Genomic DNA, 71670 nt, shown 5'->3' with positions numbered 1-71670 from the left:
AAGAATTACACAGGTCAAACTAAAGAAGATCAGAAGCTCAAAAATTTAACATGAGATCTAAACAGGGATGATCTAGCTACTGTGAATTTTTCATGATTTTATCTGCACGGAATTAATTCAGATAAATTAAACTAAACAGACATCAGTTTAGCAAGATTTAATTTTTGCTCCTGTTCTAGACATGAACTAAAGCTCAAACTTCCTGGACAAGCTAACATACTCCAGAAGAACACTCATGAATATTTTCATGATTTATTAAGAACAGAAACTATTTACCATGAATAAAGTCTATTAAACAAAGATTAAATCAAATAAATAGCTACAACAAAGAACTGATCATGAAATTTTTATAGCAAAGCTAGTGTAACATGAGTAAACTACCACCAAAAATTCAGAGCAATATCAGCTTTCAAGCATCAGATAAGAAAAAGATTAAATAACTAGTATTTATAAACCTAGTAACACAAATTAAAATTTACAGCAAAAACTTGCAACTAAAGCCTAACATATTATGGTTCTACTGCATAGAGCTCTTCAAAAGGATTCCAGAACATCCAGATTTGCTATTTTACGAATTTTCTATGAATTGATCTAGAATTTCAAAGTTCACTGAAAATATTACAAAGCAGTCCCTACTGGCACTATTCATCTGAGTCTAGGCCTATGCAAATAACCCCCTGGGTTTTCTTTCCTTTCAACCCGAGGTCCCTGGGCCGGGTCAGAGAGGGGAGGCGGCGGTTGACCGGCCGTTTCCCGGCGAGAGGCTCACCAGCGGCGAGGGTGGAGGGGTGCGTGAGCCTCACGGGTGCAAGGCGCACCTCTGGGTGGCCTAGGGTTGCGGGGAGAGGCTCGGAAGCGGCGGCTCGGCGGAGCAGGGCGGTTCGGCGGCGGAGGCGAGCGATGGCGAGGGTGTTCCGGTGAAGATTGGGCGAGGGGAAGTGGCCTGGGAGCTGCGCGAGGTCAAGGCGGTGCTAAAGGTGGGGGCTGTAGGGGTGGAGCGGGTCTGGGGTGGCGGCTCCGCGGCGGGGTGAAGCTCGCCGGCGTTCGGGGTGAGCGGCTGCGGCGTTCTGGGGCGTGGGGTTAGGGAACTGGCGAAAAGATGAGGGGAAAAGAGCGCGGGGCTTCTTGTAGTGCTCAGGCGCGCGAAAGATCGAGAGCTGGGCCTCTGGTTTGGGCTCTCCACGGCGGTGGCGAGGTGGCGGCCGGCGGGGAGGTTCTGGGCGCGGCGGGGCGGCGTGGCGAGGGGTGGAGGCGCCAGCGCGAGGCAACAGGCGGGGGAGGAGCTCGTCCGCGACGCGTGGGCGCCAGCGCACGGCGAATTGATGGCCGGGAAGGCCGGGAAATCGTCGGCGGGCGGCGCTGTCGGTGGCCGGCGACGGGAAGCAGAGCAGGGAGGGGGAGATGGTCATAAGGGCGATTTTGCAATTTCCAAAAGTTCCAGGGACCTTTCTGTAAACAAGCAATAACTTTTAAACCAAAGCTCAAATGGAAAAGTGCCCAACATGAAAGTTGTTCAATTTTTCAAGAGCTACAACTTTGATGTTGTGCAAAAATTTATTTGACCAAAGGATAGAGAGCTAAATTTGAAAACACAAGAGGGATTTTAAATTCTAGGAAATTTGTCTTTTTCAATGCAAATTCACTTCAAAATTAGACTTAAAAACAAAATTGGATGCCATGCAATAAATGCACTGAAACTTTGCACAAACACCCTCCATAAAAGCTATAAACACAATTAACTATATAAAGGACCTTGCATAAAATCATAATTACACATATAACCTTTCATAATTACAAAAAGATCCTTTTTAAGTAATTCAAGCACATGATGCATAGCAAACCTACACCATTACTGTGCAGGCACCTAATTAACATACTGTGTAAACACCCGGGGTGTTACAGCCTTCCCCCCTAAAAGGAATCTCGTCCCGAGATTACAGGAAGAAAAGGATGCAAATATTCGGTACCTGGATTGGTTCTAAGAAAGTCAGGGAAGTTTCTTTGGAGAAAATTTTCAGTTTCCCAAGTAGCTTCTTCTACAGTATGCTGATTCCACTGGATTTTGTATATTTTAATTTTCTCCCTTCTAGTACTTCTTTCTTTTGTGTCAAGAATCTTGATTGGATACTCCGTATAAGATAGATCGGATTCAATCTCTATATCCTGTGGTTCAATGATTTCTGTAGGTACCCTGGTGCACTTTCGAAGTTGTGATACATGGAAGACATCATGAATGACAGCCAACTGAGATGAAAGACGAAGTCGGTAGGCAACGGGTCCACAAGTTTCGATAATTTCAAATGGTCCGATATATCGGGGTGCTAACTTCCCTTTTAAGCCAAAGCATTGAACACCTTTAGTAGGAGATACTCGCAAATATACAAAGTCCCCTACCTCGAATTGTAAAGGATCTCTCCTTTTGTCTGCATAACTTTTCTGTCTTGATTGAGCTGCTTTAAGATTAACCTGGATAATTCTGACTTGCTCCTCTGCCTCAGAGACTAAATCTGGCCCAAAAATTTTGCGTTCTCCAGCTTGTGACCAATTCAAAGGAGTTCGACACCTTCGACCGTATAATGCTTCAAATGGGGCCATTTGCAAGCTGGATTGATAACTGTTATTGTAAGAAAACTCTGACAGTGCTAGGCACTTAACCCAGTTCTTGCCATATTGAATAGTACATGCCCTCAACATGTCTTCAAGGATTTGATTGATTCGTTCAGTTTGCCCATCTGTTTGTGGATGATAAGCTGAACTACGAATCAATTTTGTTCCAAGGGATTCCTGCATTTGCTCCCAGAAACGTGCTATAAACTGAGGCCCACGATCAGAAATAATCGTCTTTGGAATGCCATGTAAACGAACAATCTGATCGAGATAAATCTCTGCGTACTTCTTGGCAGAATAAGTGGTGTGTACTGGAATAAAATGAGCGGTCTTGGTGAGTCTATCAACGATTACCCAAACAGAATCATGCTTATGAGGAGTAGTGGGTAAACCAACGATAAAATCCATACTGATGTCCTCCCATTTCCAGGATGGAATAGATAAAGGTTGGAGAGTACCAGCTACTTTCAAATGACTAGCTTTAACTCTTTGACAGACATCACACTCAGAAACATATCTGGCGATCTCTCTTTTCATTCGAGTCCACCAGAAATTTTGTTTGAGATCATGGTACATCTTGGTACCACCGGGATGAATCGAAAATTTCGAAAGATGTGCTTCATCAAGGATTTGCTTTCTAAGCTCATGATTCTTGGGTACAACTAGTCGAGATTCAAACCATAAAACTCCTCTATGATCCACTCTGAAACATTTATACTTTGCTTCACCTTGTGATAACTTTTCCTTGATGACCTTGATACCCTCATCATGTAATTGCCCCATGATGATGCTATCATGAAGTGTAGGCTCAAGGGATATATGGTTCAAACTTCCTTGAGGTACCATTTCTAGGTTTAACTTCATCATTTCCTGGCATAGAGTTTCATTGAATGGTTCTACAGATAGACAATGGCATTGTGACTTGCGGCTGAGTGCATCCGCAACCACATTAGCCTTTCCTGGATGATAGTGCACTTCTAAATCATAATCCTTTATCAACTCTAGCCAGCGTCTCTGCCTCATGTTGAGATCAGCTTGAGTAAAGATATATTTGAGGCTCTTATGGTCAGTGTAAATATTACAGTGAGTTCCCATAAGATGATGTCTCCAAATCTTAAGAGCGTGAATGACAGCTGCTAATTCCAGATCATGAGTTGGATAATTCTTCTCATGATCCCGGAGAGCTCTTGATGCATAAGAGATAACCCGGTTGTCCTGCATAAGCACACAACCAAGTCCCGTACCCGACGCATCACAATAGACATCATAAGGTTTAGTACTGTCCGGTGTAGACAATACTGGAGCGGTAGTTAATCTTGCCTTGAGAGTTTGGAAAGCTTCTTCACACTTATCATTCCAAACAAACTTCACTCCCTTCTTCAATAACTCCGTCATAGGCTTGGCTATTCTGGAGAAATCAGTAATGAATCGACGATAATATCCAGCTAAACCAAGAAAACTGCGAAGTTGATGAACTGAAATAGGAGATTCCCAATCCATCACTTCTTGTACTTTAGTTGGATCAACAGATATACCATCACTGGAGATAGTGTGACCTAAGAATTTCACACTGTCCAACCAAAATTCACACTTGGAGAATTTGGCATAAAGATGATGATGATCTCGTAATCGTTGGAGAACGATACGCAAATGTTCAGCATGATCTTCTTCATTCTTGGAGTAGATCAAGATATCGTCAATGAAAACCACGACGAATTTATCCAGCTCCGGCATGAAGACTGAATTCATCAAGTACATAAAATATGCTGGGGCGTTGGTAAGACCAAAAGACATAACCAAATATTCATATAGTCCATATCTGGTAGAGAAAGCAGTCTTTGGAATATCACAAGGCTTGATCTTTATTTGATGGTAGCCAGAACGAAGATCAATCTTAGAGAAAACCTTAGCTCCAGCTAACTGATCAAACAGAATATCAATGCGGGGAAGAGGATACTTGTTTTTAATAGTGACCGCATTGAGTGGTCGATAATCAACACATAGCCTCAAACTATCGTCTTTCTTCTTCACAAACAGGGCTGGACATCCCCAGGGTGAAGAACTTGGACGTATAAAACCTTTGTCAAGAAGGTCTTGGAGTTGGACTTTCAATTCTGCTAATTCATTTGGAGGCATTCGGTACGACCTCTTAGAAATAGGGGCGGTACCGGGTTGAAGTTCGATAACAAACTCGATGTCTCTGTCAGGAGGCATTCCAGGTAAATCATCTGGAAATACATCCGCATACTCCCACACAATAGGGATATCTTCAAGTTTAATTTCTTTTGTGGCATAAGCACAAGAGTTAATGCACTCTCGTTGTGGTAGATAGAGTATGGTGGTTCCTTGATGTGGTGAATCTATCTCGATAGCTCGGGAAGAGATATCTAACAGTACTCTATGTTTAGTCATCCAATCCATGCCCAGAATAACATCCATGCCTTCTAAATTCAACAAAATCAAATCTGTCTTTATCACTTTACTACCCAACTTAAGAGGTACATGTGTAGTAATTTGATTGGAAGCTATCTTCCCACCAGGAGTTGTTATCATAAAAGATCCCTTAGTATGACAAAAGTCCAACCCTACTCTTGCCCCAAATTTGGCACTTATAAAACTATGTGTTGCACCAGAATCAAATAATATAACTGCGGGTTTATTATGGATAGAGAAAGTACCCGTCATAACTGGTGCTCCTGCTGGAAGGTCTGCAAGAGTAGTGAAATTAACTCGCCCTTGCCGGACTTGCACCATTTGCCTCTTGCCCTTGCCCTTGTTGTTGTTGTTGTTGTTCTGATTAGAGTTTTGCCCTGGATTATTCCTTCTGGGTTGTGGACAATTCTTGGCAAAATGAGAAGCACTTCCGCAGTTGAAACATCGATTATTACTATTCCCACTATTGAACTGTGGAGCATTCGGCCTCGGGCTAAATTGCTGCTGTTGCTGCTGAGGCACTGGAGGTCTGAATCCTCCTTGTTGCTGAGGCGGCCTAAAGACAAACCTACCCACTGGGGCATTTCTTTGTGGAGGCCTTGGTGGAGTATTTTGCACCAGGCGATACCTCGGTGGCTGGGCACTCGAGGGTCCCGTTGGTGCCTTCCGCTTTTTCTCAGCACGATGTGCAGCAATACAATCTTCCTGTGTAATTGCCATATTAACCAGCTCATTATAGGTATTGGGCTGAACCAAGTTTAAACGTTCCTTGAGCTTAGTATTGAGGCCACGACGGAAACGATCACGTTTCTTGGCATCGGTATCAGCATGATGGCCCGCATATTGGCACAGATGATTGAAGGTCTGTGCATATTGAAGAACAGTGCGGGTTCCCTGATCTAGAGCCAAGAATTCATTCAACTTTCTTTCAATTAGTCCATCCGGAATATGATGTGATCTGAATGCAGTTCTGAATTCCTCCCAAGATATGATATGTTCAGCAGGCTGCATTTCACAATAATTATCCCACCATATACGTGCAGGACCGCGAAGCTGTTGGGCGGCAAAGGGGGCCTTGTTCGCATCAATACATGGTACTGCTAACAAAGCAAACTTGGAATTGATTGTACGAAGCCAAGCATCGGCCTCCAATGGGTCATCAGCTTTGCTGAACAGCGGAGGTTGGGTACCAAAGAATTCCTGGTAACCCGCTGGTTGTGCCTCCCTTCCTCCATACTGTTGGCGTGGCTGATTTTGTTGCCCTTGGACTAGCTGGCGAAGCAACTCTGTTTGCATGGCCATTAACTCGGCCAGATTTGATGGGGGTGGCGGTGGTTGCTGAGATCCACTGCCAGTTTCACAACCAAAGCCATCAGGCGTTCCGCGTGTATGACCAACCATCTGAAATTATGGAAGACATCCATTAGATACATATTTCTTGCTTCCAAAATCAATGGTACATGCAATGATCATACATTTGGATAAAACAAAATCAGCAACATTTAACTAGAGGCGGTGTAGCACAATATGCACAACACATAACTGTGCAACCCACAAAAATCAAAACTGGTCAGCTGCTAGATAGTTTCATGCTCCATCGTATAGAGACTCAATGCTGAGAGCAAAGGGTAAAGAAAATAATCTATCAATTCGCTCTTCATCGCTATGTGCTATGTTGCTAAACAACAGAGATCATAGAAGGGGTTGGACTAAAATTTAGTCTCACAGATTCAACATGCTAACATTTGATGAGCACATATGCCACAAAAATTTGCAACCTCTTGTATTCATCAAACGGCGTGAAGATGCACAAATAAAGAGATTTGCTAAGTAGAAAGATTATGATTTCCAAACTGGTAGTCGCTACTTATATTATATCCAAAGCAGCCTTGTTCATACAACCTAACATCGCTTAACCTTACCACATATAATACAACAAGTGGTACTCCTCCCTAAGGCTATTTTACAATAATATCTCTCTATATACATATGTTACAACAAGAGAAAACAACTATCTAGGACAAGTCTAAGACTCCTAGAAGTCGTCGAGGTTGCCCACAGAAGAGGCACTGCCGGAAGAAGAGTCGTCCGGCTGAGGGTTAGGCTCAGCAAGTGCGTGCTCTGAATCTAAGTCAGATACTCCCTCAATCTCCTCTGGGTCCTCCTCTGCTGCTGCCGGCTCAGCTGGGGCCTCTAGTTGCTCCTGGAGCATACCAACATGTGCTAAAGCATCAGCCCAATCTGCTTGCAGCTCATTCACCTGCGCCTGAAGAAAACCAATAACTATGTTGCGCTGCTCTATCTCAGCACCATGCTCCATAGCCTGCTGCTCAAACTGTGCAATGGCCAGATCCCTCCCAGCTACGGCATCCTGAAGTCCCTGAATCTGAGTATCCCTCAAACGAAGGCCTCGCTGAAAACTCTGGGCCAAGTCTATCACCTGGTCCATGTGTCGCTGCTGGAGTATCTGGTAATGCGACTGAGCATTCATATATCTGACTACTGCCTCGATAGTCTCATCCGCTACATCTCCAATGAAGTGTCCAAAGTGTGTGACCCTGAACAGCCACTCTGCATTGCCAGCACTGACTGCTGGAAACAAACCAATAGGATATGCTGCAACCTTCTCAGGATGGTGCTCACAAAAAGTGGTGATAGCGTTGAGAGCTGCTTTCTCAAACGCATCCACAAGACGGTACCCAATCACCTCGATCTCAATCGGTGGCCACTCCAAGGTGGGGTGCTGAGGAATGGTCATCTTAACTCTGTTCTTCTTAATTCCATCCTCCGAAAACTGGCGTCCCGTGTACTGGGGTGGATCTGGGTAGTGGAAGATACGAAGTGAATCCCAAAGAATCCTCGGAAAACCCTCCCAGTACAGACAATCGGTATGAGCATTTCCCTCCTCATCCCAAAAGATCTGGGAACAAGTCGCCATCTGAATCAAAAAGGATTCAAATGTGAGTAATATAATTATCTCAAGACTTCTCAAATAAAGCTTTAAGAAGACTGCGGTAAAACAAATATGACTCTAATTCACAAGATGATATGATTCCAACTCAAAGAATAATAAACCACAATTGGTACAGGTTCATCATTTGAGATTCTAAGGAATGAAAAGATCTTTATAACAACAAGATGGGGCTTAGGAGGAAGGCATGACTCGAAACCATATTTTTCATCTAAGAAAACCTAAGCATTTTACTAATATGCTACTAACATCAGAGTCTCACTCACTCATGTTTTAAGCACACTAACACTTATCTAGGAGGATTCATACTAGAAATTCCTTACAAAGCTTATGCATCAACTTCACAGACTAGGAACCAAAGTAAACATCAACCAATATGCATGCACGTCCTGACCGTCCTCACAAAATAAACAATCGCCAACTAAAGTTGGGCTTACGTGGTTAGCACGGTGGTATACATAAATACGGCTCTCCCTATATAGCTAGTCGATACATTCTAACCGTTCTTATCTTATCGAATCGTGGTTAGCGTACCTGCATAAGATTGACAGAACATAAACATAAATATATAACCCCAATGAACCTTTCATGCCAGCACTCATGAAAGCGTTTCCAAACATTACCGCTCACTATAGAAGCGGCAGCCATACAATTTCCGCCGTATGGCCAACATTAGCATACGCTACTCAGAGGCGTATTCACAAGTTCCTTTACTCCCAATATAGTCGACCGAGGTCGGTATATTGGCAGCAGCTCAAGTAGGCCACTGCTTGAGCACAGCGTTCGGTTCGCATCGCCGACGGGAAGGTCAGACTCCCTCAGCTGACTGAGTACACTTTACTCCCAATATAGTCAACTAATAGTTGGTATATTGGAAGCACCTCAAGTAAGCCACTGCTTGAGGGCAGCGTTCGGCTCGCATCACCGACGGGAAGGTCAGACTCCCTCAGCTGACTGAGGATCCTTACCATCTTACCTCACGTAGGTGCGTCGTTACAAGAATTAAGAGTTGCTTGTGAGTATGGTTTGACAAAATGTAAAGTGCTGGAAGTCAGATAATATAAACCATACAAAAATAACCACCTAGTAATTCCCATAGCTTCCCTAGGACTTTACGTTCTAAACACAACTCTTAACGAATCCAACGTAGTTTTCCGAAATTCTTTATGGTTCCAATTTTATATGAAAAGCGATTTTTAAGATTCCAACACCTCTGGTATACGCTTGTAGCTCTGATGCCAGCTGTGGCAGAACCGCCTAAATTATCCCGGCTCAAGTGCGTAAACCATCACCATAAAGGCAACATTAGCTTAAACGCACTTCAAACGGAACAATTTTTGGTCTGTCGGGTAACGTCCCGATACAACCACCGATTCTCGGATCGAACAAGCATACCCCGCACGAAGGCGAGTCCAGAGATATTACAACCATAATTTTTACAACACAGGCATAGTAAAGATTACAAACCAGTTTCAAAAGATTATTACAAAACCAACTTAAGTAAAACAGTTATACAAAACATAAGGGTAAGTTCAGAGTTTAAACAGCGGAAGATAAAACACGACGACTACAACACATCGCAAAATTATACCAAGCTAGCCCAAGCATGGTATCACTCGTCATAGTCATTGCCGGTCGCAGACGTATCCCATTCTACGGACCAGCCAGGAGGCAACGAGCAAGGATAGGTTAAACTAGCGATCTGATCCTCAAAACTCATACCTGAAAAAGAGTTGCAACAGCAAGGCTGAGTATTCTAATACTCAGCAAGACTTAACCGACAACGGGTATAAGTAGCCCACCTTAGCTAGACTATGCTAGGCTTTTGTAAGGCTCTGGTTTTCCTTTGCTGAAAAGCAATAAAGAGTAGGTCCTTACTTTCAAGTTTTAGCTTCAAGATTCTAGTTGATTAACCATTCTATGTAAGCATCTACTATCCAATCATGGTGGAATTTCTAAGCAAACATCAAGATTAATAAGAATATTGTTGCTCTGATTACTCTGTGTGGCAAAGAGATCAAGCAGTCTCATTTCATCGTGAGAGGCGGACGATTCTGAATCGAAATTCAACCTTGCAAGGATAACCTAACACACACGTTTGGAACACCGTCGGGTCGTTTCCAAACAACCGTTTGCCTTTCTTTCCGGCTCGTGGATAGGAACACTCTCCCCGACTACAGGGCTCCAAGGTCCACCCGTGCCCGGTCCACCCTTGTCCCTAGAAGTCGTGGTGTTGCGCAACATAAAATAAAACCTATCTCTAAGAGAGAGTGTCAGGTATATCCACTCCCCGGTCCAATCGGTTACTAGGCTTGCCGCGTACCATATTTACGGCATGTGGCTAGTACATTCAAAAACTTAACCAGCACTACCACACACCGCGACCTTAGCAAGTTCATCAACACAGACGGGGTCTCACATAGGACATGATATCGAACACAACCCCGTCCGTCGTCCTTATATTGATAACAGAAAGTAAACAAGCAATTCCTATAAAGCTCGCGAGTGACAGGCAATCACTCGACTTTTACCGTTCCTATAAGCTTAGCAATTATTCGAACTCAAGTCTAGTGTTCAGTACATGGGTTCCTAGGATCATGCATCTAGGGTTTCAATTCAAATCCTAAGAACTGTAAATGCACAAGTAAGTAATAACAGTAAATGATAATAATTTGAAATATAGGTTATGTCCGTGGCTTGCCTTCTCGGTAATTGCTAACTATTTCAGCGCTAGGCTCTTCCGAACTTTGGTTCGGGGCTTCAGTTAGTTCCGCAGTGTTCACTTGAGCTTCGAGATCACCTCCGTCAGATTCCGGAATCAACTCGTACGTCCCGTCTGACAAAGTAGTCGTATCTATATGTAATGCAAGAACAACATTATAAACAAACATGGGCAATCGTTTATAGAGTAGTTAAATAACAAATTTAACTACACAAGGCATCATGATCAACAGCACAAAAGAAGTTAACTAACTTCATAAAAAGAGTGGTGGCGATTTCCTATACAATTAAGTCATGGTTTGTAAATAAATCAACAAATCAAAGTACAAATAGTAATAAAATCTACCAAAATTACCCTAAACAGAACATGAACATACTAAGCTATCCTGCAAAAATCATGCCAAGATATTCAACCAATTAAACACAATAAATCATTTACTCAGATAACATCTAGAACAAGCAAGAATTACACAGGTCAAACTAAAGAAGATCAGAAGCTCAAAAATTTAACATGAGATCTAAACAGGGACGATCTAGCTACTGTGAATTTTTCATGATTTTATCTGCACGGAATTAATTCAGATAAATTAAACTAAACAGACATCAGTTTAGCAAGATTTAATTTTTGCTCCTGTTCTAGACATGAACTAAAGCTCAAACTTCCTGGACAAGCTAACATACTCCAGAAGAATACTCATGAATATTTTCATGATTTATTAAGAACAGAAACTATTTACCATGAATAAAGTCTATTAAACAAAGATTAAATCAAATAAATAGCTACAACAAAGAACTGATCATGAAATTTTTATAGCAAAGCTAGTGTAACATGAGTAAACTACCACCAAAAATTCAGAGCAATATCAGCTTTCAAGCATCAGATAAGAAAAAGATTAAATAACTAGTATTTATAAACCTAGTAACACAAATTAAAATTTACAGCAAAAACTTGCAACTAAAGCCTAACATATTATGGTTCTACTGCATAGAGCTCTTCAAAAGGATTCCAGAACATCAGGATTTGCTATTTTACGAATTTTCTATGAATTGATCTAGAATTTCAAAGTTCACTGAAAATATTACAAAGCAGTCCCTACTGGCACTATTCATCTGAGTCTAGGCCTATGCAAATAACCCCCTGGGTTTTCTTTCCTTTCAACCCGAGGTCCCTGGGCCGGGTCAGAGAGGGGAGGCGGCGGTTGACCGGCCGTTTCCCGGCGAGAGGCTCACCAGCGGCGAGGGTGGAGGGGTGCGTGAGCCTCACGGGTGCAAGGCGCACCTCTGGGTGGCCTAGGGTTGCGGGGAGAGGCTCGGAAGCGGCGGCTCGGCGGAGCAGGGCGGTTCGGCGGCGGAGGCGAGCGATGGCGAGGGTGTTCCGGTGAAGATTGGGCGAGGGGAAGTGGCCTGGGAGCTGCGCGAGGTCGAGGCGGTGCTAAAGGTGGGGGCTGTAGGGGTGGAGCGGGTCTGGGGTGGCGGCTCCGCGGCGGGGTGAAGCTCGCCGGCGTTCGGGGTGAGCGGCTGCGGCGTTCTGGGGCGTGGGGTTAGGGAACTGGCGAAAAGATGAGGGGAAAAGAGCGCGGGGCTTCTTGTAGTGCTCAGGCGCGCGAAAGATCGAGAGCTGGGCCTCTGGTTTGGGCTCTCCACGGCGGCGGCGAGGTGGCGGCCGGCGGGGAGGTTCTGGGCGCGGCGGGGCGGCGTGGCGAGGGGTGGAGGCGCCAGCGCGAGGCAACAGGCGGGGGAGGAGCTCGTCCGCGACGCGTGGGCGCCAGCGCACGGCGAATTGATGGCCGGGAAGGCCGGGAAATCGTCGGCGGGCGGCGCTGTCGGTGGCCGGCGACGGGAAGCAGAGCAGGGAGGGGGAGATGGTCATAAGGGCGATTTTGCAATTTCCAAAAGTTCCAGGGACCTTTCTGTAAACAAGCAATAACTTTTAAACCAAAGCTCAAATGGAAAAGTGCCCAACATGAAAGTTGTTCAATTTTTCAAGAGCTACAACTTTGATGTTGTGCAAAAATTTATTTGACCAAAGGATAGAGAGCTAAATTTGAAAACACAAGAGGGATTTTAAATTCTAGGAAATTTGTCTTTTTCAATGCAAATTCACTTCAAAATTAGACTTAAAAACAAAATTGGATGCCATGCAATAAATGCACTGAAACTTTGCACAAACACCCTCCATAAAAGCTATAAACACAATTAACTATATAAAGGACCTTGCATAAAATCATAATTACACATATAACCTTTCATAATTACAAAAAGATCCTTTTTAAGTAATTCAAGCACATGATGCATAGCAAACCTACACCATTACTGTGCAGGCACCTAATTAACATACTGTGTAAACACCCGGGGTGTTACAGCCTTCCCCCCTAAAAGGAATCTCGTCCCGAGATTACAGGAAGAAAAGGATGCAAATATTCGGTACCTGGATTGGTTCTAAGAAAGTCAGGGAAGTTTCTTTGGAGAAAATTTTCAGTTTCCCAAGTAGCTTCTTCTACAGTATGCTGATTCCACTGGATTTTGTATATTTTAATTTTCTCCCTTCTAGTACTTCTTTCTTTTGTGTCAAGAATCTTGATTGGATACTCCGTATAAGATAGATCGGATTCAATCTCTATATCCTGTGGTTCAATGATTTCTGTAGGTACCCTGGTGCACTTTCGAAGTTGTGATACATGGAAGACATCATGAATGGCAGCCAACTGAGATGAAAGACGAAGTCGGTAGGCAACGGGTCCACAAGTGGCACGCCCTGCGTCTTTAACAAGCCTCGGCGCGCGCTGGAATTGCGGGCCGTCGACGAGGGAGCAGTGCCTGCCAGCGCCCCAGCAACCTCCCGGCTCTTCGTGTTGCCTGTCGCTGCTCGCCAGTGGGTTTCGACCGACAACACATTCTGGCACGCCCGGTGGGACACTTCTCGGCAACAATGTCTGGAGCTCAAGATCAAGAACCCGCTCCCAAGCCCGTCACGTATGAAGAGCTCCCTCCTGAACACAAGAAGAAGTATGATGAGATCAAAGCTCTGTTGGAAGCCGATCTCATCGGCTCTTTTGAGAGGACCCGCAACCATGGCATTAAGTGGAAGGGGTTTTCACCTGAAGGCGCTCTCGACAACGTAGATTTGTCTGTACCATCAGAGGAGCGCACCAGGGCCCTGCGTCAGGAGATGAATTACATGGTGGCCCATACGCTTCATCGGCACTCTCAGAGCCTGATGAATGAGCTCGAGCGCGTGGCACATCGCGTCATCCAGGAGATAATTAAGAACCAGTACTCTCCATCGGGACCAACCCTGGGGAGTCACACAGAGGAAGCTGCACTGCATTCTAGGCTGCTATTGCCGTTCTCGTTTGCGGCTCCAAAACCACAAAATTCGCCGATCTACGTCGTCCACAAGATCGGCGGTGATCCTGGAGAAGGCCAATTCCTCACCGAGCCACCCAAGGAGATCCCGCACGGCTACACGTGCGCCTACATCCCTAACAGCGTCAATCCAACACGCTCGGTGCAGATGCTAAACCCAGGAGCTTCTGGAGCAGACGCGGAGAAACAAGCATGGTTGGCAAAGTACGCTACTGGACCGAGTGCTGAGCCATCGGCCCCAGGAGTTCTTAATGTGGAGCAGGTTAGTGCAATACTGAGAGACCAGTTTGGCATCCTGCCCAAGAGGAAAGCGATCGGCTATTCCAAGCCGTATCCAAGTGACTACGACTTGGTCCCGTTGCCTCCCAAGTATCGGCTTCCTGAGTTCACCAAGTTCAACGGGTCAGAAGGAACCAGCTCCATAGAGCACGTGAGCCGATACTTAACACAGCTTGGGATGATCTCAGTGTCGGATCCGTTGAGGGTCCGGTTCTTCGGCCAATCCCTTACAGGCCCGGCTTTTGGATGGTACGCGTCACTGGCTCCGGATTCGATTCGAACTTGGAGGCAGCTGGAAGATCAGTTCCATACCCAGTACCACTCGGAGGCTGCTGAAGCTGGAATTGCCGACCTCGCCCAAGTCAGGCAAAAGTGATGAGAGACTGTGTCGGAATACATACAGCGCTTCAGAGAAGTCAAGAACCGATGCTACTCATCGCGCATCACAGAGAAGGAGGCAGTCGATTTGGCTGTCCTGGGACTCGCTAAGCCGATCAAGGATCTGGCTTTTCAGTTGGAGTTCACCTCCCTGGCACACATGGTGCAGAAGCTTACGGCATATGAGCTTTACCATCCTGAGCTGTACCAGGACAAGTTCAAGTGCCATGTAAACATGGCCCAGGCGGATGAATTTGATGACTCTGGCGAGGAGCAAGAAGTGGCCGTGGCAGAGTGGACTCGGGAGGCAAACCCTGTCCCGTGCAAGTGGGTCAAATAGCAGGGGCTTGTGAAGGGCTTCGACTTCGACGTGACCAAAGCAAAGCAGATATTTGATCTGCTCCTCATAGAAAAACAGCTGAAGCTCCCAGAGAATCGCAAATTACCAACGGCACAAGAGCTGCAGGGAAGGCTGTACTGTAAATGGCACCACTCGTTCACTCATTCCACGAGTGAATGGAAGGAGCTGCGTCGTCAGATCCAATCGGCTATCGAGCAAGGCCGATTAATCCTGGCTCAACACATGATGAAGGTTGACACAAAGTCCTTCCCACAAGCTAACGTGGTGGAGCTGTCAGATTTCGGATCCGAGGGCCAGGATTTGGCATTCCAGATCAACATGGTGGGACCCATGCGCCGTCATGACAAGCAGAGGAGAGAGGTCGTTTTTGGCAAACGGCCGCAGGATGGACGCGAACTGGAACAGCAGCATGTGACTGAAGAGCAAGTGCGTCACATCCGCAACCAGATCCAGCTTCTAATCGGCTTCTGGAAAAGTACCAGTACCAGTACAAGTTGCGCCGCCGATACGAATCGGAAGAGGACGAGTACGAGCACCACTCAGGAAGGACACTGGGGAGACGCCAGGCTCTACGCGACCACTGGAATTGCCCGTTCTTCAGGTACTGTTGGAATTCCGGCATGAGCTGATTGCCTACTATATATGATTGCTTGGAGTGCAGGCCTCGAGGACGCCAGCAGGATGAAACATCGGTGTTCCAGCGCTTAGGGCCCAGAACACGTCATGATGACCGTTTGAGGCGGCCATCCAGGGGTGATTCCGAGCCAGAAGAAGAAGACATGTACCATCGCCCACGGTGGTGTCCTGACGGGCTTAATCACTCGCAGAAGCGCAGAGTGTAGCGCTTGCGCAATCTGGAAGAAGCAGAAGCAAAGTACCTCGACGTGCTGAGGAAAGCACGTCCGGATCTCGCGGAGCAAGTCAGGCGACCGCGAAGGGAGGAAAGGTGCCCTCCGAGAAAAGAGTGGTGCCCCAAGCAGACAAAAGCCGATGAGAAGCCATCGGCTGAGGTGAACATGGTGTTCGTGCTCCCATCGGAGTTTCGGGCACCCCAACCGGAAGAATCGGCCATCGCACAGCTGGATCTGGGCCCACAGCCGATCATCTTCGAGAAGCCCAAGGAGAAAAGCTACAAGCACCTGAAGGGATTGTATCTCAAGGGCTTCATCAACGGCAAGCCTGTGAACATGATGTTGGTCGACACTGGCGCCGCAGTCAACCTGATGCCATATTCTATGCTGCGCCGATTGGGTCGTTCTTCTGCCGATCTGATCAAGACCAATGTGATGCTCAATGACTTCAACGGACAACCATCAGAGGCAATAGGGGTCCTTAATGTGGAGTTGACAGTGGGCCGCAAGACGATCCCGACTTCGTTCTTCATCGTCAACAGCAAAAGTACATACACGGTACTACTTGGGAGGGATTGGATTCACGCCAACTGTTGTATCCCTTCCACAATGCATCAATATCTCGTCCAATGGGATGGCGATGAAGTGGAGGTGGTCTGTGCAGATGACTCCAGCGAGGTCTCGCTCGCAGACATGAACGCCTGGGATGCGGAAGGGCAAGAGCCGATCTCAGGGATCACCCTAGAAGACTGTGATCGGATCGAGGCGACAAAAAACGGACTGAGGCTGGTCTTATCCACTGGCCTCACAGAGTAGACGCATCCTGGCATGCCACGGGATGTAATAGAAATAGAGAGGCCGGTCCCAGCGACCGGCCCCAAAAAATAGAAAAATCCTGTTTGGGTTCGGAATTGTTACATCATGTACACACGATGGCCTGCTCTGGCAGTTGGCCACTCATCGACTATTTAGTTTCGGATGATAATGGAAGTGTAGAAGCGGCCAGCCCACGCGGTTGGCCAAACAATTTTTCTTGTCATCTCCCTGTGTTTGCTGCTGATCTTGTGGATAACGAAGACTCGCTTGCGTTCGCAGCTGGTTTTTCAGATGATGGCAAACTCGGATACGGGTTCACGTCAGCTGATGATTTGGAAGAGGTTGACATCGGTCCTGGGGATAAGCCACGGCCGACATTTATTAGCAAAAAGTTGGATCCGGCCTTGCGAGAGGAGATGATTGCATTACTGAAAGAGTACCGGGATTGCTTTGCATGGGACTACACCGAGATGCCCGGTCTGGATAGAAGCATCGTCGAGCATCGGCTCTCACTCAAGAAAGGGTTTCGGCCGTTTCAGCAATGATCACGTCAGATGAAGGCCGAAGTCCTAGAAGAAGTTAAGAAAGAGGTGGAGAAGATGCTGGATGCTGGGTTCATCAGGCCGTGCCGGTATGCAGAATGGATCTCCAGTGTGGTACCGGTCCAAAAGAAGGATGGCCGATGGCGTGTTTGCGTCGATTTTAGAGATCTCAACAGAGCGACGCCAAAGGACGAATACCCGATGCCTATTGCAGAGACATTGATCAATGCAGCTGCCGGCCACAAAATGATGAGTTTTATGGATGGCAATGCTGGTTACAACCAGATCTTCATGGCCCCAGAAAACGTGAACAAGACCGCGTTTAGAGTACCAGGCGCGGTCGGCTTGTTCGAGTACTTGGTAATGACCTTCGGACTGAAAAATGCCGGTGCAACGTACCTATGTGCCATGAATTATATTTTTCATGATCTCATCGGCAAACTGGTAGAGATCTATATTGATGATGTCATGGTCAAGTCCAAATCAGCTGGGGGGCATCTAGAAGATCTGCGCCAAGTTTTGGAACGGACTCGAAAATGAACCCAAAGAAATGTGCCTTTGGAATATCGGCCGGTCAATTTCTGGGATTCCTGGTGCATGAGCGGAGAATCGAGATCGGCCTGAAGAGTCAAGAAGCTATGAAGACGATGAAGCCACCTACTACGAAGAAAGAGTCGCAGAAGCTCATCGGTAAAATTAATTTTATCAGACGATTTATTTCTAATATGTCTGGGCGCATCGAACCGTTCATGGGTTTAGTAAAGATCAAATCCGATGACAAGTTTCGCTGGGGGGCAGAACAGCAGCAAGCTTTCGATGAAATCAAGGAATATTTGTCACAGCCTCCAGTGTTGGTTCCTCCTCAGCAAGATAGGCCGTTCTACGTGTACCTATCCGTGGGTGACACTTCCATTGCTTCGGTGTTAGTCCAGAAGCACAACGGCCAAGAAAGGGTGGTTTTCTGAAATTGAGAAGCTTTGTCTTTGCTTATACTTTACATGTACAAAGCTTCGCTATATTTTGCTCTCGGTGGAAACAATTGTCATATGCAAATCGGATGTCATAAAGCACATGCTGTCGGCTCCTGTCCTGAAAGGCCGGCTAGGAAAATGGATGTTTGCATTGTCAGAGTTCGATATTCGGTATCAGCCTGCGAAAGCGGTCAAAGGACAAGCACTGGCGGATCTTGTTGCAGACAGGATCAGCACTGATATTGCTGCATTATTTGTTCGTGCTTGGGCTATGTTTTTTGATGGATCGGCTTGTGACGATGGGTGCGGTGTGGGAATTCTGTTGGTCTCGCCGCGTGGGGCGACTTACTCCTTTTCCATCAGAATGACTGCCCCATGCACCAATAATTTGGTGGAATGTGAATCCGTTCGCAAAGGGATGAAACTGCTCCTCGAAGCTGGTGCAGAAGCGGTGGAAATTTTTGGAGATTCAAAGTTGGTGATTTCTCAGCTCACGGAAGAATATAGATGTGAGAGCGAGGCTCTATTTCCGATATGGATGCAGTGCCGTGAGTTGATGTCACAATTCAGGTACATCAATTTCCACTGGATACGCAGAACTCTGAACAATGAAGCCAATGATTTGGCACAGATGGCTTCCGGGTACAGGGAAGCAGCCGATGGAGTCGACGTGGAGGTTCAGTTTCTAGAACCCGGAGACCGGAGAGCCGATATCTTCAATTACTTGAAGGATTCGGCTCGGGGGGCACCCAGAAGGATAAGACTCAAGGCCATGAAGTATGTTTTGATAGGGGATAACATGTTCTACAGGACCTTGGAAGGACTACTGCTTAAGTGTCTGGGACCTGCAGAGTCAAATCGGCTCTTACATGAGGTTCATGAAGGAGCCTGCGGTACTCATCAATCGGCTCACAAGATGAAGTGGCTGATTAGGCGATCGGGTTATTACTGGCCCACTATTCTTGAAGATTGTTTCAAATATTACAAAGGGTGTCAGACATGTCAGAGGTTTGGCAAAATTCAAATAGTGCCAGCATCAGTAATGAATCCTATCATCAAACCGTGGCCATTCAGAGGCTGGGCCATGGACATGATTGGTCAAATCAACCCGTCGTCTAGCAAGGGTCACCAATGGGTCTTAGCTGCCACAGATTATTTCACAAAGTGGGTAGAGGCAGTGCCCATGAGGTCAGTAGCGTCAAGAGATGTGATCAGCTTTGTCAAAGAGCACATCATCCACAGATTTGGGATCCCTCAGACCATTACGACCGATGGAGGATCGGTCTTTATATCAGAGGAATTCAGGAAGTTTGCCGATGACATGGGGATTAAGATGATCAGATCATCTCCATATTATGTCCAGGCTAATGGACAAGCTGAAGCATCCAACCAGAGCCTCATCAAGCTCATAAAGAGAAAGATCGATGAATATCCTAGGCGCTGGCATGAGGTGTTATCAGAAGCTTTGTGGGCATATCGTATTTCATGTCACGGGTCCACCAAGACATTGCCGTACCATTTAGTCTACGGCCAAGACGCTGTGTTACCATGGGAGATCACGGCCGGGTCAAGGCGTGTCGAGTTCCAGAATGATCTGACAACTGTACAGTATGCAGCCTTGATGAATGACAACGGGGAGGATCTGACAGAGCTAAGGCTTTGGTCGCTGGAGAAGATCAAGGAAAATAAGGCTAAAGTTGCTCGCGCATACAACAATAAGGTCAAATCAAAGAATTTCCAGGTTGGAGACTTGGTTTGGGAGGCAGTTTTACCATTGGGAACTAAAGATAGAAAATATGGCAAGTGGTCTCCAACTTGGCACGGGCCGTACAAGGTTGATCAGGTTTTGCCTAGGAATGCATACATGCTTGAGGAGCTGGACGGTGTCAAGTTTCCTGTTGCTGTCAACGGTCAACACCTCAAGAAGTATTTCCCGAGCATGTAGGAAAGTGAGTAACAAGAGCCGATGAGATCCATCTGGCTGTAATTATGATAGGTCAACACGTTGAGTTGGCCGCAAAAAAAATCATGAAAGGCCAACACGTTGAGTTGGCCAGTAAAAAAATCATGACAGGCCAACACGTTGAGTTGGCCCGTAAAAAAAAAGAGAAGAAGCCAACACTTTGAGTTGGCTAGTAAAAATATATATGAGAAGCGAACAGCCGATGTGTAACCATCGACTTAAGATGTTTTTAAAACAGTTACAAGTTTCAGATAACAGGCACTACTAATTGTTTCTTGAGCCTATCTACTAGTTCAGGAATTCTTCTATGGCGTGGATGGCTTCTGTGCGGATGGTGTCTGCTCATGCTATGATTGCTTCGTCATCCTTGCCATCGCCTGTTACTATCTGCCGACTCAAGGTGCTTATCTCTACAAACTCTGCTTGTATCTGCTCGGCTATTTCCTGGGTTTCTTGTTTGGAGTTTGCAATGGAAGCTTCTTCGGCCTGTATGAGTTCTTTGGTGGTACGAACTTTTTCTTCGAGTTCCACCAGTTCTTTCTTCAGGAGGTCGAGTCGGTTCATGTTGGCAGACACATCAGCTTTGATATCCAGAGTTGCCTTCTTCTGGTTGAGGGCCTTGCACTTTTGGGTAATGTCGGTTTTCAGAGAAGCTTGAGAGCGACGTGCTTCCATCCGTTGTTGTGCTTTATTCACTTCTATCCGAAAGAATGGAAGGTTGCTGGCTGGCCAGAGCTTGATTTGCAATGGTTCCAGGAGTTGGGATTCTATTTGCTCGAAGATGTTCTTTATCTTGCTGGAATCATCAACCAGAGCAATGATTGGAGCAGATAGTAGATCCTTGATGAGTTGAAGCTGATGTGCCAAGTTAGCCGATTGCTGCAAAGATGATGTCTCTGCTCCAGGGACAGTCAGACCCATTGATGCCGGGTCAAAGGAAAGCAAACCTGAAATATCAAAGCCCAATGGGCGTATCTGGAGTTAGAGCAAGATGCATTTATGGGGCTATCGGCTGGTTCAGAATTGGTTTTGTAAAGTTACCTGTTCTGAAGAAGAAGTGTTGGGCGGTTCAGGAACAGTCGTCCTGTTAGAGCTTGTGTTGACATCAAGAACATCGACTGTATCCGTTTATTCCTCGTTTGCATCCATCAGTGTATCAGGAGTTGCAGCCATCTCATGTTGTTCCAGGCTTTCTGCATTGGGGATTTCTTCAGCTGCGGCCTAGAAATAGAATTATAGTCAACCAGAGTACATATATATGAAATGAAGAAGAAGTTTTAGAAAGATGAGTTACCTGGTTGGTGTTGGACTCTGATGGACTCGGAGAAGCTGGTGCTGGTTTCTTGATCACTCGCCTCGCGATCATGTTCCTTTTCTTGGTCAAGATTCGAGGGGGGGGGGGCAACGATTGCAGGAGTTTGTCTTCGTTTGGAAGCCGACTGAAGTAAGTCTGGCTAAACAGTAATTATCACTTTCTTCATTGTTGATGATCCCTTGCAGAAAAGTACATCAGGGGCAGTTGGAAGAAAGTGGAATGATTCCCCGTTGTTGGTCATAGGTTCTGGACCATCTTGTTGCTGCAAACAGGGTGAGTTAGAATTAGACAAGTGGAAGGATGGATGATCTGGAAAGAGCAAAATACATAAATTTAGTACCTCTTCCTCGGGGATTACATGTTCAGGATCAATCTGCTGCAGTCGAGGACCTAGAGCTTTCCTGAATACATGTGTTTTTCACATTCCCCACCATGTGCTGAAGCCGATTGATGAGGAGATGAAGGACAGATCGGCTGGTATTGGAATGTGGAGGTCATCGAATATGCTGTAGCATCTTGAGCTGGTGAGACCATCAGGCAGATCGGCTTTGCTCTCCACCAAGTGGTGAATATGAAAGTGGGAAGGGACCTGTCCTAGGCCAAATTGCCGAGCTGCTATAACTGGTTGGTAAGATTCATAACCTGGCTTGATAATTCTATTAGAGGTGCTGATGCCAACGGGGAGGAAGCCAGGTCGAATCATCAAAGAATACAGATGCCGAGTGCTGTCATCATCGGCAAAGTTATCTAATCTGAAGGCAGTTGGATTTTCAAAGGATTCAGATTCAGTGAATGGGAAGTAGAGGGGATTATCTAGTCCTTTGTAGAAGACTCTAAACCAGTTTGCTGCATCTGATGAATTCAGTTTACTGCCAGGAAGACTAAATAAAGCTTGGCCGTAACTAGTACATCTAATTGGTTTGCCACTCTCATCAGGAAAAGAGTTTTTGGTCAGGCCTTGGAAGTTGGGAATATGGTGCTGGAAGTACAGTTGTGCCCACAACTGAATAAACCACCAAGGGCCTCTAGTTCTCAGTTTCTTGTGGTTAAGCAGGTTAGATGTTATCAAATGGAGATCTCTGTAAGTTTCTCCAAGGAAGAGTTTGCCTAGGCCGGTGTGATTGCATGGGCCAGGTGATAGGCCAAGGAAAGATAGTTCTTGGTTGGAGCTAAAGAAGGACCACAGAAGATTTAAGAAGGCTGTGTGTTCTTTCTCAGTCACTGAACCTTTTGTTTTCATGTGCTGGTTCATGTAAGTGCCCCAGTTTATGCAGTTAACCATGGAAGAAAGTTTGAAGGGGACTTCTGCCATTTTGTTAGCAGCAGAATTAGGAGAACTAATGTCTAGGCCAGTGATCATGGTAACATTTAGCAGAGTAATGGTCATGGGTCAATGACCAAAGAGGAAGCAGTTCAGAGCATCAGACCAAAAATAGCCGATGGTTTTCAGAAGGTTTTATCTTTGTCAAGGGGTGATAATGATAATCTAAGTGCATCGGCTATGTTCAAATCCTGCCACAAGGGCATGTGAGTTTTTGCTACTCTGCTGTACCATGTAATCCAACTCTAAGGGGGGTTAGGCCAGGCTCTCAAGCAGTCGGCCCAGAGGTTCAGATTGATGTTTTGACTCACAAAAGGGATCCTATTTGCTTCACAAGAGATCAAATCTATGGGGTTTTCATGGGTTTGTGGGCCAAGACAGAAGGATTTTAGATTAGAGGGATGCGGCAGGAGGATGTCTGACACCTGAAGTTTAGAAATTCAGAAGTATGCATATGGTGTCATGTTTCAAAGTTTAGAGTTTCAGAGGCTTGGTAAGCTGAAGAAAACTAAAGAATTAGGCCGAATATTACCTTCAGGCCGTAGATTGCCGCATCATCGATTGCAGAGCTTGTCGTCTGAGCTGCAGAATCTGCCATGGTACAGATCCGTTGACTTAGGGTTTGGTTGCTGTGGGTTCTGATTCGAATTCCGACTGCTTGGAGAGTTCTTGCTCGAATTTGTATAGCTTAGTTTTCGAATTGCGCTCGAATTTGAGAGTTCGTCGGGTTCGGTTCAAGTTGGAAGTGATACTCTATTCTTGTGCGGGTTGCTTCTAGTTTGAATTTCGTCGGCTCTTGGATATTTATAGAAGCCTGATGCATTCCCATCGGCTTTTGGGGAAGTAAACGAAGACACACGGAATTAAAGGAAATTGATTTCATTGATACGAGATCAGTACAAGGAAAGCCGATTTTACAAAGGAAATAATCCTTCGGCTTTGTGATTATACACCTACAATGCTACTACTACTGTTCGTAGGTACCTAGTACCTACGGCGCTTGGGGCTTCGGGCTGGCGCATCCCCGCTGCCGTCATCGTCGCTGTCGTCGTCGTCGTCATCGCTGCTGCCGCCTTCGGACCCGAAGTCGCTCCAGCCGTCGCCGCCGCCGCTCTACTCCTCCTCGCTGTCCTCTTCGGAGGACCCGAGGAACCGAAAGGGCTTTCCGCCCATCGGCTCGTCGTCGTAGGAAGGGGAGTCGATCTCCTCTTCCGAGGAGGAATCGACTCCGTCCGAAGAAGGGTCTTCCTCTTCGCTTTTCTCCGACTCCTCCTGGAACAGGAGCCGGAGGTCTTCTCCTTCAGTCATGGGCTCATCCTCCTCGGAGACGACCCCAAAGTCGAACTCCTCTGCATCCCAGTGCAGAGGAGCCAACGCTTCATGCGCTGCAGTTGGGTCCCACTTCGGCGTCGGTTCCCGACTCTCCGGAATGGAGTCGATGGAAGAAGCAGGGAGGGGGGAAGAAGAGGGAGAAGAGGAATAAGAGGAATCTCCAAAGGAGTTGGAGCCGGAGGAAGAAGAGATCGCCATTGCTGGTGTTGGTGGATTGGGGTTTTTCTGTGCTACTGGTTTTGGGAGGGAGAAGGAGTTTGCTGTGAAGAAGAGCCGATTCGGGGCGAGGTTAAATAGTGAAAAGATGGAAGACGGATCAACAGTTTCGCATTCTACGAGGAGCCAGTTGCAGAGACGTTGCGTCTTCTTTGGTGGTTGCAGTGTGTTTAATGAGCATTAACGGGAAGATGAAGCGACGGATTGGTTTTGGAACTATCATTGCCAAAACCAGGGGGCATGTGTTATCGCTATAAATTAACAGAATTAATTTATGGGCCGAAAGCAAGATGGGCTTAAAGCAGAAGATTGAAGAAGGCTAATAAATCGGCTCCTGCGTGAGCATCTGGGCCACATGGGCCATGTATCTTAGATTTAGTTCAAGATTAGAGATAGAGTCCGATCGGGACAAGATTAGTTTAGATTGTTTCCCAAGTCTCCGGACTATAAATATATACCCTATGTTATTCATGAAGAGCGAGCGTCATCACGTCTCGCAAACAACAACTCTCGGCGCATCGCCACCCCTAATCCTAGGGTTTCATCCAAGTAAGTGCCATGCTGCGATCAAGGCAGTATTGTTCTTGCTTTTACCTTGGTATTACTCGTACTGAAGCGTTTTTTATGGCGAGTAGTATTAGTTATCTTGATGTTCGTAGCATGGCTTTTAGTAGATCTATTGTGCTTCGTTGCTTATCATCTACGAATATCATGTTGTCTCTGTGCAGTCACGTTTCAATCTTATGCTAGTTCTTGTCGCATAGAATTAGTTGCACAGAGGCAACACCCTGCTTCTTTTATATTTAGTAGATCTAATCTGTTATGGTTTGCTCTTGTCTTAAGAGTTGACGTAATATCTGCTAGGTTAGGCCTTGCAAACGGATTGGATGATCCGGTGGTATAGTAGATGCTTTGTCTTAGTCTTGATAGGGATTGTTCCGGGAATCGGCTCTTGCTAGTTCTTAGGCCTCTATTTTGGGTTATGGTTTAGTTGTCTGTTACGTTCATTAGGCCCAGTCACGTGTAGGATGTTCCGATCTAGCAGTGAAGCTGTTACCATCGTAGATTAGATTAGTTAGATTTAATTAAAGCAGCTTTATAGTCATTTGCTTTATTCATCAATATCCGGATAGATACAGATCCAATCTGACACCGGGACTCGATCGGCTCTGTAAAGCCGATGCAAGAGTCGTCCCGGGGAGCCGACCACGGCTCGGACTTACGTTTACACGTGTCTTTGTATGCAGGAAACTGTTTGGAGCACGTTCGCACCCTCCTGATCGGGTATAGGTCTGGTGGCACGCCCGGCTTTCCACAGAATCTCCGGGCGCGTGACGGAATTGCGGGCCGTCGACGAGGGTGCAGTGCCTGCCAGCGCCCCGGCGACCTCCCGGCTCTTCGTGTTGCCCGTCGCTGCTCGCCGGTGGGTTTCGACCGACAACATCGTTTCAATCTTATGCTAGTTCTTGTCGCATAGAATTAGTTGCACAGATGCAACACCCTGCTTCTTTTATGTCTAATAGATCTAATCTGTTATGGTTTGCTCTTATCTTAAGAGTTGGCGTAATATCTGCTAGGTTAGGCCTTGCAAACGGGTTGGATGATCTGGTGGTGTAGTAGATGCTTTATCTTAGCCTTGATAGGGATTGTTCCGGGAATCGGCTCTTGCTAGTTCTTAGGCCTCTGTTTTGGGTTATGATTTATTTGTCTGTTATGTTCATTAGGCCCAGTCACGTGTAGGATGTTCCGATCTAGCAGTGGAGCTTTTACCATCGTGGATTAGATTAGTTAGATTTAATTAAAGCAGCTTTACAGTTATTTGCTTATTTTATCGTATCCGGATAGATGCAGATCCAATCTGACACCGGGACTCGATCGGCTCTTTAAAGCCGGTGCAAGAGTCATCCCGGGGAGCCGACCACGGCTCGGACTTATGTTTCCACGTGTTTGTGTATGCAGGCTAATCGTTGCAAGCACGTTCGCACCTTCCTGATCGGGTATAGGTCAGGTGGCACGCCTGCGTCTTCAACAAGCCGCGGCGCGCGCTGGAATTGCGGGCCGTCGACGAGGGAGCAGTGCCTGCCAGCGCCCCAGCAACCTCCCGGCTCTTCGTGTTGCCTGTCGCTGCTCGCCTGTGGGTTTCGACCGACAACAGTTATATAGGATTGGATACGTCAAGATGTCACATACTCTACCGCCGCTTGAAGAGCTGAAGCGGCGAGCATATTGCAAATTTCATAATACTTTCTCGCATGCCACTAATGATAGCAATGTGTTACGTAGACAAATTCAATCAGCCATTAATGAATGACGATTGGTTATTCCTAATATGCAGATTGATCAGAATCCTTTTTCGGAGCATATGTTGGAATTAAATAATCCCAAAGTTTTATTTCGGCCAAGTCAAGCCGAATCGACAAAAGGGAAGAATGTAATTATTGGTGATGAAATACCTGAAAAGAAGCTGACATTGCAGACCTATCAAGGCGAAAAAATACTCAGGGGGCAAGACAAGAAGAAGACCGATAACAAGTCGACCGGCCTGACCGGCCACAACGGCGATCTGACCGGTTCGACCGGTCTGATCGGTCATGGGACCGGTCTGACCGGTACGCCCAGTAAATTTGGGAATTTTGTGACACCCTAGGTGTCTGCACAGTAGAACTGTATTTCTTTTATGCATCATGTGCTTAAATTGCTTGCAAAAGTGTCTTATTTTAAAAATATAAGGTTAAATGTGTAAATATGAATTTATGCAAGGTCTTTTCTATAGTTTAATTTGAATAAAAGGGGTAAATGTTGCTTTTGTGGAGGGTTTATTTGCAAAATTCAGTGTAATCATTACATGGCAGAAAATTTTACATTTCAGTCTAAATTTAAGGTGAATTTGATTTGGAAAAGACAAAATTCCATTAAAATTCAAAATTCTTCCTATGTTTTCAAAATAACTCTTTAACCTTTGGTCTAATCAATTTTTGCACAACATCAAAATTATAGATCTTTTAGGTGCTCTGGAAATGTCGTAACAAGATGATGATTGAGGGTGTCTTCCCTACACACCCAATTAAGCTTATTTTTCAAATCTCGTCTTGTCATTAGAGGTGGCGCATGCTCTCGAAGGATGCTGACGGGAGAAGAATGGATGAACACATAACCTTGGTGGAGTCCTGACTGGGGGGTTTTGAGGCAGCGAGTAGTACCACGGATGAAGGAACTTGCCTTTAATTTTCTTTGTTTGCCTGGTTTTACTTTGCTCGTGTGCAGTTTGAACCTTTGCTAGATGCTTATGCTTTTTGTGCGTCATGGTCAGCTGGTGTCCCTAGCGAGAGTCGTTGTTGGCTTGTAATGTACTCTTATCAGCTTTCTATAAAAGCAGATTTATCTTTTCTCAAAAAAAAAGAGATCTCGGTATTTGGTAACCCTAATTTTTATTTTTATCTATTTATAAAGAGCGGATTATTTCTACTGACTTTTGGTTCGTCACAAGTCGTTGATAGGTGGACCCATAAGAACCGAAAGTCCGAAACCATGTAGAATCAGTTCTTGATGAGTATAATACCATATACACAATTTCTAAAGTATAAGCAATGATTCCTTAGTCCGTTAATTGGAATTCTAATTATAAATCTAATCGAAACCGGACAAATCAAATCAATCGAATCCCAATCAGAATCCAAGCAATCAATGCCTTGCACGGTCACGACATAAAGCTGATGATTTGTTTAGGCAAAATACCTGTTGCAACATACCGGCATCTTGCTAGTTACACAAAAGGAGTAGTAAAACGTTTCTAAAAAAAAGAGTATAGTGGAGCATATAATCCTACTAAAGTGAAAAAGCGCGGATCTTAAAGCACATCCACGAAAGAAACGGTAGAAGATGCCCATTGCGGGCTAGATAAACGGCTGCCCCTCCCCAGATACTCACCCCACCCGAACGGGCCCCCGGTGGCCCTACCGTGCCCATTGCCCCAGCCCCCAAGGCCCCAACTCAAACGCCGCCGCCGCCCAAGCCCAAAAGCGCCGGCTGGAGAGAGAGCGCCGCCGCCGCCGCGAATCCGGCGGGAGGATGGACGCGTCGGCCGGCGGCGGCGGGAACTCCCTGCCGACCACCGGCGCGGACGGCTCGAAGCGCCGCGTCTGCTACTTCTACGACGCGGAGGTGGGCAACTACTACTACGGGCAGGGCCACCCGATGAAGCCGCACCGCATCCGCATGACCCACGCGCTGCTCGGCCGCTACGGCCTCCTCGACCAGATGCAGGTGCTCCGCCCCCACCCCGCCCGCGACCGCGACCTCTGCCGCTTCCACGCCGACGACTACGTCGCCTTCCTCCGCTCCGTCACCCCCGAGACGCAGCAGGACCAGATCCGCGCGCTCAAGCGGTTCAACGTCGGCGAGGACTGCCCCGTCTTCGACGGGCTCTACAGCTTCTGCCAGACCTACGCGGGGGGATCCGTTGGGGGCGCCGTCAAGCTCAACCACGGCCACGACATCGCCATCAACTGGGCCGGCGGGCTCCACCACGCCAAGAAGTGCGAGGCCTCCGGCTTCTGCTATGTCAATGACATCGTCCTCGCCATCCTCGAGCTCCTCAAGTACCACCAGGTATGCCAAACACTCTTGGATTTTTTTATTTATTTGGAAAAAATCGAAATCAGCATTAGGATGGATGGAATTACTGTATTCTGTAATTGCATTGCAGCGCGTTCTGTACGTCGATATTGATATCCACCACGGGGACGGCGTGGAGGAGGCATTTTACACCACGGACAGGGTGATGACGGTCTCGTTCCACAAGTTTGGGGATTATTTCCCTGGGACAGGGGACATTCGTGACGTTGGACACTCAAAGGGGAAGTACTACTCACTGAATGTCCCGTTGGATGATGGTATTGATGACGAGAGCTACCAGTCATTGTTCAAGCCGATAATGGGCAAGGTGATGGAGGTCTTCAACCCTGGTGCCGTCGTGCTTCAGTGCGGTGCCGATTCCTTGTCGGGTGATAGGTTGGGCTGTTTCAACCTATCTATTAAGGGGCATGCGGAATGTGTGAGATTCATGAGGTCCTTCAATGTCCCGCTGTTGCTGCTTGGTGGTGGTGGATATACCATAAGAAATGTTGCACGATGTTGGTGCTATGAGGTGTGTAACAAGGGTGTTTCCTTCATGGAGGAAAACACATTTTGTAATGCCTTTTCATTTGTTTGTTATTGTACTTATTTCAGTGTTGTCTAATTAGTTATGTGAAATAATAAAGTTATTGCATTGTATTAGCACAAAAATCTACCTAAAATGTGAGGTAGGGCTGGTACAGTGGCTGACAATTATGAATACTCGTGTAAAAGTAATATGTTATGTGGAGTTTCCTTTTCAGCTGTATTTTCTATTTATTTCAAAGACAACAAATAGTCTTTTAAATCAGGTTATGTATGCTTTAATTAAATTCATTTTCTCCAACTTTACTTATAATGTTTCTAGTACTTATGTGTTGTCAGTTTATAACAATGTAGCTAACTAATTTTCTAATATTTCTTTTTTTCTCTTTTAAAAGCTATAAGTAATTTTCAGTTTCCATACTACTCCCCTTGTCCTCTGGCATCAACTTTGCTGTAGACACAGTAAAGCCCCTTGGCTTCAGTCTACCTTTGTGCAAAAGTAAAAAATATTTGTTGATTGCTGCACGTGTTCCTAATTCTGTTATATCTTTGTTTTGATTTATTAGGATATTTTAGAGTAATATTTGAAATATCAGAATGATTTTTTTGAACTAATCTGCAAAGTATGATGGATTCTGCAAACTTTTTTGCCTGTGTTCGCATGAAGCATCTTACTTTTTACAGAAGTTATTTGTAATGTTGCTATCCAGTTTTTTACTCGAGGAGTGGTAACTAGTGTCGTTTTCCTATAGTTCACATGATGTTTTTTTTAGTCTACTAAAATGCCATAAGAATTTGATTTTCATTATTTATCATGTGATATAGAAGTTTAATTATATGTGAACAACTTGTGTCTGAACTGAATACTTTTTTCCCTTTTTTCTTCAAAGACTAGCTCTTCCAAGTTCCAATTCATTCACCCAATTATACAGTAGATTGTTCTCTTATCAATGAAATTAGATAAGACTATCTAATATATTGATGAGTGATTGGGGCCTAATATTGCCTTGCTTAATATTCTTAGTTACCTTTATTGATCCTTTTTTCCTTCACATTTTTTTTGAGCAGACAGGAGTTGCCCTGGGTCATGAGCTCACTGACAAGATGCCCGCTAATGAGTATTATGAGTATTTTGGTCCAGATTACACTCTACATGTTGCTCCAAGTAACATGGAGAACAAAAACACACGACATCAATTGGATGATATAAGATCAAAACTTCTTGATAATCTATCAAAACTCCGACATTCTCCTAGTGTCCAATTTCAAGAGCGACCTCCAGAGACTGAGTTACCTGAGGTGAGCATTCTGTTACAAGCAATAAATTAGTTGCATTCTGTTGTTTATCCTTTAAAATAGGTCAAACAAAGATAGGAGCTCTGTAATAGAGCTGCTATGAGCATGACCACCCTGAATTTCAGAATGTCTTTTTGGGATAACTAGGCCAGCAGCTCCCTAGTAACTGGTGATGAGAAAAACCCATTGAAAGTTGTGACTTAAATGGCACCGCAATGTTCAATTATTTGGGGAGTGATGTTGCTTGCTACTTGTTTCGATAAATGATCAAACACCCTGTTCATGTAATCCTGGTCTGGTCGTGCGCATGTAGTTTGGCAGGCTATCCTTGCCTTTTCTGCTATCTGCTTTCCTTTTCGTTGTATAGTTCTATTGGTACGTTCAGCACAGATCCAGAAACCAGAACTACTAGTTGAACTGCAAAAGTTGGAATGAAATAAGGAAGAACCATGTAAAGATGTAGCCATGTAGGTTCGCTGGCTCACTGGTTTAATGAAGCTTGCATGCAGCAGACAGAGGAGGTTCTGATGAACTCTATACTGTCCCTAAAAGTGCAGCCCGGGTTGCATAGAGAACCACATGGAGAAACTACAAACACCTTGAAATGCTCAGCAACAAAAGGGAAAAAAAAGGGAAGCCCTAAACATAACGACAACAACAAATTCAACCTATCATGAAGTGCAATCACAAAAAACACAACACCCAAAAGTTGAAAAATGCAACACAAAACTCAAAATGCAACTCAACAAGAGATGCAATTCCATGGTGTGTACAAATGCAGAATTGAACAAAAGGTTCATCCCATCTGGCTGCCACTATGGTGGGAGATGTGACCTGGGGGTTCTTCATGCAATAGATAAATGATTCATCATATTATGACTAATCTATGTTCCTGTTTTATACAGCAAGATGAAGATAAAGAGAACCCTGATGAAAGACGCGATGCTGATTCTGATGTGGAAATGAATGATGCCAAGCCTCTTGAGGACTCTGGAAGGTTATTATTTTTACTTGTTTCTTCAACATTAATGTGATTATAGCAGCAACCGCTTCAGGTAGTTGTATTATTCCATGCGCCTTTTTTGTATCATAGGAGAAGCAGCATACAAGGTGTAAGAATGAAGAAAGAACCTTCTGAGACAGAGGCAACTGATCTGGTATTTTTCGTTTTGAATTTGTGTTAATTTACATGATCTATGAGTGTGATTTTTTTTTGTTATGTAATTGGTACTTGAATAGGAAGATACTAGGTAATTATGCCCGTGCGTTGCTACGGACAAAGTTGGTATAATTATCGGATACATATACATGCCCGTGCGTTAATTTGTAGGGATCTACGTGATCGAGTCGTGGATGGAGGGGGCTGGTTCGATTCGCATACGGGATAGATTAAGACCCACCTGTCAATCACACGAGACGGACCAAACCAAAAATTTAGTTGAAAACCTTACTTGCTTTAGTAATATATAGATATGAGCACTTCTGCTATGTGATGTGCTGCCGTGGCATGCCAGTGCACATGGTACAGTAGTTCTTACTACATGTTGGACAGTTAGAATCAGCTAACTTGAATAAATACTTTTGGTGACACAAATTTGATGTCATTATGTTTGTATTCTGGAATACTCCTATGAAGGAATCAGCTACCTTGAATAAATTCTCGTGACACAAATTTGATGTCATTATATTTGTTGAAACAATATTAGGATCTTTTGCAAGAATATGATGCATGTGTTTTTTATTTCCTTAGTTACATATCATTATCTGTTAGTGACATTTTTGTTCTCTTTTTGTACCGTATAGGATGTTAATAGTGTAGCTGCAGAACATTCAAGAGGCAGTGTACCTGTGGCTGATGGAGTTGGTTCCTCAAAACAAACACTGGTAAGTGTTCTTTTTGTCCATGTGAATATCGAATCTGTCAACTAATCAAAAGTTCCAGGGGACATGCTTAGAGTACATACAGAATCTGGACTCAAGTCCCTAAGCACAGCTGCCTTTTCCTCTGTATATAATATTCTCCTCCTGTACTCTAGTCCCTAACCAAAGCATTTTTCTCCGGTTATTATTATTTTGCAGCCTAATGATACAAGTCCAATGGCCATAGACGAACCAGGTGCTCCGAAAGTTGAAACAGAGATCTCAAACAAATTGCAGGACCAACCAACGATGAACCAGAAACCATGATTATGCACCTTAACTTAGTACCTGATGCCATTGCATCCGTAGCCTGTAGATTCTTTTTGTGCAAGTTCATTGACCGTAGGCAAGCTATGGCAGTCGAAAAAACTGAAGCAGGGAGCTGAAACAAATGTGACACGACCAGATTATGCATCTTGGCTCATTATGTTTTGTTCATTACATTTGTGTTTCCAACATGTGCAAATGATGGTTGTTTCGTCATGGAAGCTTTATCCTTAAACCTCTAGCTGCTGCAGAGGAATTGATGTTAGCTGCTGCAGAGGAATTGATTATTGATGTTATTAAATTGTGTGGACCAAGAGCAGTGTTTTTTTGCGTAGATGGCACTTTTGGCGCATGTCACTTTGTAATATGTTGTGTCTCTAATTGCCTGGATCGGAGCTTATGGTAGCCTATTAATTGGAAAATTTTTGTTTACAAATGCTAGTTTACTAATGGTGAGCCGGTCACACCGTTTCTTATTTTGCCCTCAGTTGCATTCTTAATTTCTTATTGATGAAGGTGTGGCTTGCTTACTGTCTTGCTGATTGTGTCGTAGTTTCTTCCATATGCAATGTGTTCTCCACTGAACGCAGATGCAGTGAGAACACAGGAGAAGAGGGCAGAGGGGTTGGTGATGGAACACATGGTTGCCAATTTTGATCCAGATTTACAATTTTACCAATTTAGGATGTACTAGTTTGGTTGGACTAATTTTACAAGTTTAGAAAGTGCTCTAGAATATACTTTTGTTTTTTTTATCATGCCTGATTTTGAAGGAATAAATTGAGCCATAAATCATATATGCGCTAGGATTAAAATTTCACATATATGACGACAAAAGTGAATAACAGTAGCAATACACAATCATACAAAAATAAAATATGCACCACCATGAATGCAACAGATCAAATTAGAGCTTATGGTTAGTTTTAAATATTGCAAAATTAATCTTTTTAGAATCTGAAGATTATAGGACTAACCTAGACACTTTTAGAAGTAAATTTTAGGGTGTTACATTTCTACAATTCTATTTCGACTCCCTTACTCAAAGGATTCAAAAGTAAGTTTTCGTTTCCAAAATATTCATGCCGCATCTTAGCATCTTATTGAAAGGCCTCAGTCGTTTGTCCAAAATATTCCTGTAGCATCTGATTATTGTGGACCTAACACGTATTTGGATGCTTAACAAAAAAATATATATCTAAAAATGTCATAAAAACATAACCTATAATTTGAGATGGGTGCAGTATATCTATCACGAGTAGCATATGACTAAAGCCACGCCACCACCGCTAATCAATCACCTCTGATAAGCAAGAGGTTGAGAACCCATTCTGTTTTATGTCATATACATAAGTTTCCACCTTAAAGTTTTTTTTTTTGAGAAGAATACCTGAAAGTTTTATGTCATATACATAAGTTTCCACTTTGGGTGATACAAGAAAGCTTCAAAGCTGCTTTCAAAAGAAAAAGAAAGCTTGAAATGAATATATTTTGTGAGTTACTATCTCACACTAACCGGGAGAAAGAAAAAAAAGGCCGTTATTTTACTATTAACTATTTGTAAGCTTATTATTATATATAACGTCTTTTTCCTTTACGGGCGTACGTAATTGAGTATCAGCTCTTCACGTGTCCCGCGTCATCATATGCAAAAGGGCCCCAATAAACACCTGTGCACCCCTTGATGCTGACACAACACCACCTGGTGATTTCTCCACCGGGATATTTATGGCCTTGCTGGGTAGTGCAAGTACGGAGAGTGAGGTCTCGGAGGACCAGTTTCATACGGTCCGCCTGAATCCTGACCTTCTGCATAAATGAGAAGATGGCACAACAGGAAGGCAATCGATTAATTTCTTTTTTGCATAATAAACTGTATAACATTTCATTTTTTTACGCATGTTAGAAGTTGATACTATTTTTTTTCCTAGCTAGCTGTTACAGAACAGACATTGTTATAGTTTATCAATGAATGAAGCTCTATATGTTTCTTAATGTGCGCTATAAGTTACTCCTACAAGACTCAAAATGTCTGTAATCGATTAACTAATTCAGAAATTTAATCAGACCTCCCCCAAAAAATTAGCTAATAATGCAGATTACCCACATCTATCGCATTCGCCCATAATTATCTGCAGATTTAACGTTGTTAGGTGTGGCGTCAATCTCACGAATCCGTTGGATTCTTGAGCGTTAGAATAGGAATCTCCGGTGTCTTCGTCGTGGCCTCTTCTCTCTCGAGGCCCAACATCTCTGACGGAAACATCGCCCCGATGTTAGCTTTCTTCTACAAAAGATCAATTTTCTAATATCTAGAACGGGAGATCTCAAATCTTTGTATCATGTTATCATAGTATTAGTATGAATGGGTCCTTATAGAAAAAGAATTGGGAAAGAAAAAAAAGGCGTTGTGGACACTTACTGTCGCCACTGCAGATCATTACAAGCGCCAGAAAAATGATACAAACCACCATGATGGACCTCGTCCAAACCTGCCAGATGCTCGGCAACATGGATGAGGTTTCTAGTAGGGGTTCAAGAGGGGAGATGGGCCGTGTTAGCAGCTTGCTAACACGATAGACAAAATTCAAGGTACGATTTGCTACCAGCCTCTTGCCCTACTTATATTGGCAGGCATGGTCCAGAGTTGGATGATTTTGACCGCACATTCTGCATGTCGGTAATGTGTTCTATTTTTCACGTGATGGAACACAACCCATTAGGTCTGCCGGGTCCTGTGCGGGTCCACGCCTTTCCGGCACGCACGGGAAAAAAATGGGACAGAGTAGAGCACGGTTGGCGCCCGCCCACCTCTAATCCAATATTCTATGGTAGTACGGTTCCATCATGCACACCGCTTTGGACCATCAAACACGACCAAATTAAAAGTTTGGAAAAACAGGTGGGATAAATAAATTTGCTGTAAACTTAAACCCTTTTTACAGAAAAAAACAGTAAAATATCATAGGCCCATATATATAAATCCACTAGAGCCTGCATTTCCCTCACCACAACTCACGAAAACTGCCATATTGTAAATCCCCTAGCGTCATCAAAGTTAGGCTGGAGAAAAGGTCATCCCGAGGGGTGCTGTCGGAGAGGTAACCCGCGTGGGTGAGATTTGATTTATGGAATTGCTAGCGAGTACACTACAAGAAATTCTTTAATCCATGATGAATTTTCGGTGATGTTTACGAAAACCATCATAAACCAATAGGATCTATGACGATTTCTGAACTTTCGTCACAGATTTGCAGATAGCCCATACAGGCTCTAATGTGGACCCAATTTCTATGACAAACCTTAAAAAACGTCGTAGAATGAAAATAGAAATTGTCACGAATAACCCTTGGGCCCAATTTCCACGATGAATCTCTATAGCCCTCAAAGAGTGAAAATAGATATTGTCACACAGTAAAACTCTAGTAAATAATTAAATTAGCAATCCCGTGACTATCATGCATGAGCAGGACTCGAGAGGTGGCCTGTTGGCCTGGTGCTGCAGGCGGCTGGTGGCCTGGTGCCCGTGGCGCTGGGCAGCGGGGTCAGCTGGTGAGTGCGTGCGACAAGCCCATGACTGGATCAGCGAAGATCCGAGCGACTTGACGAGAAGCGTTAGGCGCGATGTTTTGGTTTTATTGATGGCCAGTTATTTTGCTCGAGTAAATTTCATTTTCGCACGTCAGCCGATATTTTGGTCCATCAGCGCAGATATGTTGGAGCTGCAGCGGAAACGTCCTATCACTATCAGCACATTGTTCGTTTGTTCCTGCATGGAAGATGATGCTAACATGGCCAGTACGATGAATTGTGGATCCGATACAAAGGGTGCTGCCTTTTTTACGTACTCCCTCACTGCACGAAAAGAAAGTCGTTTCAGACAGCGACATGGTCTCCAAAGTCAAACTTTGACTTCTTATTTTTATAAAAATATTTATCACAAAATGATATATTTATATTTTATTAAAGTATTTTTCAAGACAACTCTATTCATATGGTTTTTGTATTTTGAAACTCAACAACTTAAAAGTTATTGAGGGACCGAAAATGGCGACCAGATAGGGGTAAATGGGAGCCGATCAATATTTCTCTCGAAATTCAAACCGTCGGCCTATATCCCAAAATCACCCAAGCTCTCAAGCATTCTGACCAAAGTTTGGAATAGCTATGGAAAAGCTAAGCCAACACAAAAGGCCTAGAACGAGTGAGCGAAGACTCAGAAGCAAATCGGAAGCGAATCGGGAAAACAACAGTCCTGTCTGCCTGGACCGGTCTGACCGGTGCAACGGACCGGTCGGGGCTGAACACGGCTAGACCGGTCTGACCGGTCTTGCTGTCCGGTCTGACCGGTTGGCACCCAGAAAAACCCGTGAATAAGTCTTCAAACCACGAATCTTGAGCAAATCACGTCCAAATCTGATGAAACTTGGAGGAAAGCTTCGTACCTATCCCGTGAACATATCCCCAAGGGATCTCGCCCTAAAGATCTTCATAGCACGAGAATTTCAGGATGAGATCAAAAGGGGTGGGGTTTTCTCAAGACCTCAAGAAATCCAATTCGAAAGAGCTCGTGATTCCAGTGGGTTTGAGATAGGACTAGAAGCTCGGGATTCATAACAAAGAGCTCGTAGAATCCTCGCAATCATGTGCACAAAAAATGAAATCAAGATCCATCACACAAGGGCACAAAAATGAGGGGATTGGATTGATTCAAAAAGCCCAGATGGCACAAGAAGGATGGGGCCTCCTTTCCCAATCAAATCCAATACAAAGTCTCACAAATCCATAAGCAAATCCTACCCTAAAGAGAAGAACGGGGGGAGAGACACAGGGGCGGCGGCCTGGGAGAGACATCAATTCACGGACAAGTTTCAAAAGCCCCTCTAACCTAATATAAGTGAAGGGGTATTTATATCCGCGGAGACCGGTCAGACTGGTTCCATGGACCGGTCAGACCGGTGTCAGGGACCGGTCAGACCGGTTGGTCTGCAGTATCCCCCTGTACACGATCACATCTGACGGCTGAGGTTCTTTCTTTGGAACAAAGTCTTCTCCATGATGCCGCCATCTTGATGAAGATCCGGTCCGCGGTTTTGGAGGGTCCGTAAAACTCGGGTAGGTGGCCGGTTTTGAGAAAACCGCCAAAACTCCTCGCGCGGGGAGATTCCCGCCTCCACGCCGTGGCCCTAGACGCCGTTCCCGCCTCGGCCTTCTGACGGCCCTAGACGCCGCTCGACGCCCGTCACCTCCTCGCCCGCAGCGAGGCCCTAGACGCCGTCGACGCCCGTCGCCTCCGTCAGTCCCGAGACCGACGCCCGTGCCTCCACGACTTGGCGTCTTCAATCGTCTTCCACCTCTTTGGTTTTGTGGCGCAAAACAAGAAACCCGCCTTCTATCGCCGCTTGCGTCCTCGATCCAGGAGTGGACGCCACAGCTGCCGCTCGGCCCGGGCTCCGGTCCCGGCTGCCCTTCACCGCCGTCCACCGCACGGTCCATCGACCACAGCACCTCCACGGCAGCTCTCCGTCGACACTTGACGCCCATGTACCTGGAACCAAAGACCAAGCACACGGCGCAATCTCCACAGAGTCGCGACTACACCATGGTTAGTCCACTCCACGTGTTGACCACCCGTCAACACCTAACGCTCCACACGGACACTGAAGAAGGAAACACAAGAACATAAACAAAACACACACACAGCGGTTAGCCTGACACAAACACAAGCCAAAATCAAGCTAACACGCCAAAACCTCCAAGTCATCACGACAATCACTCATCACAATATATGAGGTCAAGGTACTTATCAACTTGACCTCTCAGTTATTCATAATTTATATTCCCAATGTTTTTATATTCCCAATATTTGACCAAAATCTTGTCCAAAATAATTTTCTTTTCCAGTATGGAGGGAATGAGCCGAACTATTTTCCAGATGAATCTACAATAATCATTTTTATTGTATTGTTCTCAATCCACGCACAATTATCTTGGGTATGTTTTCTGAAATTTCTAAAAATTACCCTGCCAAATGCTCGGCAACATGGATGACGTTTTCTAGTAGGTTCAAGAGGGGAGATGCGCTTGCTAACACAGACAAATGCAAGGCACGATTTTGCTGCCAGCCTCTTGCTCCAATTATATATCGGCACTTTGGCAGGCATTGGCGGAATGTGGAGCCAAACCAAGCAGGGGCAAGATAAGTTCACTCTTGTTGATTTCTGCTCGTCGACATCAGCCGAACAAGCACAGACGTCGACTTGCAGTGGAGCAGCGTGTGGCCAAAGCAGAGGCCGATGCCCAGTTTCGCCTCCACTACGGTCCGCCCCTGCTGGCAGGCATGGTCGAGAGTCGAGACTGGATGACTTTGACCTCGCTTTCTACAACAAGCCGGTAATGTGCTCCAATTTTCTCATGATGGAACGCAACCCATTAGATCTGCCGGGTCTTGTGTGGGTCAGCGCCTTACCGACATGCGCGTGGAAAAAAATAGGACGAGTGGAGCAGCGTTGGTGCCCATCCACCTCTTAATTAAGGCTCCATCAAACGCGTACATCTCGTGCACCATCAAATAGTCAAATATCTTTTTTAACGAACGAGCGTGAAATTGTGCCTATTTTTATGGATAAAGGAGAGTACAGCCGGCTTGTCAAGTTAGAAGTGAAGGAAAAAAGTTTATTCTTGCAGTAAAAAAGACTCTAAATCTTTAGCTCTTGCTAATGCCCAAGCTGCCGCCTCGTTCTTGATTTTGGCAAAAAGCCCTGGAGCCAATGTCTCCTGCTTCTTGGAAACGCTTGTGTTTCGCTTACTGACCTGAAACAGGGGCCATGGGGCCATGGCAGGGCAGTGGCTGGGTGGGTGGGTGGGTGTGTGTGTGGGGGTTTGGGGGGTGGGGGGGGGGGGGGGGGGGGGGCAGTGGGTGGGGGGTGTGCGGTGTTCGGCGGGGGTTGTGATGGCATGGCGGCGGAGAGGATGCGGAGGGGTCAAATATGACCAAATTAAGTTTCAGCTGCAAACTTAAACTTTTTTACAGAAAAGCAATAAAATATCATAGGTCCGTGTGTGTATTAATCCACTAGAGCATGATTTCCTCTCACCACAACTCTCAAAAACTACCATATTGTAGATCCCCCTATCATCATTTTTTCGCGACCGTGCCTGAACACGTTTTTCATTAAGAAGAAAGCAGTTACAGACACAAACTTGTTGCGGCCAAACAGGACTTGGCCAGCACAAGAACACAGAGGACTAAAGATAAAGAAACACTGAGGAAAAAGTACAGACAAACATACGAAATGGCTGTAGCCACTAACAGAACAGGTGACAACAGAAATAGCACGAAGGGGGAGGACACTCCAAACAAGCCACCCAATCAAAGGCCACCCGAGGAGCAGGACCTGCACAATATACTGTCGCCAAAGATGCCAAGGGAGAGCAAGCACGAAGCACGAGACGGTGGCCAAACATCGACCAAATAGCACGACCACGGCGGCAAAGCATCCGCCAAAGTAGAGGAAAAGCGGCAAAGCATCCGCCAAACTCGAAGCACCCACGGGTGGCAAAGTATCCACCAAACAACACGATCACGGCGGCGAAGCATCCGCCAGGGCCAACAAACCACCATCTACAAGCAATCCACCGCGGCCAAGGCCTCCAAGACGACAGTGTGTAAAATGAAGCAAGACAGGTACACAGGATGAACCAGGCGACCAACCATGGGGGCACAGAGGGGGAAGGAGCGAACGGATGATGCCTCCAAGGAGGGAAACGGCACCCGAAGGCGTTGCCATCATCGGCCTGCAGACAGGCAAAGGCTTTCACCTTAGCTCCACCCCAGAGCACCCACACCAGCGACGACCCACCATAAGCAACGCCGAGAGGACGGAAACCACCGCGTCGGCAAGGCGGAAGGACGACGACTCCCAAGACAACACAACAACGCCTCCAGGGAGGGGAACGACGCCCGCAAGCGCCGCCATTGTTGACCCAGCACAGTACTGGACAGAGCTTTCGCCCGAAGCTCCTGAGAACGAGGTGTAGGCCGCCCGCCACGAGCCGGCGGCGCCAACGGACAGCGCCCCAACCAGTAGAGGCACCCCACGACCCACCGCGACCACGGGCAGGTGAGGAATGTTGAGTACTCTATCCTGCTTGTGATAAGTGAATTGTCAACCGTGCGGTGTGATCGTGCGCTTGGTCTTTGGATTGCAGGTACACGGGCATCGAGTGTCGACGGGGAGCTGCCGTGGAGGTGCTGTGGCCGATGGACCGTGCGGTGGACGGCGGTGAAGGGCAGCCGGGAACAGAGCTCGGACCGGGCGGCAGCTGTGGCGTCCACTCCTGGATCGAGGGCGCAAGCGCTGATGGAAGGCGGGTTTTTTTGGTTTGCGCCACAAAACCAAGGAGGCGGACGGCGGTCGAAGACGCCAAGTAGTGGAGGCACGGGCGTTGGTCTCGGAACAGACAGAGGCGACGGGTGTCGACGGCGTCTAGGGCCTCGCTACGGGCGAGGATGTGACGGGCGTCGGGCGGCGTCTAGGGCCGTCAGAAGGCCGAGGCGGGAACGACGTCTAGGGCCACGGCGTGGAGGCGGGAATCTCCCCGCGCGTGAGGTTTTCTCAAAACCGGCCACCTACCCGGGTTTCGCGGACCCTCCAAAACCGCGGACCTGATCTTCATCAAGATGGCGGCATCGCGGAGAAGACTTCGTTTCGAAGAACGAACCTCGGCCGTCGGATGAGATCGTGTACAGGGGGTGCTGCAGGCCAACCGGTCTGACCGATCCCTGGCACCGGTTTGACTGGTCTAACCAACCGGTCTGACAGGTCCAGCGTACCGGTCTGACCGGTCCCGCGGGTATAAATACCCCTCCCCTTGTGTTTGGTTAATTGCAGCTTTTGTAATCTGTTCGTGAACTGTTCGGTTCTCCAGGCCGCCGCCCCTGCGTCTCTCTCCCTCTGTTCTTCTCTGTAGAGTAGGTTTTGATTATGGATTTGTGAGACTTTGTATTGGATTTGATTGGGAATGGATGCCCCATCCTCCTTGTGCCCTCTGGGCTTTAGAATCAATCCAATTCCGTCCCTCTCGTGCTTTTTGTGATGGATTTTCGTTTTGATTTTGGTGCACTTGATTGTGACGGTTCGTAGAGCTCTTTGTAGTGGTTCCTCTGTTTCTAGCCTCGTGCCAAACCTTCTGGAATCGCTAGCTCTTCAGAATTGGAGTTCTTGAGTTTTTGAGAAAACCCCAATCCTTCTTGATCTCTCCTCGAATTCTAAAGATTTGTTGATCTTTAGGACGAGATCTCTTAGGGATATGTTCACGGGGTAGGGCGAAGCTATCCCCCAAGTTTCATCGATTTTCGTGGTCGTTTGGTTGAGATTCATCATTTGAATCCAAGTTTTCGGGGGTTTTCTGGGTGCCACCGGTCAGACCGGTAGGCTAGACCGGTCAGATCGGTCTGCTAGTTTTTGAACAGCCGCGGCCGGTCAGACCGGTCCAGTGCACCGGTTAGACCGGTCTAGGCAGATCAGGTCGGCTGTTTTCCCGATTCGCTTCCGAATTGCTTCGGGTTTTTGCTCGCTCGTTCGTGGCCTTTTGTGTTGGTTTAGCTTTTCAATAGCTATTCCAAATTTTGGTCAGAACGCTTGAGGGCTTGGGTGATTTTCGGGATATAGGCCGACGGTTCGAATTTCATAAGAAATTTTGATCGGCTCCCAAGGTCCAGACCCCCTTCCCGCGGCCGCGACAGTGACACCAGGGCCAACGCGGCCACCAGCGGCGGCTACAGCAGCGAGCCCCGAGCACGAAGGCCACAGCGCCACACTGGGAACGGGAAAGACCGCGGGCTCAGTGGCCGAAGGCGCGCATGACATGGCCACAGCCCACGCACAGCAAGCTGGCGAACCCGCCGCCGGCGATGACGTGGAGGGCGAGACCAACACCAGCCAAGGGCGGCCTCCCCCGGGCGAACTCTAACTGGGGCCGGGCACCAAGCGCGCGGGCTTGCACGCGGCCGTGCCAAGCGGCCGCGGCGGCCAGCAGGAGCACACCGGGACCCCACAACACCCGTCGAGGGAGGGAGGCCACGAGCAGATCCGGCCATGGGGGGTGTAGATCCGGTGAAGGGAAGGCCGGATCCGGCCCCAGGCAGCCGGTGGCGGCGAGGGATGAGGCGGGAAGACGACCATGGTTTGGAGGTTGGAGAGGGAGAGGGAAGGAGGAGGCAGGCGGAGCCAGCTTCGGCTCGGCCGCCGCCGCCGCCCGGCCGGACGCCGGCGGCGGCAGCGGCCACCGGAGGCTGCTAGGCGGAGACGGGAGGCGGCGGCGCGGTATCGCCCCCGAGTCGCCAGGGGGGGGGGGGGGGCAACGCGGGGAGGGGCGACGCGGTATCGCCCCCTAGCATCATCAAAGTCAGGCTGGAGAAGAGGCCGGGCTTTTTGTCAGGGCAAGCCTCATGTTGCTAACTTTTCTAGCTAGGCAATTAACCCAGCCTCTAGCCTATACCAAGCTACCTCACTTGCGAAACTGACAATTATAATGGGAATGTATCATGTGCAAATCAACATCTCTCTGCAAACTATGGAAACTTCAATCTGTGTCATTGGATCAACATCCAAAGGGTATGAAGGATTGGTTAATTTTACAATCTGGACCCGCCCTTGGATTGATTAATAACACTTTTGCAAATCTCCCCTCACACCTCTCTGTGGCCCTCCCTTTGGATGTTAATATGATGGCTCAGATTGAAGTTTTCATAGTTTGCATGGAGAGGTTGATTTGCACCTAATATGTTCCCAATTATAATAAGTAATCATTTCTATTTCAAATAATTTATTTTTATAGATTTTCTGGATCAAAATAGTATATTAGAGACCATGTTGATATTTGAATGTTGGCGCTCCGTAAAGATGGCAAAAAAAAAAACTAAATATCCCTGCAAAAAGATATTGCACTTTGAAACAGTCAACTGGGCAACGATATTTTCCAAGCTCATTGAGCTTTTGACTAACTAGTCCACTTGGACATCTCGAGTTAGTTATGTCGCACTCAGAGTTTAGCAAATTTACAATCTTTTTGCATTGCAGTTGCAGCATCTATGTACATAGTGCAATGTATATAAGCACGACAAAAATGAAAACCCAGCTCAAAAGAAAACGAACAAAAATGAAATGAATATAGACTGAACCTTGTCGTATATGAACCATATCAATGTTTGACTAATGACTACTACTTTGTTTTAAAGAAATAGCCATGCAAGTGGGTTGGTCCACGAAACCCACAAATTGGTTCGCGAAGCCGTGTTTAAACTGGCCCGTAATTTGCGGGTTCGCAGACTTACCCATAGTCCACGAAACCCACAAATTGGTTCGCGAAGCCGTGTTTAAACTGGCCCGTAATTTGCGGGTTCGCAGACTTACCCATTTGCATCCTATACCGAAATAAGCACTACTTATTCTTCGGTTTCTCGAATTTTGGTCCTGCTCGGGTGACGGTGAGCCAAGCTCTATAAATTCATGTACCGTAGCCTCACAAGCACCACAACTCAGGTTTGCAATCGAAGTAAGAAAAGAAAACACAGCACCGGCGCTGCTATCCACCTTGGCAGACAGATGGCATCTGCGAACGCGGCCACCCCAGGTTTCCCTGTGCTTGTGGCCATCATGCTCGCATGTTTATCCTGCTTCCTCTCAGTTGCATCTTCTTCAGCTCCCACTGCACCGCTTCACAATACATCTGACACTGATCTCCAGGCGCTGCTTTGCCTGAAGCTCCGCCTCTCCGGCACCACCGGAGCCATGGCTTCATGGAGAAACGATTCAGCGCAGTACTGCAGCTGGCCTGGTGTCACCTGCAGCAGGAGACGCACATCTCGTGTGGTCTCCCTGGCTCTCGATTCAGCTAGCCTCCATGGTCAGATACCACCTTGTGTTGGCAATCTCACTTTCCTTAGGTCTATTCACCTTCCCAATAATACACTGAATGGGCAAATTCCACCTGAACTCGGGAACCTGAATCGCCTCACCTATTTGAACCTCAGCCACAACAGCCTCACAGGCATGATACCAAACACTATGTCTTCCTGCTCGCGCCTTCAGATCATTGATCTCGGGAACAATTTTCTTGACGGTGAGATCCCCTCGAGTCTCAGCGAATGTTCAGAGCTTCAGGAGATCTACCTGTTCAACAACAAACTGCATGGAATCATCCCAGTCGGGTTAGGTACACTCTCTAAACTGTCAGTTTTATTTCTCGACAGCAACAATCTAACTGGCGGTATTCCCTTTTCACTTGGAAGCAATTCAGTTCTCAGTACTGTCGTTCTCACAAACAACACGCTAACCGGAGGCATCCCACCTCTCCTTGTGAATAGTTCATCACTTCAATTGCTAGATTTAACAAACAATCATCTCAGTGGGGAGATTCCTTCTGCTCTTTTCAATAGCTCATCAATTGTAGTATTAGCCCTTGGAGTTAATAACTTTGTTGGATCCATACCACCACTCTTGCATATCTCCTCACCGCTAGAGATTCTAATCCTATCTGAAAACAATCTCTCCGGTAGCATACCTACCTCTCTAGGAAACTTTTCCTCTCTTAATTGGCTCTTGCTTTCGCAGAACAGCATCCAAGGATCAATTCCATCGAGTTTAAGCAGTATAACTACACTAGAACAGTTAGACCTGAGTTTCAACAGCCTGTCAGGGACTGTTCCAGATTCTCTTTACAAAATGTCAACACTGGCATACCTTAACTTGGGCACGAATAGCTTACTTGGGGAAATTCCAAATAACATGGGACATACCCTACCAAATATTCAAACACTGATTTTACAAGGAAATAAATTTAGCGGTCAAATCCCCTCGTCATTGGCCCTGGCAACAAATATTCAAGTGATAAATCTCCGTGACAATGCATTCCATGGAATTGTTCCCTCTTTTAGGGACCTTCCCTACTTAACTGAACTCAATCTAGGAATAAATCAACTCGAAGCCGGAGATTGGTCTTTCTTATCCTCATTGAGAAATTGCGACCAGTTGGTTTACTTATGCCTAGACAGGAATATCCTTGAAGGAACATTACCAAGTTCCATTGGCAACCTTCCAAGGAGTTTACAAGTATTATTGTTAACAGCAAACAAAATATCTGGAACCATACCACAGGAGATAGAGCACCTCCAAAACCTTACACAACTTTACATGGAACATAATTTACTTGCTGGAAATCTCCCAGACTCAATTGGAAATCTTCCAAACTTGTTTACCCTTAGCTTATCCCAAAACAAACTTTCTGGACAGGTACCACATTCCATTGGTAATCTCAGCCAACTCAGTGAGCTTGATTTACAAGAAAATAATTTGAGTGGTTCCATCCCAAAAGCATTAGGATACTGCAAAAATTTGGAAGCACTGAACCTCTCCCATAATAGCTTCAGTGGCAGCATACCAAAGGAGCTCTTTACTCTTTCCGCACTTGCGGAAGGTTTGGATTTGTCTCACAATGAACTATCTGGAGAAATACCTCTGGAGATTGGCGGCTTGATAAACCTCGAGTCCCTGAATGTTTCTAATAACCTATTGAGTGGAATAATCCCCTCCACTCTAGGAGACTGCATGCACTTGGAGTCTCTCCACATGGAAGGGAACCTTCTACATGGGGCAATCCCTAAATCTTTCATTAATTTGAGAGGTGTCAGTGAGATGGATCTTTCTGTAAATAACCTGTCTGGTGAAATCCCTGAGTTCTTTGAGTCTTTGACATCTATGAAGCTTCTGAATTTGTCATTCAACAACCTTGAGGGGCCAGTACCAACAGCTGGGATATTTCAGAACACAGGAGAGGTGTTCATTCAAGGAAACAAGATGCTATGCGCTAATATCCCTTTGCTACAGCTGCCACAATGTAACAAAGAGACATCCAAAAAATGGCGAGCAACTGTTATTCTGAAGATAGTAGGATTTACTGTCCTTTCTTTGGTCTTGCTGTCATGTTTTGCAATTGTTATTTTGAAGAAGAGAAAGAAAGTTACACGGTCATCTCATCCATCTTGCAACGAGTTTCTACAGTACTCCTATGCTGATTTAGTCAAAGCAACAAATGGTTTCTCTTTGGCCAACTTGGTTGGCTCTGGAAAAACTGGATCAGTCTACAAAGGTAGATTTGATTTTGGAGAACATACAGTTGCTATCAAGGTTTTCAAACTTGATCAACTTGGAGTACCAAAGAGCTTCCTTACTGAGTGTGAGGCATTGAGAAACACTCGGCATCGTAATCTTGTAAGGGTGATTACTGCATGCTCAACATTTGATACATCAGGACATGAATTCAAAGCTCTTATTGTTGAATATATGCCTAATGGGAGCCTAGAGGGCTGGCTTTATCCTAAACTGAACAAGTATGGATTGAAAAGACCATTGAGTTTGAGCTGCAGAATAACAATAGCAACGGACATAGCTTCTGCTTTGGATTACCTACACAATCGTTGTTTGCACCCTGTGATCCATTGTGATTTGAAGCCCAGCAATATCCTTCTGGATGATGTTATGGGTGCACGTCTTGCTGACTTCGGGTTAACTAAGTTTCTTCGAACTTTTGATCATTCCTACCATCATAGTTCTACAAGCTTACTGGGACCAAGAGGATCAATTGGATACATTGCACCAGGTGAAAACCTTTACTACAAAATTGGACATTTTGAATATCATGACCGTTTTATCTATTTTTTAATTAGTCATATTTTACATTTCCAGTTTCCCACAATTTAACAGTGTCCTTTTATTGTTTCTTGTCAGTACTAAGAGATAAATTGTTTGATCAATATTACAGAGTACGGCTTCGGGAGCAAACTCTCAACTGAAGGCGATGTCTACAGCTATGGAATTGTCATCCTAGAAATGCTCACAGGCAAGCGTCCGATAGATGAGATGTTTACTAATGGTTTGAACCTTCACACATTTGTGGAAAAAGCATTTCCTCAAAACATTGGTGAAGTTCTAGATCCTTATATCACTGCAGAAGATGGTGATCTGAACAACAATCTGGACCATGGAAATAATGCAACAGATGGTCTGGACAGCTGCATCGTGCAGATGGTTAAACTCGGTCTCTTGTGCTCTATGGAGACACCAAAAGATCGACCCACAATGCAGGATGTTTACACTGAAGTCATCGCAATCAAGGAAGCATTTGCAGCGCTACATGGTTGAGCATGTTCTCTTAAAAAAACACAACTAGTTGCATGGTAGCCTAAGTCCTGGATCTCCATGAGAGCAGGCTGAATGGCTGATAGTCCTCCATCCTATGCTTTGTCATCAATGTTCTTTCTGAAAGAAATACACCACAGCCTCATTCCTAATAGAACTAGTAGGCTCAAAGCTCTCGCTCCCTATATGTGAATTTCAATCAACTTGAGGATTTTATATCTTCATCATTGTACAACCTCACGCCTCTATAATACCATTTGCCCTAGAGTTCATCGATCTCAGCAGCCTTCTTTGCAATGACCTAACTAACAATTTTCCCATACTCCAGAGCTCCTGGTAATTGACACTCAGTTTCATAGAGCAAGCATCTCCATAGGCCACAATTCGTTTTCTAGAATGGTGCCCGTATGCCACGGAATTAACCTAGGGATGCGTAGTCACTTGGTACAAATAAGCTAAAGCAAAAGGACTACAGGGAATAAGAGACATGTACACCAACCATCCATTAACTTAAGGGGCATGCATATCGTTTACTGTATAAAGCTCTTCCCCACTGGACACTGAGGCCCTTCACCTACTCAGGAGTGACATGTGCCATAGAGCAAGCAGCTGTTTTATTCAACTTAATTGACAATCAGAACAATATTTGGAACATCCAGCACCAATTGCATTCTTACAAATAAAACCTTCACTTGATTTTTGAAATTGTTTGCATTGAACGGATCAGGATTTCAAAAAAGCAACAACAACAAAAAAGAAAGAAAGAAAAGATCACTGTCCAAGCAATTGAATCAGAAGTACAATAACAGAGATTCAGCTTTCAGTTCATTTTGCAGAGAAGTTGGCAAAGTCATCATTTCCCTCAACTAAAGGGACTTCTCTAATTGCTATCCTGATACACCCTTAGTTGTGGTACCTTTACATATAGATAGAAGGGAACATTTATATTATTACGGACCAGTCTGAACATAATACTTCAATGAATTTTCAAATCTTCCTACATTTCAAGCAGAAGTTTAGATAGCTGTAAGCTAACCAGGCTCATAGAAGATGAAGGATTATAGGGAAGTCGCAATTCCATACTTGCTATGAGAGTTCAATAGCACGTAGTAGATTGGGTCTTGATATGATACTTGGAGAAGTTGGAGGACAATGTATCCACATGTAGTGATGCTAAAGCAAAGAAGGAAAAAAAAGGATAAGGGTTCATAAATTATGCACATAAAATCATCGATATGAATCACAACTTTGTATGTCAACATATCCACTCATGTGAATGCACCATAACTGTAAGAGGAAATGTATCTATGTGTACCCCGAATGCAATTGGTCCTTCACAAACTTCAGCTGATGGGGTTACAGCAGCTTGTCAGCTTTACATAATGTAAATGTATATATTCTTGCAAGTAGGAAAGCAACAAAATCCCAACAGGGGCTACTACTAGGAAGCATTAGATAATATTCCTACACTCAAAAAGTATGCAAGTATATACATATCATGGCAAAAGTTTACCAAAATGAACAAAATTACCTTGGTAGTTAGCATAGAATAAGTTAATTACACTATTTAGATATATAAATTAGGTAGTATGTTCAGATTTATAGGCAGGATATCCGCACAATCCCCTGATGCAGGCATGAGAGCCAACAGAAGTGATTGCATAATGATTACTAGTATTGTTCATGCATTAGTAGCTTTCGCTTGGGATTTATATTGATTTGATTAGGTTTAATGCTTATCATTGGTTTTGTCACTTCCTCTAGGGAAGAAAATTAAAAGGAAAACACTTGATTACAAGATTTATCTCTATTTTTTTTTCTAGAACAAGCTGGGAGAACTGCATGACGTTGCATTAAGAAGAATGAGTTTTGTTTCTGGCTGTTAAGATTGTTTACATTTGTTTACATTCACAACCCTGGATGTATGAGAGACTACAGGTATGCATGTCCTACATCTTAGTCTCTAATATTCAAGATGACCCTTAAGAAGTAATCTCTAACATGGGATACCATGCCACAGCAACAATTGAGCAATCGGTGTCGGTAGCAGGTCCTACCCTTTCATGCACGCAAGAGCAAGACCCATTTATATCATGGATGTGTGCAAAATCAGTGTCAAGATGGCAGAAAGAGCAGGCGCACACCAGCAGTTGTACATTCAGACTGCTGCATTCGACCAAAGGTGCAGGCACGAGGAGAAGCAACAGCTCCACTATGAAGGTAATTAGCATCAGAAGAGGTCAAATTGAATGGCTTGAAGGTAGGAAGTTCCAGAGGAAGCAAGGGCACTGGTAAGGACTCAGGCAAGGTAGAAAGTAGATACTGATTCCAACAGAATGATATGTACTAAAACATATTAACAAACTGAACCAATTAACAAACCAAACAAATTAACCAACTGAAGATACAACTCAGGTAACAAAGCATTGCAGTAAACTCAGCACACAGTAAATGGATTTGTTAAGCAAAAATAGTGATAGGAGTAAGATGCTGATGTTTGGAGCCTCAAAAAAGATTCATTTACCTTCCGAAGCATATCAACAAGACAATCCAAATGGTAGTTGATATCCAAGATGATTCCTTGTGAGAAACCCAAACCTACAGGCATATTATCAACGCTTAACAAAATTCACCAGGTAAGACTTCCAAAATTATTAAACAAGCAAATATAATAACCATCAAATTAATACAAAACAATTGTTGCTGCACATTTTATAAAAGAGTCTAAAGAGATAGAAATAATGTGCAGATCAGGGTATCCACTGAAAATATAGTGAACAAACTCAATTGGTTGTGTGGAAGAAAAGACATCCTCCCCATGATTGATAAATAACAGCGCGACATGATTAAAGCTCAGAAAGTTTTAAATAAAAAATTCAGGAGCTAGTTACCAAAAGAGGGTCTCCATTTTTTGGATAAACTAAAAGATTAAGAGTAAAAACTTCACATCATGTTCATGAAAAAATAAATAAATTTTCACATAATTAGTTCAACAAATACTAAAATTTAAAGGAGGGTTTAGTGCAAAAGATGAGCTAGATGCAATAAAGCAAACTACATTGCTCTAAGCATTAAATGAACACATAAAAAAACCTTAAGAATTAGAGTAAAGAATGTTGAATTCTACCAACTTTAGCTTAAGAAGTCAAGATAAAATTTTATTATTTACAGTAATATTGTTTTTTATTTGTAATTTCTTTCTATTTGTGATTCTTCCAGGATTTCCCATTACATTTCTCCTGACAAAAATTAGTTGGGAAATGACATTTTGTTAAAAATTAAACCTGCAAAAAAATCATTCATGTTGATTTGGTGCTCACCCCCAAAAAGTTTGCATGATTGCATCTATCTCATGGTTTGTACTAAATATAGTGCCCAAGTTCAAGAATTCTTACCGATATTGCAAAGATATTAATGTAGAAATCAATTAAGGTTGCTGCCATCCACCTAAATGAACAATAGAAATAGTGAAATTTAGATTTCAATTTGATAAAGGAATCTTTTATTTTTAGTTCAACTGATGAACAAATATATTTAACCATCAATTTAAATTGTCAGATAAATTAAATATTTACACAACATTTCTCCTAAATGCCAAGGACAGATACTTAGAATAATAGGTCTTATTCAACAAGGGATTAAATAGCACAGGCGGTTGCTAACTTGATGAATTTATGTAACTTGCCGAAATCATCAAAACTTGACAAGCAAAAAATCAATGCATCACTAACACCCTTTGCCATGACATGCAACGGCTTCAGGAGTGGGCTGGGAGGAGCAACTGAATCCAAGATTGACGAGGTGGTGAGTACAGGGGAGACTGAGACTATCAAATCGGTTCAGAGGACAGACATATGGTCCCTGCTAGTCAGAACAATTTTGATAAAAATACCTATAGCTTCATGGAATTTAGTCAACATAAATGTACGAATTAAATGTTGACTGTAATTTCAGCGCAGGCTTCTAGTAGGATTGAATCTCATGTTTGCATTATATATTTGAAAAGTTCAAATCACCAATGGCTGCACAGTTATTGCTCCTAGGCTGCTGCAATCTTGCATCTAATTACTCTTTGTATCTTGTATCCGTTACATTGAGCTCAACAGGCCCCCAGAAACCAGCAAGGAAACAAAGTATGAATTATAATGTATTCACTTACGGTGTCAACAATTCCTTTCTAAAAGGAAGTCCATCAGTGATAACAGTATATATGACAACGGTAGCCATGAATATCCCCAAAATGCTGAAAATAACCCTTCCAATTATGACATAAGAGCATTTTCTCTGGGATAGGTTACCTTGCCTGAAAATGTTGTGAGAATACAAGTCGAGACAAATAGCATCAATATAATAAATAAAATATGCAACTAACAGCAAGTGCATGCAAAAGAACATTCCATGGACATCTCGATGGATCAACAAGATCAGTGTGCCTAGGAATGTGGTGGAACACAGTTTGCTGTGTTAATATGTTACTCAACATCTAGTCTATGTTACTCAACATTTAGGATGCAACCAATCTTGAGCTTTCAGTATGTCAGTTAATTAGGTGAAGGCGCAGCATATTAAATGGTCAATCGTGAATGATTTGGTACTCTACCTGATAAACAGAAGATCAAGTGGAACTTGGGATGGTCCTGCAGGTGTTACTTCAAAAAGCTTCGTAACAATATAAGCGCAAGTAGCAGCACTGAAAAGATAAAAAGAAAAGGAGAAAGGTGGATACCATTAAGCTGATCGGACTCAGCATAGAAGCCTACAAAGAAGACAAAAAACTAAAAGGTTTACAAAATATTAGAGGAGAAGGAATCAAATACCTGCCAAAGCAAAACAACAGAACCACCCACGCAGCAGAACTAACCCAGCTTGCTTCCTTGTAGATAACCCATGCCTAAAACACCATGAAAGAAACATCTCTAACTTGAGTCAGAAATTAAATTTGATCTTTCCAAAAGTAGTCCCTTTACCATCCGTGGGAGGTACCAAGAAATACATTAAGCAATACCTTCAGAGGTACCCAGTGTTTTCAAATCGCTCGTTTAGTCATTATTAATTGAGATATCAGTCCCTCGAAATCGATCAGGCAATTCGATTCAATTATATTACATAGTCGACCGGTCAATCGACTAATCGTTGATTAGTCACAAGTGACTACTAATCAAGCATATCTAGTTGAGTGACTAGCTCTGGTTTCAGTGATATAGCACTCAAGGCTCAGCCGGCCAAGCTGCTGCTGTCCTTTGCTGTCTGGTTGTCGGCTGCTTTCTCCTCAGTCCTCTCTGCACCCTCATTGCCTGTCCCATATCTAGTTTATCCAACTTGGTGCTCTGCCAGCTTGACTGCTTGTATTTCCCAAGGTTTGACATGCAGATGAAGGTACTCTGCTTCAGTGGTAGTGGTACAAACTGCTGCAGCTATCGGACCAGCTCCTGATCTTTGTGTTCTACTCTTTCTATTCTCTACTGCATTTACAGTCAGGGTTTCAAGGATAGGCAACCAACTAGGCTATAGCTGCCCTGGACCGACTGGTCAACTAGGTTGACGAGCCCAGAATCAATCATGATTAATCAATGCCTAGTCATGATTAATCGTCTAGTCTGTGACCCAGCAACTCAATTTAACAATTTGAAAACATTGGACGTACCAATATTTTGGTAGTTCCCCAAGTAATAATTTGACAATGTCTCTTGTTACCTCCCAAGGATGGTAAAAAAAGGCTCTTCCGGCTAACATTTCCTCATAAGATGGTAAGCATCAGAGGTTTTTGTTAAAAAACATAGTATAAAAAGTGACTGCTTAGGAACTGAAGTCAGGAAAATAAAGGCATCACCGAGATTGCAATTACATTCACATAAAAATCCACCAGTGTTGCCACCATCCATCTGCATACAATATATAATCACAATTTTGAAGTGAATGTATGTATCTTGTGTAGATGTAAGCAAGTGGAGCTGTGGAAAGAGTTATAACATGCATACTCTGATGTAATAAATAGTCCACTTATTAAAATGTACTGATTCTCTCAAGAACAAACTTTTACTAAATATGTCATGATTCCACACTAACTCCAAAAGTAGGTTTTATCAAAAAAAAAAAACTCCAAAAGTAGGTCCATCAAGAGCAACCTATACTACTTGCAGCCAGCCTGTTCGGCTGGGATGGAGCTGCGGCTGAAATTCCAGCCCTCGCAAGAGCCAACCAGCCCCAGCAACCATGCATCCAGCCGCACCCCCAGCCCTCCGAACAGGCTCAGCATTGTTGAGCAAGCGTAAGTTTTCATGATAAGATATTGGCAAAGCACCAACACCTCCATACTGGTCCTGATCCAGGAAAACCCAGATACAGAAACAATCTATACTTATGTGATTATAAAACATGGATTGTGCGATATTATACATTAACTAAGGTTCAATTAATAAATCTAACTTTACAATGAAACTTCGACGACCTTTCAGGTGCTACACCATTGCCAGTTCATCACGTCTCCTTACCACTGTGAGAAAAGAGCAAGTTCACGAACCTCCTAATGGCTACTTGACCGCACAAACATTCAGCTCAACAATAACGCAATAGCTTCCTAGTTCCTACCAATCCGCAAGCAAAGCACGTCAGAATCTAGCAACGTTGCCAAAGTTCACCGGAGTAAACACTATGCAATCCCCTGCAAAACCATCCGACCCACACGGAGGCGGATCGGGGGAGAAAGAGAAGCAGCACTTACGGCGTAAGCAGCTCGGGGCGGAACGGCGAGCCGTCGGTGGCGCAGGTGTACACCAGCGTGCCCACCATGAGCACGCCCAGCGCTGCGAACACCGCCCTCCACGCGAATAGGGACCCCTGCGCCGCCATGACCACCGCGCGAGAGGAAACGGCCGCGGATTTAGTGCGGGGGCGAATAGTTGCCGGCGGAGCCAAGTAATAGGGGGAATGGGGAGTGGACGGGAAGCTGACACGTCGGCGCGGCGGGAGCGGAGGCGGAGGCGCGGCCACGTAGGCCGCGGGCGGCGCCACCGCCGCATCCCGCGACTTGGAAGTCGTGGAGGGTCCCGAGGTTGAGTGTTGGCAGTAGGTTGGTTGACGGAGTCGAGTCGCCGGCGGCGACGGCGGGGGGTTCGGAAACGGAAACGTGCGTGCGTGGGGAGAAAACGGGTTTCCAGGACACCACGGCTCATTTGGTAGGCCCAAAGAAAACTGGGCATGTTGCCAAAAGATTTTTTTTTTAAAAAGGAAACTGGGCCTAGTTCGAAGGACTGATGCTGGAGGCCCATGAAAGGAACGGGTGGCGTTGGCTTCCGTTTCCTGTTTCTTTTTTGCGACTGAATCCCTTGCGTGTTTGCTATGCCCAGCTTCCGCTTTTGAAAAGTTAATTAAAGGGGATTTTTGTCTAATATTTTTTGATAAAGAATAGGACCGGTCTCAATATCCATCTTGTGGATATATATGGCCAAACGTTATAGGAGTGTTTAGACTCTAAATCTCAGATGAGAAATTTTATAAATAAAAAGTTGTAAAACAAAGAAAGAAAGCTAAAAAAACTAAGTTGCAATATCTATTCTTCGTTCCTGCTTCAACTTTGCAATGCCTTTACGCAACACCAATTCATCACTTGTCTGCTTAGAAACTTAATGTTTGAATCATGTGTCTCTTGCCAAATCTTTTTAGGTAAACCTCCACCTAGTGTATGGCGTGTGTGAGGAGATATCGACATCATCTCGAGGGAGGGAGTGTCACTAATGTTGACGCCCCATAATGCCAGGTAAGAAATTTCTCAAACGGTTTTCCATAGCACCTGGTATCAACACAGACCTACGAGTAGGGGTAGCATCTTGACAAAGCTTCCACGGTGGAAAGCAGCATTTTTGAAGCGACGCTATTTGCCAGCCGGCCGGCATATATTACTCCCTTCATCTAAGTATGATTGATTCATTTTTCTCCGAGCCTGATTATCCTCCGCGCCCATGTCGAGCGTTTTCCCCGCGTCTGTTTCTCCTCTGCGCCTAAATTCTCTTTCTATCACAAAGTCTTTTTCTCCATGCCAACCTTTTCCCTGCCGCAGGCGCCAATTCCTTCTTTGCTGATTTGTTTTGGCATCGCTTAACGGCGCCCCTATGCGCGGGCTTCCGTTTTCAATCCAAAATTCAAAACCGAGCAAAGCTGAGGAGACGCGAGGTGGCGTTGGAGATGGCCGCGGCGAGAGGAGACGCACCAGCGATGGGACATCGCAAGCTGAGGACTGCGAAGGGGAGGCGAACGGACTTCCTCGCGGAAACACCGAGGCGGAGGCTAAATGTACCCATCAAAACTGAATTTTTCAATTTTCGAAATATATCTATCATATTTGGATGGAGGGAGTATATTGGTATGATGTACCCCTTATATTCCTACAACAGTACAACTAATGACACAGATATGGTCGAATTTAACTGCATGTTACCCTTGTTTATTACTATCTCTGTTTCAAATTATAGTTCGTTTGACCTTTTTATCTTAAGTTTGACCACTCGTCTTATTTAAAAAAATTGTACAAATATTATCAAATTTAAATCATTTATGAAGATCTTGTATTGATAAAGTAACCCACAATAAAAGAAGTGATATTTTACATAAATTTTTGGATAAGACGAGATGTCAAACTTAAGATAAAAAAGTCAAACGATCTACAATTTGAAACGGAGAGAGTGTATCTAGACAAGAGCGAGTAACAGTAAGTTTTCACTCCCCAAGTATTTTCTCTACCGTATGAGCAAGAATCTGATGCTGTTTTTTCTTTACATCATAAGAATCTACCCTTGGATTCCTAAATGATGAGCAGTGTTGTTGTTGGAGTTTGGCCCTGGAGATCTAGGCCGGTGCCAATATGCTTGCATTGCAACCCGTCGGCAGCAGTCACTAGCAAAACGACGACGTTGCATGCTGCAGCAGTGCAGCAGCCAGGCAATGCGTTCTCCCGCACGTTCTGAAATCTCTTCTATTTTAATTGCTCATCACTGAAGTCAAGGTGGGCAGCATCCCGATGCATCCATGCCGTCGGCGGCGATGCCAACCACCAGACATCCAGCAAGCACCGGTCAGTGCATGGCCACACCGGTGACGCCGAGGGATAGATGCGATCCTGGTAATCTGGTGGCGGAAAAGAGATAAGGATCGCAAGCCATTTGGATGCGTATCTAGCGACGACAGGTCAGGATGCGCAGCCATGATCACTCTATCCGGCCTGTGGGGTAGAGGTTAGCTAGTAGAGATCCATCTCATGGGCTAGTAAAGTGAAGTCAGCAATTCAGAAAAACCATCTGGTTTCTTGAGTTGCAGTGTTGGGATTGAAACACGCATTCGAAATGGTGACTGCATTTTGTCTATTTCTACGGGCCAGGGTATGTAAGTTGGTAACGGAATACTCCCTCTATTCCAAATTATAATTAAGACATTCCAACAATTTTGGAGAGTCAAAGTTTTTAATGTTTAACCAAATTTATATAATAGAATAATGACATTTATTATATAAACTAAGCACTATTAAATTCTTTATTAGTTATATTTTCATAGTATACCAATTTGATATCAATTCTCTATAATTTTGATCAAACTTGAGATTGCTTTGACTCCTCAAGATTCTTGGAATGCGAGGGAGTAGTAGACAGCTAGACATTATTATTAGTTACACTAAGTGGGCCCTACCAAGAGTTGAAGATCGCTGCTGATTCAAAATTTTTCTTCGTGTACAAAAGTTAAATGATAGATTATAACTTACTCCTACCCTTGAACGCAGTTGCAGGTATAAAAAAAGAAGCATAATAAACTGCAGTGGGATCATTAATTAGATCAACACAGCCATCTGGAGGAATCAGAGTGGTCCAGCAAAGCGAAGCACGCATATTGTAGCTTCCTATTACCCAGACAAAGGAAGTTTTTCAGTACTGTCAGCATCGATCTTGTAAATTAACCTCGCTTAACAACAACACAAACCTGTAAAGTCAACTGCTTTTGCGTGTCCAAAGATGCTCTGGTCTTTGCAGTTTCTCGTGTAATTTGCTTAACGATGCTACAAGCTTGCAGAGTTAGTTCGGGACCACCTGGATTGTTGCAGCCAGCCTGAACAACATTGCCTAGCGTCGTAAACAAGTTGAATGCAGGTATCAATCTCTAAGGTCCTGTTTAGTTCCCAAAATATTTTCTACAATATCTATCACATCAAATCTTTAGACACATGTATGGAGCATTAAATACAGTTAAAAAAATAACTAATTACACAGTATAACTGTTTCATACGAGATGAATCTTTTAAACCTAATTAGTCCATGATTGGACATTAATTATTAAATAACAACTAAATGTGCTACAGTACCAAAATACAAACTTTTTCGCGAACTAAACACAACCTTAGGCTGACGGTTACAAATTTTTTTTGAAACGAACCAAGCAGGAGAGCTGCCGATTATATTAAAAAAAAGAAGCAACGCCCAGATTGGGCACAACAACAAACAACAAAGACAACAACACCGACCGGTTGGATTGGGACATCAACACGGTCACGCAACTCAACTCGAAACTCGATTCAACAGCATCCGGTTGGATTGGGGCATCAACACGGCTGCAAACTCAACTCGACTTCACACCAAACCGCCACTACCAATCTTGGCTGCCATCCCCCACCAACGGCGACACCAACACACCGCTAACCCACCAAAGGCCACTCCGAGAGCAGACACCGACCCCCGCGGCCGAGGATCCTCCGAAGCGATGTCTCCAACGAGAGAAATGGCGTCGACAGACGTCATCATCGCTGCTCCGACAGGAGCATGGCTTTTGCCAAGAGGGCATCCCACCGGCGGGGAGAATAGACGACATGCCAACGCCTCCAAGGAGGAGTGTGGCGCCCAAAGGCGTCACCGTCGCAAGGCTTTTGCCCGCCGCCATACTCGCCCGACCCGACAATGAAGCGGCCCGAAGAGAAGAAGAGGCCATTGCAGTCAACCACACCCCCACGGCGTCGCTGACGTGCATCTGCACAGCCGGCAAAGCTACGCCACCACGGCGTGGCATGTAGCAGCAGTGCATGCCGCCGGCGGCCACGCCACCACGGCGTAACCGAAAGCTTCACAGGCACGACCTCTCCTCGCCACCGCTCCACTGCAGCACATCAGCCGTCCTGACCGCTCGAGCACCCGCTCGCGCGCCATCGCCCCCGCTTGGCGCGATGCCACCACGCCGCCCAGGGCCACGACGCGGCACTCGAGGAGGTAGATCTGCCACGACGCCTCGGCATCCCCCGCCACATCCCCACGCCGCAGCCCAGCCGCCTCCGCCGCTGCAGACCTGCGAGCGCGCCACCGTCTCCGCGCACCAGGACCGGTCGGGACACAGCCGCCTTCCATCACCATCGCACCACCGCGCCGACGCCACACCGGACCGCCAGCCCACGGCCACCAGCGCCGTCGGCCGACGCCCCCACCACCACGCGCACGCACGGCTGCACATCCACTAGATCCGGCCGGCGCCGTGCCGGATTCGTGGCCCCTCGAGCTCCGCCGCCGTGGAGCGCTGCCCGCGCCGTCGAGCTGCCGCGGACGGAAATGACGGCCGCGCCCGCCCGAATCCGCTAGAAGGAGAGGAAAAGGGCCCCCCCACCGCCCTCCTCATGAGCCGCACGGGCTTCCGGCGGTCCACTCGGGCGGCGGCGCGGCGGGCGGAGGCGTCGGTGGGGGGCAGCGGCTAGGGTTCCCGAATCGCCCGAGCGGGGGTGACGCGGACGCGTTGGTTGGCAGTTTCCCTGTCGCCGTCCTGAGGTTACAATTGGACTGAAATATAACTAAAAGTAATACCCTGGATGAGTACGTTGTCCCTCTCAGCTCATCTCGGCTGACCGTAGCATTCTTAATGTCACAGCCCTGGAAAAAAAAAGGAAAAGAAAAAAAATCGCGCCCGGGCCCACCTGTCAGCCCCTTCTCTCTCTCCTCTCTCAGTTTTCCGCCCGGCGTGCCGCGGCACGCGTCGCCGCCGCCGGTTAACCCCGGCTTCTGTGCCACGTGCCGGCCATCGTCGTGACCCGTGCCGCCTCTTCCCTCTTCCCTCTTCCCTATCCCCTCTCGCTCCCGTACCCGACCAGCTGTCCCGCCCCAAACCCTAGCCTTCCCGAATCCCCATTGCCGCCGCCGCTCCCGAGCTCCGTCGCCGCCGCGATTCGTCGCCGCCGGTGAGGTTCTTCCCGATCCAGCACGCGCGCCACCTAGTCCTCCCCATCCTCGATCGATTTGAGCCCTAACTCGGCTCCCTCCCCTTCCCTGCAGGGCCGCCGGCGAGCGCCCTCGCCCCGCCACCGCCCCTGCTCGTCGCGCCGCCCGTCCGCCACCGCTCCTCGCCTGCGTCACCGCCGGTGAGACTCGCCGCCACCTCCGCATCCCCGTGCGCGCCTTCCTTTCCCCGCTCCGGCCCCGCCTCTCCGCGCCGCCTCATGCCGCTGTCCACCGGCGCCGCCGCGCACGCGGTGTCCGCGCCCACCGCGCACACCCGCGACGCCGTGGCCGCGCCCACGCCGCGGTCAGGGCGCGTGCCCTGCCTTGACCCGGCTGGGTGGGCCGCTGGCCAGCGGACCCCACTTGTCAGCGCCTGTGGGCGTGGAAGCCGGGTGCACCTAGCGTTTTAGCTAGGGTTTTCTTTAGGTTTATTTAAGCAGCAACCTTGTAAAATCCCTAGAAATTCATGTATAGCTCCAAAAATTATGAAACTTGTTTTGTTAGATTCCTCTAGCTGAGATCTACTTAGGAAAAATATTGTTTTGCATGTTCCTTTGTTGTAGATTTATCTATAGTTTTATCTTGCAAAAGTGAGTTTATTGCTTAGTTATTTGTGCACTGCTGGAAAAATTCCAAACTAAATTTTGTTGGACTCCTTGTGAGGTGTAGTTTTTAATAGAGCAACTTGTTCCCATGCTTCCTTGCTGTTTATCAAAGTTTTAGCTTGGTTTCCTATGCTTTAGCTGAAAATAATTTAATATAGAACTTTTTGCTGGAAAGTGAGAAAATAGTAAAACCAGTTTTGTTAGCCTTGTGTTCCTGCCTAGTTTCTAGGATAATTTTCTTGGATTTGTTTAGTTGAGTTTGCATGTCTTTCCTGATTTATCTTGTTTTGATTAGCTGAAAATTGATCTATTTATGATTAATTCTAGGAAAATGCTTTTGCTGTAAAACTAATTTTCTTGAGTTCTTTACATTGTCCTCTGCATGCTCAATTTGTTTCATGATTTATGCTTGCTGTTTAGTTCATTTCTTAATTTTGCATCGCATTCATGCATTTTAGTGACCGAGCCGTCGGAGAACGAACCCGTGGAGCCCGCCGAGTCCGTCGAGCCTGAACCTGGAATCCCGTTCGTGGTCGAGCCCGAAGTTAACCCAGGCAAGCAGCTAAGCATGAATCCTTGCTCCTATTTAATCTGACTTAGCTAGATATCTCACCGGGTAATGTGGGGTTATATATAGTATGTATGTATTGCATTCTTATACCTAATTTCCTGCATTATCTTCCTTGAATTGTTAACCATGTCCTTGTCACTTGTTAGTCAGTAATAACTTAATCTGACTAGATGCTTAGCCCGGCTTAGAGTACTTCTTTTGCTCGCTAGAGAGGAATAGTCTGGAGGATCACACTTACTGGTTACCCTTGATCGCACTGGTTTGGTTTAGTGGTATGAGTTTGGTAGTATCGAGATTCGAGCGGAATAGTAGGGCCTCGAGAATGAAGTCACATGGGCATAGTCCGCTTGGATCGATTAAGGACCGAGTTGATGCCATCGGCCTTGAGCACCTTTCCGTGCTACCACATATCCAATATAATGGAACGGATGAGCCAAATACCTTCTTTGACTTGATCATTGGGGCCCGGTCCCAGATGCGTGGCCAACGGGCTATGCAGGGAGGCTTAGCAGGTCCCCGAGTGGATTTATGTGTAGGAAAAATTTAGAGATGTCCTCGGTGGAACTAAGTCTCCACGCGCAAGTTGGGCGTACCCTCAACGGTTGAGCCATGTTGGGAACGGTTGATGTGAGTACCCCCTTGCCCGGCGTCGTGTGGGTAAAGTAGTACACCCTTGCAAGGTTATAAACAATTCGAATTGCCGCGCTCTCGGATATGAGCAAGCTCTTGGTTCGTCGAATTCTTCATAGAGAGTTTCGGTTTTGTTGGCTTTGGTTTCATGTCATGTTGAGGATCTGTGATATATATTATGTTACTCCCTTAATCAACTAAAATTCTGGGGGTTGGGCAAGATTAATTAAGTTTGCTAGGTGATAGTTTAGAGAGCTAGTGCTTTTGCAATAATTACTTAACCTTAAAGCTTTACTTGAGCCAATGCATGATCCTTGCTTATTTATTTGCGTAAGTCTTGCGGAGTACCTTTGTACTCAGGGTGCTTTCTAAACATAGTTGCAGATGAGCCAGAAGTGGTGTACGGCCACTTCTACCCCGCTAATCCAAACGCGGGGGAAGAGTAGGCTGTTGCTGCTGTGGTGATGTCCTTGAGCAAGGCATCATCATCTTAAGTAAGTTTTATCGTAGCTGAGCTTCGGGAGAGCATGTATTTTCAATAAGCTCTAAGTCTCTGTTTAATATGACTCGCGTGAGCCCAAGGCTTGTAAAGTGAAGCTGGAAACCCACCTATATTGAACTTGTAATATTAAGTTTCGAACTCTGGTTTTATATAACTGCTCTTTGTGGATTGTTGGCTATGTATTCGATTGTATACGGTATGTGCATATGCTGATTCTGGACGTATGTTGGAGCACATACCGGGACTACCGGATTTGATATTATTTTGAATGAATGACGTGTCGGTTATTCGTGTCTCTAGATGTGAGATAACACGTGGCACATTCTACGGCAAGCACGTGTTAACTCTCATCTGGGTGATAATGACCGGCGGTTCGTTTAAAATAGTATCAAATTGGGCGGTTCTCACACTTAAGACGAAACTACCAGCTAGCTCTGGAGGAATCAGAATGAGCCAGCAAGCGAACAAGGCTCTCATGATCCAAGGAGTTTCAGTATTATTAGCATCGATCTTGTAAACTAGTCGCTAAGACAATGTAAGTTCATTAATCCTAAGTCAACCACTTGAGGTGTCCATCGATGCTCTAATCAACGTGTTTTATTTTTCATGCAGTTTCCTTCATGATGCAACCGTTAGTTCAAAAGCCTTAATTGTTGGAGCCGACCTGAATAGGACCCATCACATAAACAATGTTGAGTACAAGTGGTAGTGTTTTGATCCATATATATCGAGTGAGAAAAATGAATTGCTTCTCTCAGATCTTTGACTGATGACTGTATACCTATTTCACAAGTAATGTTATTTTTAAATAAAAATGCCCGGCATATATACGACCAATTGGGTATTTTCTCTCTGAAAGTGAACTGGACGCTCTTTAGTTCTTTGCCTACCCAGTTTCTCATGATCCAATCCAAGAAGCTTTCTGCAGTACTGTTAGCATCCATCTTGTAAACCGACTTCATTAAGCAATAATTATTCAAACTCAATAATCCTAATAAGACAATAACCACCATGCAAACTTGAGATGTAGATAGAGATGCTCTAATAATAATCACCATACCGCCTTTTAATTTCAATACAATTTTCTTCATGATGGAACCATTAGTACAGATAACCTGAATTGCTGAAGCGGACCCTGATGAACATGGTCTACTATAACTACAAACAAAGTTAGTAGCTGTGATTCTAATGTTATAAGTGAATCACCACATAAGTAGGACCAAGTGAGTCATGTCTCTCTCTCTCTCTCAACTCGATATCAGTGTGACTGCTAATAATCCACAGCTGCTGCTGTCTTCATTTTGTGATTGGATTGGATTGAATTGATCTACTGTGTCTTCTCTTTCCCAAGTCTTGTCTGACCACAACTATTTTTATATTTTTATATAATTAATTATGCTAACTTCTAAATGTGAATTCGGAGAACCAAGGAACAAATTAGCAAATTGTTTCGTTTCACAAAAAAAGGTTAAACTGTACGCATGTCCATATTTAAACTGGCACTACTACAGAACAGGCCTTTGGTCCAAGTCATTTGTCCCGACTGACTTTGGACCCAGGACCAAAGAGTGCTTTAGTCCCGCGTCCAGTGGCTAGCCGGGGCAGCGTGGGGGTGGGGGGCAGGGGCCTTTTGTCCCGGTTGGAGCCACCAACCGAGACCAAATCCCCTCTATTTGTCCCGGTTGGTGGTCCATCCGGGACCATTGGTCCCCGGGGCTTTTGGTCCCGGTTGGAGCCACCAATATGACTAGATTTTTGTTTACAACGAGAGTATATATATTATAATGTGAGTATGTATATATTATAATATGACTATTTAGTATTTTATTAATTTTTTATTGTATTATGAATAATTAGTTGTATTTTGTATGTGTTTTCATTATACTGTTGTAAAGATAAGTGTAGAGAGTATGAGTTTGCCACCTGTGAGTACATTGGAGCGTCGTGCGTCCGCTCGGGTGGCGGTAAGCAATTAAATGGAGATCACCGGACATTCCCTTGAGTTCCGACCTGAGGAGTGTGTTGGACTTCTGAAATGTCGTATTCGTCGTTGGGTTAAGAGAGCATTTCAATGTTTTGAACTTGGTCTAGAAAATCGCAAATTTCAGCGTAAATCTAATGTCAAACTACATGGTACGGATGACGATCGTGAGTTGATGGCTCGATATAATGCAAGGCATGAAGCGTCAGGGCTAGAAGAATTTGACCGTAATGTGGAGAGACTTTGCGAGGCGGTTCACGAGGCCTCGGTCAATAGGTCTCGTGAGTAGTTTGTATTAGCATGCATGTATTGTATTTGCTATTATTTCAGCTTGGACCATTTAAATTATTATGTTTGTGTGATGAATTATGTAGACCTTTTAATTAATCATGGTGTATGAGTAATGTTATTATTTTGGACCATTTATTTTTCTATTCGTGTTATTCAAACAATGCAGATGGACCGGCAATGGATGTACAAAGCTGACCGACGTACCAAAGAATTCATTGATGGCTTGCATTATTTTTTGAATGTCGCCAAGTCAAACAAGCAGAATGATTTCATGTGCTGCCCATGCTTACACTGCCAGAATAATAAAGATTATTCCTCTAGAACAACCTTTCACAGTCATATTTTTCATCATGGTTTCATGCCCAAATACTTATGTTGGACCAAACATGGAGAAAAGGGTGTTATGATGGAAGACAATAAAAAAGTAGATTATGATGATGCCCAAATTCCAGTTCATGCTGGATTAGGTGCCTTTGACGATGATACTGCCATGGAAGAGCCTGAAGCAGATGCTGCAGAAAATAAGCCCACCGACGAGCTTGGGCAGGCATTGTGCGGTGAGCAGGAAGATTGTGAGAGTGAAAAAGAGATGCTAAAGTTCCAGCAGATGATAGAGGACCATCGCAAGTTGTTGTACCTAAGATGTGAGGATGGGTTGAAGAAGCTTGGCACCACACTGGAGTTGCTACAATGGAAGGCAACATATGGTGTATCAGACAAGAGATTTGGTGAACTACTAAAACTTTTGAAAAAAATGCTTCCTAAAGACAATGAATTGCCTAGCACGACGTACGAAGCGAAACAACTTGTTTGCCCTCTAGGATTGGAGGTGCTGAAGATACATGCATCTCCCAATGACTGTATCCTCTACCGAGGTGATTATGATAATTTGGATGCTTGCCCCGTATGCGGTGCATTGCATTACAAGATCCGAAAAGATGATTGAAAGTGATCTAGGCCCCTAAGTGGGTTTTGGTGAATAATGACAAAACACATGTATATTTAATTGTGTAATTGAGCATGTGTGCAGGTGATGAGCTTGTATAGGTGAAACGAAAGACGATGTACGACCCTAAAAAAAGGAAATGAAAAGGCGTAATTCAAGCATGCTCAAGCAATTATATTTTATATTTGAAATTTGAGTATAGGGACGCCGTACTATTAAGAGGGACTTGATTCAAGGGTTTCGATTTAAATCTTGTGCTCAAGAGAACCTAGACAAACATCTGAGAGCCACAAAATACACTCAAAAGAGCAAAACATGAGTTTTCATCCTACCTAACCCGGATACTCCGGGTATAGGGCCGGATACTCCGGACCCCTTTGCCCGGAGTGTCCGGGTGCTGTTCTCGGGCCGAAAAGTTAGGGTTGCCCGGAGTCTCCGGGCATATACCCGGAGTCTCCGGGTAACTGTTCGCCCAACAGCTATTTTTGGGTCAAGGGGTATAAATACTCCCTCCTCTCCTTCAGTTCTCTCTCTTGCCATTCCTTCGAGCTGAACTCCTTCCAAAGCCAAAAGAGAGCTCTCTCACTTCCCTCTCTTCATTCTTGAGTGATTCCTTTGAGGGATTTGAGTGAAAAGCAAGAAAGAGCAAAGATTCGTGCTAGTGAGCCTCATTTCCATCTCTTGAGCACTTGGTTTTGGTCTAGCCCGTGGATTCAAGTTTTTTACTCTTGGAGCTTTGGGTTCCTAGACGGCTAGGCGTGCTTGTGACTGCTCAATCAAGATTGTGAGCTGCACAAGAAGTTTGTAAGCTCCATTCCTCGCCGAGGAATCCATAGTAAGTCCCCTTAGGCTTGAGAGGTGATCTCGCCCTTGGGAGAGGAGCATAGGGGTTCTTGAGCACTGTCTCTCGAATCCTTCCTCAACGGAGACGTAGCATCTTCGGGTGTGAACTTCGGGAAACAAATCCTTGTCTCTTTCGTGTTAACTTATTTGATTTCATTGCTATTTGCTTGTGAGACTTTTTTTCTAGGGTTTGAGCTCGATCTACTCACACACGAGTTTCTAGTGAGTTTTGTATGTTGGATATCAACCTTAAGGAACCCCTGGTACTCGTACTTTAGCTCGATCTACTTTTCATACATAGATTCCTGCAGTTTCTTTTCAGGTTTCTCATACCCAGAGACTCCGGTCATAGCTCCGGATACTCCGGACCACAAAACCCAGAGTATCCGGGCTGAGTCTGCGTCTGATGGGTTTTTAAGTGTCTTTGAGTTGTAGATTGCCTATTCACCCCCCTCTAGGTATCTTAAGGTCCTTTCAATTGGTATCAGAGCTTGACACTCCATTCAAAGGGCTTAACCGTCCAAAGAGGTCAAGATGTCAGATGATGAAAAGAATCCAGAGAATCCAGTTAATGAAGGTGAAAAAGGTGATCCAGTGATAAAAGAGACAAAGACAAGAATGTAGAACCATCCAACAACAACAAGAAAGGAAAGAATAAGAATGGTGGAGAAGAAAGTGAAGAAGAGACATCCGATGATGAGATGTCTTATGAGAAGTAGAAGGCATGGAGGAAAAAGAAGAAGGAGCAAAGGAAGAAAAAGTCTAGCTCCCGAGTTATTATCGATTTTAGTGATGACTCCGACACCGATTCCAAGAGAAGAGCCTCACGCTCTTCAAACAAGGGCAGCTCATCAAGGTCAAAAGGCAAAGGTGATTATCGAAGAGTTGCTCATGACTACACTTTTTCTCTACCTAGTGAGCAGAATGCATCAATTCACATGGGCAAGCCACCTTTCTTTGATGGCTCCGGATATAACCAATGGAAGACTAAGATGTTCGGCTACATGAATGCAATCCACAAGGATCTTTGGAAAGTTGTGGAAGTTGGGTGTGAAATTCTGGATGAAGATTAAACTCCAACACCGATTCAAGCATATGTGCTACAAAGGAACTTTCAAGCATTGAACATTCTACACACATCCGTAAGTCCCGAAGAGTTTGACAAGATAGAGGATGCACCAACCGCCAAGGATGCTTGGGACACTCTCCAAATAAATCATCAAGGATCAAGGAAAGTCCGTGAATCAAGAATCAAGACATTAGAAGATGAATTGAGCCTATTCTCCATGAAGAAAGATGAAAATGTCAAAGAAATGTACAACCGCATGAAGAAGATCACAAATCAAATCAAATCACTTGGTGGTGACAAGTGGGGTGACCGTGAGATCATGGACAAGCTCTTGACCGTGTATATGGCTAGGGATGTTACTCTACCTAGTTTGATTAGAGCCGAAAGAGGTTTCAAGCATTTCACCGCCGAGAATGTTCTTGGAAGAATTGAAGCTCACCATGATCAATTGAAGAGAGTCAAGATTAATCAAGATCTAGCCGACCTTCAAGAACAAGCAGTCAAAAACATTGGGTTGGCACTTCAAGCTAAGTCAAAAGTTAAAGAAAAGGCAAACCAATCCTCAAAAAATGAAGGCACTAGTAGTGATGATGATAACGAGCTTGATGATGAGCAAATGACCTTCTTTATCAAGAACTTCATAAGAGTATTGAAGAAAAACAACTTTAGAAACTTTGGAAAGAACAAGAAGTATGAGCCAAGAAGAAGATCTAATAGGCCATGCTTTGGGTGTAACAAAGTTGGGCATTTCATTGCCGATTGCCCGGAAGAGAAGAAGAAAAACAAAGACACCAAAAAAAGCTCATCTAAGAGAGATAGATCAAGATACAAGAAGCAAGCCGGAGAAGCTCTTCTTGGTCAAGAATGGAATTCACAACAAGAAAGTGAGTCCGAGAAAGAAGATGTTGCAACCATGGCTTTCAAGGCATCATCTCCACATCCTACAAGTTTGTTTGAAGATCTCACCGACGATGAGGATGAAGATCCTATCATGTGCTTCATGGCTAAAAACTCCAAGGTAACATCTCCAAACTCATTGGACGATGAAATGAATAATGAAGTAGAAGTTGCTAAACTAGTCAAGAAATATGGTAAAGGGTCCGCAACTAAAATGATGAAGTCAGTTATGAAACTAGATGTAGCGGATGAGACTCCTAAAACACAAGAAGAATTGCTTAGACTTGAGAGAGAGAAATTCAAGGCTCTTGAAAAGGACCTAGCCAATGAAAGGGAGGAAAACAAGATGTTTGTGAACTCAATCAAAGTCAAGAATGGCACTCTTCTTGAGCTAAAAGAGTCACTCTCTAGTGAAAAAGAAAAAGTGGATGATTTGACTAGAAAATTTTCTTTTATCAATGACACTAACACTTTTCTAAGAAAGGATAATGAGAAACTTCAAGAGAGCATGACAAGCTAATCACAAGGCACTTGAAGTTCAATTTAATACTCTTTGGGAAAGTACTTCTAAGACTAGAGAGACATATAATTCATCTAGTTCTTCTACAAGTAATTGTTGTGCATGGTGCTATAACATAGATATTCAAACTTGTGCTACTAACCATGTTGAGATGAATGCAATGAAGAAAGAAATCTCTAGACTCACTCATCTATTGCAAGAAGAGGCTCCATCACATACGCTACTCCCAAAGAAAAATCCCTCAACAAGGGTAGGTGAGTTTGAGAAACACACTAAGGGATTTGGGTCAAGATACATGAGCAAGTTTGTGTTTGAAAATGGTAAGGGACTTGGTAGGAATGGGCAAGGTACTCCACATGCCATTCCATTTATCAAGAACAAGAACAAGATCGCTTTGGGTGCTCAAGGAGATCTAGTGAACATGACCACTCCCGTTCACAAGACAAATGATGTGATTCAAGAAAGTGGTCATGTCAAATTCATCAAGAGAGGCACAACATGTGATGAGGGTGCTAAGATTGTTGCATCTTCATTCAAAGAAGATAAGTTCAAGGCCTCTAACTCAACCAAGATTAAGGCACAAGAATCATCTCATGTATCCTTTTATGCCGATTATGTATTGACAAGGAACCACCGTGGTAAAGTGGTTGCCAAGTTTGTAGGACACCGTACATGAAACACAAAAGTAAAAAGTCATGTTTGGGTGCACAAAATTCTTGTGACTAGCATTAAAGGACCCAAGTATTGTTGGTTACCTAAAAGAAAAGAGTAACTTTGTTTTGTAGGGATACTCCTCCGGTGGATCAACTTGGGTGATTGATAGTGGATGCACAAATCATATGACCGGAGAAAGGAGTATGTTCGAAACTATAACCGCATCAAGTGGAGATCATTTCATTACCTTTGCGGGAAATCAAAAGGGAAGAGTGCTTGGTACCGGTAACATTAATCTAAACTCAAAGTTCACTCTCTCAAAAGTTCTTTTAGTTGAGTCACTTGGTTACAATTTGTTGTACATCTCACAACTTTGTGATTCGGGATTCAATTGTTTGTTCACTAACGAGGGTGTAACCGTCATTAGAAGAAGCGATGACTCCGTTGATTTCAAGGGGGTGCTCAAGGGAAAGCTCTATCTTGTGGATTTCTCTCAAGAGAGGGCTCAACTTGACGCCTGCTTGATAGCAAAGTCTAACTTGGATTGGTTATGGCATCGCTGACTAGCTCACGTTGGGATGGGAAATCTCAACAAGCTTCTAAAGGGGGATCACATCCTAGGACTAACAAATGTTTCTTTTGAGAAAGATCGTGTTTGTAGTGCATGCCAAGCTGGGAAGCAAGTTGGTGTTCCACATCCATCAAAGAGTATCGTCACCACCGTCAAGCCATTTGAACTTCTACATATGGATCTCTTTGGTCCGGTGGCGTACATTAGCATTGGTGGTAACAACTATGGTCTTGCCATTGTTGATGATTATTCTCATTTCACTTGGGTATTCTTTTTGCATGACAAAAGTGTAGTGCAAGAGACCTTCAAGAAGTTTGCCTCAAAATGAATTTGAGACTAAGATCAAGAAAGTGAGAAGTGACAACGGCACCGAATTCAAGAACACTAACGTAGAAGAGTTTCTAGATGAAGAGATCATTGGTCATGAGTTCTCGGTTCCATACACCCCTCAACAAAATAGAATTGCTGAGAGAAAAAATAGAACTCTTATTGAGGCCGCAAGAACAATGCTTGATGAGTACAAGATCTCGGATCAATTTTGGGCTGAAGCAATCAACACGACGTGTCATGCAATCAATCGCCTATATCTTCACAAGATCATGAACAAGACGGCATACGAACTCCTACTCGGTAAAAAGTCTAACGTGTCTTACTTTAGAGTCTTTGGAAGTAAGTGCTTCATTCTAAACAAGAAGCCTAAGAACTCTAAGTTTGCACCTAAAGTTGATGAAGGTTTTCTTCTTGGTTATGCCTCAAATGCTCATGGCTATCGTGTTTTCAACAAAACCTCCGGTTGTGTTGAAATAGCATGTGATGTGACATTTGATGAATCTAATGGCTCTCAAGGAGAGCAAGTTAATAATGTTGTAGGAATGGAAGAATCATCAAATTAAGTCATCAAGAAGTTGGCGATTGGTGAGATAAAGCCTCAAGAATAAGTGGACAATGATAATGATGATGAGTTGATGTTTCAAGGGCCATCTACCTCTACATCCGCTGCAAAACCCGGAAACTCCGGATATGAAGCCGGAGACTCCGGACATCTTGACCGGAGTATCCGGACTCCAGACCGGA

The 71670-nt window shown here is 44.9% G+C and overlaps 3 protein-coding genes and 1 long non-coding RNA gene across 5 annotated transcripts; 2 read left to right on the top strand and 2 right to left on the bottom strand.

Moving 5' to 3' along the window:
* Window positions 1-28356: 28356 nt before the first annotated feature.
* Window positions 28357-33438, top strand: LOC120703765 (histone deacetylase 1). Its single transcript, XM_039987934.1, has 7 exons — window positions 28357-29051; window positions 29149-29589; window positions 30672-30902; window positions 31805-31896; window positions 31993-32056; window positions 32703-32783; window positions 32979-33438. Exons 1-7 carry the CDS (start codon window positions 28512-28514, stop codon window positions 33084-33086), a joined length of 1557 nt encoding a protein of 518 aa, XP_039843868.1. The 5' UTR covers window positions 28357-28511; the 3' UTR covers window positions 33087-33438.
* Window positions 33439-34445: 1007 nt separating this feature from the next.
* On the bottom strand, window positions 34446-35705 carry LOC120703767. The gene is made up of 2 exons (XR_005687224.1): window positions 35509-35705; window positions 34446-34895 (listed from the first exon to the last, which is right to left on the bottom strand). It is a non-coding gene; the product is annotated as an uncharacterized LOC120703767 (long non-coding RNA).
* Window positions 35706-44591: 8886 nt separating this feature from the next.
* LOC120703764 (probable LRR receptor-like serine/threonine-protein kinase At3g47570) lies at window positions 44592-49050 on the top strand. The gene is made up of 2 exons (XM_039987933.1): window positions 44592-47747; window positions 47910-49050. Exons 1-2 carry the CDS (start codon window positions 44600-44602, stop codon window positions 48287-48289), a joined length of 3528 nt encoding a protein of 1175 aa, XP_039843867.1. The 5' UTR covers window positions 44592-44599; the 3' UTR covers window positions 48290-49050.
* LOC120703766 lies at window positions 49047-55292 on the bottom strand. Of its 2 annotated transcripts, XM_039987936.1 has the most exons (9): window positions 55008-55292; window positions 54117-54168; window positions 53104-53177; window positions 52887-52976; window positions 52446-52589; window positions 51682-51733; window positions 50811-50884; window positions 49370-49459; window positions 49047-49283 (listed from the first exon to the last, which is right to left on the bottom strand). In XM_039987936.1, exons 1-9 carry the CDS (start codon window positions 55133-55135, stop codon window positions 49274-49276), a joined length of 714 nt encoding a protein of 237 aa, XP_039843870.1. In that variant the 5' UTR covers window positions 55136-55292; the 3' UTR covers window positions 49047-49273. The 2 variants fall into 2 exon arrangements, with proteins under 2 accessions (XP_039843870.1, XP_039843869.1); XM_039987935.1 differs by having other exon boundaries at window positions 49047-49459.
* Window positions 55293-71670: the final 16378 nt, after the last annotated feature.

The sequence above is a fragment of the Panicum virgatum genome, chromosome 4K (assembly GCF_016808335.1).
Source record: "Panicum virgatum strain AP13 chromosome 4K, P.virgatum_v5, whole genome shotgun sequence".
In the NCBI taxonomy this organism is placed as follows: Eukaryota; Viridiplantae; Streptophyta; class Magnoliopsida; order Poales; family Poaceae; genus Panicum; species Panicum virgatum.
Note: the sequence above shows the minus strand (reverse complement) of the source record. Positions and strands in the feature narration are given on the sequence as shown.

Coding starts and splice junctions, on each gene's coding strand:
- LOC120703765 (XM_039987934.1), top strand. CDS start 28,512: ATGGACGCGTCGGCCGGCGGCGGCGGGAACTCCCTGCCGACCACCGGC. Junction 32,057..32,702: donor AGACAGAGGCAACTGATCTG/GTATTTTTCGTT, acceptor TGTACCGTATAG/GATGTTAATAGTGTAGCTGC. Junction 32,784..32,978: donor GTTCCTCAAAACAAACACTG/GTAAGTGTTCTT, acceptor ATTATTTTGCAG/CCTAATGATACAAGTCCAAT.
- LOC120703766 (XM_039987935.1), bottom strand. CDS start 55,135: ATGGCGGCGCAGGGGTCCCTATTCGCGTGGAGGGCGGTGTTCGCAGCG. Junction 54,169..55,007: donor CGCCCCGAGCTGCTTACGCC/GTAAGTGCTGCT, acceptor TATTGTATGCAG/ATGGATGGTGGCAACACTGG. Junction 52,590..52,886: donor CTTGATCTTCTGTTTATCAG/GTAGAGTACCAA, acceptor CAACATTTTCAG/GCAAGGTAACCTATCCCAGA.
- LOC120703764 (XM_039987933.1), top strand. CDS start 44,600: ATGTACCGTAGCCTCACAAGCACCACAACTCAGGTTTGCAATCGAAGT. Junction 47,748..47,909: donor AATTGGATACATTGCACCAG/GTGAAAACCTTT, acceptor TCAATATTACAG/AGTACGGCTTCGGGAGCAAA.